Source organism: Biomphalaria glabrata, chromosome 15 (assembly GCF_947242115.1).
Source record: "Biomphalaria glabrata chromosome 15, xgBioGlab47.1, whole genome shotgun sequence".
Taxonomy (NCBI): domain Eukaryota; kingdom Metazoa; phylum Mollusca; class Gastropoda; family Planorbidae; genus Biomphalaria; species Biomphalaria glabrata.
Genome location: NC_074725.1, coordinates 5,196,045 through 5,256,992, shown reverse-complemented (window position 1 = coordinate 5,256,992; position 60,948 = coordinate 5,196,045). Strand labels below are relative to the sequence as shown.

Sequence of the window (60,948 nt, the reverse complement as noted above, 5' to 3'; positions counted from 1 at the left end):
CTATAGGAATTTGTTGTTCTATGAATAGTCCTTCAAACATTAACAATTTAAATAATTTTCTATTAAGTATCATTGTAAAAGTCTTCGCAAAGAGCAGTGGTGTATTTCTTGATCTTTCACGTGTGGCTCAAATATTGGGTCAGCGGAACTGCTTTCACTAACATGAGAAGGGGCAAAGGCGAGTAACTGGCGCCTAAAATAGTAAGCTTCGAGCAGGATGGACTCATTAGCCTTGGCTTGCTACCCACCTAGCAGAAGGAAAACTAAATTCAAAACTCTTCTGCATTGCAACCCATACAAGGGAAAGGTTTCGTGGGACAGTTTGCAGCACAAAGCACTACATCTTGTCAGAGCCTGTGACACCGCTGATCCCAAACCGTGTATTTACAGTATCTATGTCGTCTGAAAAGAATTACACAAGACCCTTTAAATTTATAACTCATGCCATCGATATGCCATTGAACTGTATTGTCGCTTACAGAAATAATAGTCTTTTAATAATATCAGATATAGATTTGCGTAAAACAGTTTTAAAAACTACAACGGCTGGTTAAATCATTGTTTTATCAATAGTGTTTTCGGTATTTTGGTATAAGTAGAGATATTGTAAGACGCTTACAAACCATCAACTTCTCTATATGATGAGGAAGAGAGATTTTGTGGGTCTATTCTGAACTTTATCTTTGTGTTCGAAAGTTTTTCAAATCTTTATCTATTTTATCAGGGTGGTATCGCCTAAAATTATCCTGCAGCTTAATCGATTTCATATTGTCATTATAATGCACTTAAGTAACCGCTTGTTTGAAAAGGAAGGAATGAATCCCAATTTTAAATAATCAACCTGTTGAGTCTACATTTCTTTTTGTTAAATATTAGTTATATGTAGACAAAAATTAAGCTATTTAAATAAGTGTTGAAATTAAATGCAACAATTTTTTGCTTAAATAGAAGGCTAAATATTTAAAGAATTAACTAAGGTACACATCATGAATTAGTTTATGAAAGAATTACATTAATGGGATGTGAAAATAAAGCCATAACCTGCCTAAATAAAATCCATTATCATAGACCCCCAATTTATTTTTTTTTCACTTTTGTAGACCCCTTGGAAGTCTTCGTAGACCACTTTGGGAATCACTGGTTTAACATTTGATACAAAGCTTATATCAACTCGGAGACGGGGTGGCTGACCGGTAAAGCGCTTGGCTTCCGAACCGGGGACCGGGGTTTGAATTCTCGTGAAGACTGGGATTTTCAATTTCTGGATCTTCGGGCGCCACTGAGTCCACCCAGCTCTAATGGCTACCTGACATTAGTTAGGGAAAAGTAAAGGCGGTTGGTCGTTGTGATGGCCACATGACACCCTTGTTAACCGTAGGCCACAGAAACAGATGACCTTTACATCATCTGCCCTATAGACCACAAGGTCTGAAAGCGGAACTTTACTTTACTTATATTAACTCATTCTGTCTATCTTGATCCGACAATGGGTTATGGAGAAATAACGAGAGCAAACAGACAGACATTAGCTCTGTAACAAGACTGCACACTTGTAAGACAAAAAGTAAGACTCATTCATTGGCCTCCTTCAGTCGTAGAACGACTATGGTTCATCTCGCACACTTCCTCTTGTGGCTGTGGAGCCCTATTTTGGAGAGACACTCCCGTCCACAAAGTAAGTAAGACTACATTATATATATAATGCTGTACATGATAAGAAAGCAAATTAAAACGTAAGGCTGGTATAAGACAACAGAAAGTTTTAATTGTTTCAATCTACTTTTGTAAGCACTTCTGACACCATCCTCAGAGACATCGTTGCACGCACAATCTCAACTGCACCAACTCCATGCCTTTAGCAAATTAAAAAAGTTTTTTTGTGGACAAAATATTCTCTAAGACATTCAGTGGCATGTACAAGTCTTTCAACGACACATTAGGCAATGAATGAATGACACACAGTAGGACGAGTATTGAAGGACAATAGAGAAAACAACATCAAACAATAGATTTTCAAAATTTCAATATGGAAACAATAATTCTCATTGAGATGGCCTGAGCTGACACCAGAATGTGCTTACCATGTTGGCTGGAAAATAAGAATATTGGGTGGGAACTGCTGCGTTTTGGAACAAGTGATGAGAATAGATAAAAAGGGTGGGGGGCAGGCTATATATATGGAATATAAAGATATAAATAAACAAAATCTGCCATCCTATTGCCCCAGGCTTGGACACCCCCACTCCTCCTTTTTTTCTACCACCAACTGTGGTAAGGATATAAAGCACTCAAAGGGAAACTACTGCTCCTTGAGAACTACTCGCTACAAGTTAGTATTATAAGACCCTGAGTTATGCGGGTTAATCTCCCCCTCAAACTCTTTCAACAAGGGGAAAAAATGGTTGTCTTGAACACTATTGCTAGCAGATTGTCACACTCCAGATACTTACATGTCAGTGTTAACAGCCAAACTAGAAGCTCTCAATGGACAGCTACATGGTTTATACCTCTACTGGCTTGCTATCTAGCCATACCCCACACTACAACAGTGTACAGGTTGATGTATTGAAGTGAGCATCTACACTCAACATTGATGAAGTCTCCCAACAAGGGCGAGAAATGTCAACTAGAAATGTAAACAAAATGGGGGGGGGGGGCAAAGGTAATTAATTATATGATAGTATCTACATCTGATTGTTCCAAATTTGTTCCCCTGCACTGCCACAAAATCTATCATTTCCAAGACGCTCATGATCTACTAGTATACTATGTCATACTGACAAAAATGTGGATAGGCTATGTGGTGCCAACTCTCTATCAATTGTCTGTGATCACCCTATTCTAATCTAAAGACTGAGTCATGAGGAACTTTTTAAAAACTCTAAAAGTGCATGAAATAAGATTCTAATTCAAACCTCCTCCATTTTATTTTCCCTAACACAACCTGATGATATAAATAGACATTCATGTACAGAATAGTGAGCCAATTTGGCATAGACCTAGAGATCTATGTACAAAAAATATTTCTGTCATAATGAGAACAATTATGTTCCATTCTATGAAAGAATTAAGTTCACATGTTATGAAAAAAATGTTAGCTTCATAAATATTAAACAGAACAAGGAGGGTCATGCAATGCACTGAAGATATAGTAATTCATTTATCATGGAAAAATTAGCCAAATTTATTTTTTTTTACCTTCAGTAATTTTGATTTTTTTTAAAATCTGAAAGTGTCTATATTATGTTTTTCTAAGTTTTTTTTCCTTCACCTACTGCTGGATAACTCTGACAGATATTCAAATCAAGGTTCTTATGTTGAGTTTGCACTGACAACCTTTTTGAACTGTTCAACATCTCCACAGCCATGATACAAACATTAAAACAAAACTCTATAAGCTCACAAGTATTTTTGACCCTTCAACACAAAAATAAAGCAAACAAAAAAAAAAATCATTAGACAACAGACTGAAATGTTGTACACATTTATACAACCTGTATGCTGTAAAACAGTTGAAATTCGCTACATAACAGCCCTTGGTAGAAAAATGTATACAAATAGTTATATCTTACAGTACATCAGCTGACAGTACAAATAGTCATTGTTGACTCTGGATGTGATCAATGAAGGTCTGCTCACTAATCAAAAAGGTTCACAGCTTAAATTATTTGCTACTGCTTAGCTGTAAGATGTGAACTAAATCAGCTGTTAAAAAAAAAAAGCATTTTCTCTTCACAACCTAAAGTCCAATATTTAATCAAGACACATTGACACACAAAATGTTTTAAAAATAGTTTGAAAGTGATATGAGTTGTTGTGATCCCCCCGCCCAGCCCTCACCCACTTGGCTCTGACTAAAACAATATTTTAATCTCTTTATTCTGATGATTTCTCCCAACATCAAACTGAGACCCGTGTGAATGCTTTAACTCACAGGACTGCTCAAAGCACAACATGTGCTATAACGTAGACTAGATAAACTTCTCTTTTTGTAAGGACATTACACATAATTATGACAGAAGTGTTTTTGTTTGCCTATGAAACTGTACTGACAGCACAAACGTTTCCACCTCTTTTGTAAATGTCTCAATGCCGTGGAACAATATCATAGAGCAAATTATTTTAACAGTATCAGAAATACAAAGAAAGGGTGGTAAAAAAAAACAAAAAACTAGCTAGACAATGTAAAAGAATGGACCGGCCTTTCTCTTGATATCCAGTGCATCTGTCCAGGAAAAGTGGAGGACTTTGGTTTCAGGAACTGTCACATCACCCCTACGACAAATGCCAAGGGACAGATGATGAATACAAAAATTATTAATTTGAAATGTACATTCTCGGCTGACTTGGTTGTGTCCCACAAAATGGCTTATAGGAGCGAACATGACTTGCAGCCAACACAATGCTGGGACATGCATCACAAGATTTCCTTTTCCTAGCTAGAGGCAAGATGTGCCCTGTTTATTAAGGTGATGCCCTGATTACCCTAACAGTGCCCTAGTAATAAATGAGGAATTATTCCAAGTCAACAATTATCACCACATATATTAATGCACTTTTAGGAGATCCTGTAAGGGCAGCAACCCAAACGAAAAAAAAAAAAAAAAAAAAAAAGACACAAAAATAAAAGCTAAAAAAACATTAAGTGACAAATGGAATTTTATAGTCAATGCTAGTTTTTGTGGCACTGGGAGACACACGTGGGCATCTCATTTGAAAGGAAGATGGTCTGGTGATGTCTCAAATGAAACAAATTTTACCCAAGAGTTCTTGTGTGGATGAAATGGAAAGATGAAAAATGTCTGCGTCCTTAATAAAAAAAACATTCATCGAAATTGAAAAAAAACAACAACACTATTACTATAAGTGATGACAAAATGTAACAAAACATCTAAAACCAAAATCTATAAAAATAAAGAAAATGAAAAGAAAAAAAAAAAGATTACTATTACATATTCATTAGCATGTTTCATTAATTTAGCCTGAAAATAACAAAGCACATAGATGAAATATAGCGACTTTAAAAAGATTAAATCCTTTGAAATGAAATATAAAGTTAAAGTTGGTTCTCCTGTAAATCTCATTGCCTAGACATATATGATAGATTTTCTTTCAACTGCTCTGCATTTTTAAAACAATAGTCAGCTCTCAAAGTCATGTGGATGGAGAGAAAAAAAACAACAACAAGAAAAAATATACTCATTAAATCAAAAACAAAGATTAGAATCTTTCAATGTTAAAGTACAAAGACAACTACCATTTAACAAAGGTCATCTGCCTACACTAATATAGTAATTGTGAGCTCCTCAACAAAGTAGTTGCTTATTGCTGGTCTACTTGCCAAACTAAAATTTTCCCTGAAAATATATTTACTACTTATAAAACTAAACTTAAAATCTGCAGGCTTACATCAGGATTAACAGTGTTCAGCTCCTGTAAACCTTTTCAGGAAATCATTTTGAAAAATATACCAAAAGAATATGTCAGAGACAAAGAAAAATATATATATATATATACATTGAAACATAATCCCTGACATTTGTTATAAATTTTAAACACAGACTACAAAGCTGCATGACTCAACAAAACTACATACATATATCCCTTTCAAATTGAATCAAGTCAATCACACTTTAGTTATAAAACAGCTGTAGCAGTTTGTCAAATCAATGTTCAATGCCAAATTAGCTGTAGCACATGAGCATGTCCAAAACAAATTCAATGTGACACTCTATGAGCTCTCACCGAATCCAAATTTAGCCTGAAGTTAGCAACACACACACGCAAGAAAAATTCACTGGAAATAAAAGTTATCTTTAGTCTGATTAAATAACAGTTGATATGAATCTAGTAGAGATCTGGTCTACAGCGATAGATTGCACTGTTGAGTTTTGGTGGCCAAAGACTAGCTTCGTGGAGCAGGGCAAGCACATTGATGTGCCAATGAGTAAATAGTGTTCATTTTAAGAAATATCTATATTCTTGTTCCTTTCAAACACTGTCTGAATCCACTATTTAAGAATAGAAGTCTAATGTACTGTCTGGTTCTGCTACCAATGTTATGCTACTATTACCCACATCTTTGTCAATTTTTACAACTGCTACAGCATCACTCCCATCAGCCTCACTCTGGCCTTCTGTAGGGAACGAGGACCCAAAGTGAACCGTTAAAGACTCGTCCTCCCCTGGGCCAAACTGGCGCTCACCATCGTAATCATCATACACTTGCTTGCCTCCCTTAGGCTCTGAGGACGATGGGGGCTGGAACAGCACAAGGGCCATGCTGTTGTTGCTGCAGCCATTGTTTCGACTGCTGTGAGATGTCCCAGGGGCCATATTTTCTGCAGCATCCTCCTCCAATAAGGGGATATTTTCTGGTGGTGTGAAAACAACATCCGTACCTAGAGGAATTATACAAATAAGAGTAATTAGAATCAATTTCAAGATGAAATTGCAAATTGTGAAAACTGAGATTTAATATCTATTTTATAATTTATAAGTTAAAAGTAAAATGAAAATGAGATACTGGAAGTAAAAAATATTTTTCTGAACTCTTTTCAAACTTAAACATTAAAATAAGATTTTCTGATAGTGACAATCTCTGCCTTTGTGTCATTTTACGTCTCAAGAGACGATCTTTTCCCTTTGCAACTTCTTATGTGACTAAAGAAGCCAATCCTTGATACGCAGCTGCAGTCACAGGTTGGGTATATGTAATGTAATGTACAGAAATATCCTTGAGTTAGTTACATGCTTGTGACAAGTCAAAAACTCGCTGTCAGAGTCACTCAAATTTATCACAGCATTAATTATTAATTTTCATTATTTATTTATTTTATTTTAATTATTTCCCCATCCTACCCCTAAATTCTCCACCCGCCCCACCTTTTCCTCTATACCAGGCTAGACTTAGTCCACCACCTTGGAGAAAACTAGGCCAGTCCTTTCATTTATCTGCCCTTGATCGGGGAAAGATAATCACACTATCTCCTTTGTCTTATCCGCCGGATGTCTGACTGACGGTCGCGGTTGACACCACCTTGGTTTGAATGCAAGCTAATCCTTCCCCCCCCCCTTCTCTCACGTCTCTCTTTGATCTAAGAGATTACCCTGGTCAACACACCGCGTGATATTCCAAGGTGCGGCTCCCACCTCGAGTCAAATCCACCCACGTGTAAGACAAATCTTAGCCTAGGGCATTTCCTGTGTCCGCCCGCACTTTCCAGGCTTATATAAAGTAAACCAAATCAAGTCAGACCCTTTTTCATTTCTCATTCGAGCTGAGCTATCGAGTCTGGACTATCTCATTTATTCTCTCTCCTAGAGGAATACCTGGTGGTAAGCCGAACTTAATCACAAGTTCCATCTTAATTACTTCTGTGTATATTTCCATTGGATTTTATCATGTGTATTTTGCCTAGTTCATTTATATTTAATTAGTGCATTGTGTATTTCTCACTGGCGTAAGTAGAAAACATAAACATGTGCTATGTATCTATTTTAGTATTGCATTAATCTATTAATGCTACGTTGCTCAATTGATCATTGATGCAACCATGTATATATTTGTACACTTTATTTTATTTCCTGTATCTCGGTTGACAGCCTTGATATTTCTACTATCGCACTAATACTGCGCTTAGAAAGGAGATATGAGTTATCTCCCCTGTATTGAATTATCTCCCCTTTACTCATTTTACTCTAATGAGAGTTGCGCCGCTTGAAGGGACACCCTCTCCATTCAAGCACGCTTCATTGTTCTCGACCCACGGTCATATGTAAACAAACCATCTGGATCGCTGACACCGCCCAATCCAACTCCCCCCCCCCTTTTCTTTCTCTATCCACCTGTGTTGTTCATTTGAGATTATTATTTCCCCTTCTATGTACATTTTTTATATTATTATTTCCCCTTTTATGTACATTTTGATATTGCTACTATCATCCATCTATTTTCCAAATCCCATTTGTCATCACCTCCCCCTTGTGCTCTAAAGCAATTTTACCAATCTGACGAATGCACCTCAGTCGAGGGCATCGATAAGATGTATGAGAGACATGTCCTAACTTGTCTTTATTTATCCGCAGCCTCCCTCAGGTGTCTGTCTATTGCCTAGTTATTGGATCAACGATCTATTTACCTGCAGTTGTGCTTAGTGCTATTCAGCGCTGCACTTGCCTATTTATTTATTGGATCAACGATCTATTTACCTGCATTTGTGCTTAGTGCTATTCAGCACTACACTTTCCTACTGAGATCTGCCTATTTGCTGTTGCTGTTCAGTGTCTACACGACACTACTCAACTCTACTACTTGGCGCTATCGGCATTGCCCGCCTATTCGACAGCCCACCTGTCATCTTATTAGGTGCGACGTCCCTATGGACTCAGGTCTGTGCGAGACGTCATAGCTACGCCAACCCTCTGCAACTCACTGGACATATCCTGTCAACTACGCTGCCCACGGCAGATCAGCTCTGCCCGCAGTAACCTTGTGCCCACGGTAGCCGGCCACCCGCCCTACTGTGCCCACTACAGATATTAGATTTTGGGGATTGAGACTCCACAAGAACTATATCACCGGCGTCCCTCTATCCGCTAGAGCGCCATCTCCAGCTGCAGAACCTCAAGCCAGGACACAGCCAGCTGCGACATCAACAGGACAACCAGCTAAGTCAGAGGACAAAGTGACATACTCTTATTAGGTGCAAGAGTGATGATTAAACATAGAATATACTAGAGATAGATGCAAACCCTCCCCCTTTTTATTCTTATATGTATATTTATGTAAATAAATATTCTTCATTTTTAACTTTTGTATCTATCTTTCATTGCTTTGTCTCGTTGCGTGTCTGCTCCCGATTCATATGCTGATAAGTGGGGGTGTGATAGCATTAAAAATAATCATCCCCTAGACATTAAACGCGCCAAACACACGTCACATTTCCCCACCTGTCACAATGCTTAACTGGAAAGTGACCACGAACTCACACTCTGGTAAGTGTGTAAGGAGTATCTAAGCTGTGTCTTGAAATCAGTAGCCAAAGAAGGTGCTTAAAGAAGAGACTGGCTTGTGTGAGTAACAAGCATATTTTGACCATAACAAATTGATACCAATTTAGACTCATGAATAGTAATCAAATTAATTGATTAGCAAAAGGAACAGTTATAGACTAGATTTTTAAAAAGATAGGTGATACTAGTCTTATTGAAATAGAGAAGAGAAGATAGATAGAGCTAAGAAATAGTTATAGCTCCATTTGATATTGTAATAAATTTAATATTCAAACTTTCAAAGGAATTATTTTCAAGTAATTTACGTAAATAAAAGTAATTAGGCAGGACTCTCTGCATTCATGATTGGAAATTGTCACGGAAGTTGGGAGTTGGACATTGATTTTTATTAGAACCAAGTCACCTTATTCACAGGCAACAGGAAATGGAAAGGAAAATGTAAACAAATGAGGAGATGGATGTTTGCAGGAGCTTTAAGCTAGGATGTAATTATCTTCAATTCTGAAAGGACACACAAAACTTGTCAAACAAGAACATATAGCTATCAAGTCCTCACCTTGTCTCTGGTAAAACAAGACATAGCCACTGCTGTATTCACTCTCAGATGGAGTCTGCTGACAAACAGAGTCATCATTGTAGTAGTACCACTGGGAAGTCAAGGGGTGCTTAGAGTAGCAAGTGTAGTGCCCCGCGCTGGCACCCCCAAAGTGGCAGACGATGCTGTACAGGTCATAGACCAGACCACCAGAGCTCGGCCCAGACAGGAATCCACGGACGTCCATGCCTTCATGTGGGAACAGAACTTTCGTATCCACCTTGGTGCTGGATAAGTCTTGGTACACAAATCTGAAGAGAAACCAATCAACGTAACAATACTAAAGCCCTAACCACAAATTGTAAGGCTAACTTCCTCATGGATAATAAAGATTATTAGTATTACTATTATCGATATTAAATGACCATATTGATAAGTTTGATAGATATCAGAGTATGACTGATAACAAATTATTTTGATACACATGACAACATTGGGTTACACTGATTCTGAGAAGTAAGAGTGAACCTAAGAATGAGCTGAAATCATTCATACTGCTCCCTGTGGTGAACCATAGAAATTATCATGACTACACTTTTATAACTTCTTGTCAAAGATAAACTAGGTGTGTGTGTGGCTGAGTGGTCAATGGCTTGGCTTCTAAATGAAACGGGGTCTTGAGTTCAAATATCTATGAAGACTGGGATTTTTAGGTCAACCCTGAGTCCACCCCAATCTAAAGGGTACCTGACATTAGTTGGGGGAAGTAAAGGTGGTTGCTCCTTGTGCTGGCCACATGACATTCTTGTCTATAGTCTTCCACAATCCTTTGCAAAGCAGCAATGGTTGATCATTGTGTTTAAACTGTCATTTTCTAATGATTGTGGCTGATTCTGCCATGATGTCAAATGTGTTCAAGCTCTGTATGAGTAAGCACATGTTCTTATATACTACAAACCCTCACAAAGTAATCTCACAAAGATACAAATGACAAACACAATATTATAACTGAATAGAAGATCTATTGCCAACAATAGGATAAATCAAGTCTTGTGCCGATAAGACAGCTATGATATGATTTTCGTAAAGCACAGTTCTAAGCTATTGTATTTTGTTGCTATCTTAACCTAACATTGTTTTGTCACAGTTTAATTTTTTATGTTTCCCGAATGGCGCTGCGTGCATTCCTTTCGCTAGTTTTCTTAGGAAATGAATACAAACCTCTTCAGGTGGATGATGAGGTTGTCTGGATACCTCCAGACTGTCATTGTCTTTTTAGCACATTGGTTCCTCTCACACTGGGGACAGTACCACGGGTTGTGTTCATCTAGAATCTCACTGTTAGCATCAACAATACAAGAATAGACAGAATCAAACATAATCAAATAATAAAGAGTATAAATCATATGTATACAAAGGATGAGTTAGGGGGAGGTTATAGTCAGACAGGGGAGTCACAGCTTCAGTTGCCAAAATAAAAGGAAAATGTTGGATGTATACACAAAACTATTATCACTTTGCTGTTGTGGGACATTAAATCTGCCTAAGTCTTCCACGATGTAATAAAGTAAAAAAAAAAAACTACAACTGAATGAAGTAAAGAACAGATTAATTCAAGGAAATTAAAAAAAAAAAAGTCCTTTTTTAAAGACAGTATTGAAAGATAAAGATAAAAAAAAAAAGGTTTATAGAAAGAGCATTACAAAGTGATGATAAATTAGTCTTCACAATGTGATACAATTCCAACTCTTCATGATATCACAAGGACAACTGTGTATGCTGACATCATAGATCAATGATAAATCTGGTTGTATAAAGTACATTATTTCTTTTTATTTGTGTAAACATTATAGATTCATATAAATATTATCACTTTATATAAGTATTAACAGTAGACAATTTATAGTTTCTTATTTAAAAAAAAAAGGTGTGTGTTGGAAGCTGAGATTTAGAATTTGGACAAAATGCAAAGATGTAGCATATAAGATTGTAAGCTGAAAAAAAACAACAACATGTTTTCAGCTGCCTAACAGAATCTCTAACATGAATTAGTTGGAAGCAGTGATTAAGACTAACCTTTGAGTGAAGGCACCAAAACAGTCCATAATGGTGGTGGGCTCCAGTGACCTGAGACCAGCCATGGAGGAGTCCTCGTGCACATATTGCCACTCGCAGACCTGATCAGGCGACAGGGTGTCACAAATGTGAACTGTCAGGCAGTCAGAGGGCTGCAGTACCACCTCTCCATCTCGAGTGACCTCACAGCCAGAGCAGTGCCTTGAATAAGTGCACCGAGAGCAGGTCAAACCCTAAAGAAAATGAAAGTGAGATTTGAAGGCGTTAACACAGGATCAAACAAATGAAGAGCTGCACACAACAGAGAAATGTGATGAATAAGGGTGAAAACGAGTTTTAAAAATGTACAGAACAATAAATGTTTATTCAAACCATATTTTAAACACAAAATAACAACTCTAAAATCGTTAAGCAGACCTATATCAGAATTGGAATACCGAATCTGACAGTAGAGTAATTCTCCATTAAAACTTTTTATCAAGATGCTTCAAGGGATGCATAATAGTCCAAGAGAGGTAGAAACTAGACAGGCATGTCTCTTCCTAGCTCATGACCTGTACTACCTTTTCTCTAACTTGATGGTGCTTCAGCAACAATGAATATGTAATTAGACTGTTCTAATCATTTCAACTGACACAACAGAGATACTTGTTACAGGCACTTTTGTTTTTGTCAGAATTATCCAGATCTCATACAATGAAATAAATGAGATCACATTCTAAAAAGATTCTATTAAAAATTACCAAATCCTGTTCTATTTATAATTCACCTACCTAGAAAACAAAATACTACAAGAAAACAAGATGGCCAAGGCTATGGGCAATGCAATAGAGGGAATTGTTAATATAAAGAACTAAGGAGAGGGGCACTAAAAAAATGGAAACTTTGAACTAAATCCTGCATCAAATACTGACCTGACCATCAGTCAATTTGATGGAGTAAGTGGACAGCAGCGGACTAACCATACGGTCCACCAGGCTGTAAAGAGAATCTCCTGATATCACGCTGGGCATCTGAAGAATGCTTGGGTGGCCAAAAAGTTGAAGACAGTCTGAGCCCGAGTTGTCTCTGACATTGTGACGATATGCTATGCTCATAGGGAGTGTTCTATGGAAAAACAGAGCACTTTTTTTTTTATTTTCAAAAAATTTGACAAAAGATAAAAACTTATGAAGGAGTTCTATGAAAAATATTTGTTTGTAGTCTTTCTGAATGAAATAGGGAGAACAACCATTGAAATACAAAATAAATTCTATGATGAAATAGTTTGGTAAAAAATAATGGTACCTCCCCCCCCCCCTTTTTCAGTCTATAGGGCAGATGATGTGAAGGTCAACTGTTTCAGTGGCCTATGGTTAACAAGAATGCTATCAGCACATCAACTAACCACTTGTACTTTTCCTCAACTAATGTCAGGTACCTGTTAACCTTCACCGGGAGCTTAACCAGAGCCAATCGCTTTATTAAGCAACCATGGCCCCCAAAAGACAGTACTTTGTTTACAAAATGGATTGAATAGAAAACATACTCCACAACATCAATGGCAATTTCTAAAAATAAACAGTCCACTTACGAAGTAAAAAGTGAAACAGAATGAGAAAAAATGATAGTAGTATAATTTTGGATCAGATAAACAATGTACTACTTCAGTATGAAAGAAGTGCATTAAATGAAATGATCATACAATTTACATATTGAAATAAACCAGGACATTAATTGTAATGAGGGCCAATACTACAGATGTTAAGTCCAACTTTATTAAAATATTAAAAAAAAAATATTTATATGGTTCAAAATCGGAAATCAAGTGATGCAATCATATATATATTCATTTAAAGTAAGTTTGGTGGTGGTAGTTACTTCTGAAAAAATAAAGCAAATTATAATGAAACAAGAAAATATCTTTATCGACTCATTAGTAAAATTTTTGGATGTAAAAAAAAAAATGAAAAGGCAGGCTAAAATGTGTAGCTAAGTTAAACTATTGGTTTTCTATTATATAGCTTAATAAATTTTTGATGTGATGAAGTGTTCATACCCTAAGATAGTTCCCATTAAAAATAGAGATAAATTCTGAAACCAAAACAAAGCCAGGATGCTCTTGTATATTAAGGATTTGTAGCTACAAACATATCAAAACTGGTAATCCTTTATCTCCTTTGGCTATTGGGCTGGGTCATCAAGTTTGACCTGAATATGACTGTCCAATGTAATTCATTGTATGAAGTTAGATGTAGATATGATTGTCCAATGTAAGTCATTGTATGAAGTTAGATGTAGATATGACTGTCCAATGTAAGTCATTGTATGAAGTTAGATGTAGATATGACTGTCCAATGTAAGTCATTGGATGAAGTTAGATGTAGATATGACTGTCCAATGTAAGTCATTGTAGGAAGTTAGATGTAGATATGACTGTCCAATGTAAGTCATTGTATGAAGTTAGATGTAGATATGACTGTCCAATGTAAGTCATTGTATGAAGTTAGATGTAGATATGACTGTCCAATGTAAGTCATTGTATGAAGTTAGATGTACATATGACTGTCCAATGTAAGTCATTGTATGAAGTTAGATGTACATATGACTGTCAAATCAAAGTCCTTAAAGTTGGATTGGAAACTAATCAATTCTTTTCCTATTCAGACATTACAGTTTTCAGCATTTATTATTTCTTGCCAATATTTGTTCAATAATAAATTTTTTAAAGTATGTCCATCAGGGGATTACTTGTTTTATTGAACTGAGCTTGAAAGCATTAAACTCATGGAAAATATATTCAGCGCTGTATTTCTTCTGCGTGCTTAAGTAGTAGCCTAAAGGCACTAATAAAATCATGTAGGTCATGTAACATGGGGAGATAATATTACTCCAAAATAAAGATGTGACAGAAGATGTCAAAATTTTTGCAACATTTAGTGGGTACTCATCACAATTAAGAAATAAGTACCAAATTAAAAAACAGAAAATGAGTCAGTATGAACTAAATGTACCTGATCTTTGGGTTGGTAGCTGTAGCAGTTGCTAAAGGAACAAAGTCTTCAAATGAATTGGCAGGGTGGAGACAGATCTAGAAAGAAAAAGTGTTTTACCAAAATATCATCAATGTAATCCAGTTTGGTTCACACAAAAATTTCCTTATTTCAGTGAAACATGTGCATTATAACAACATTTCAACTAAAGACAGAGTGACCTAATACTCACTGGACAACAGAAGGCTGATACATCAGCTGCATGTTTCACTGACATCTAGAAGAATGAAAAAAAAAAGCATTAAAAAAAATAAAATAAACAACTAATTAGTTGACACAAAAAGAATACTATTATTGAGTGTCATGATGTTGTATTGTCTCCACAATCATCTGACATGATGATTCGGAGATGCCTAAAAGCCTAACCAACACACTACTAGGACACAAGGAAGCAACTCAGCGCTGAATACTGAATAATTTTCTTGAATTTAATAGATCTACCTACAAACTCATTTTTTTTTAGAATTGTTTCCAAAATATAAAATACTTGTACAAGTACCACTTGAGTAGAATACTATAGTTGAAATAAAAACAGTAAAGATACAAGAGAACAGCTAGTAATCCATTTAGGAATAAGCACTCAAATAATCCACATGGAACAGTGCCTGATGACTAGCAACTGGCTGGGAACAATGACCGACTGACCCTTGCAATATCTAGTTTCATGTTTCTGTAGGATTGTATATTGAACTTTCTGGATAATTTACGCTACAAATAGAACATACTATTACCTTCCCATCATTCCATTTTTTTAACCTATTTATGCAAATTAATGTCTCATCCGGAAAAATCTGCATAATTATAACCAATACACTCAATAAGACCTAATAATACTGACAGCTACTGGTCAGCCATTATGTGAGCTGTCAAGGGAGACAATGCACACATGTGACATGAGTACTTCCCCATTCTAACTAGTGCATAGAATTAAAAAAATTGCTAGTGAAGCCATTCAACTTAGAATTGATGCAATAATTTTAGAGATTTCTATAGCTAAATCTAACTCAATATAAAATTATAGCTTTTATATATAGCGCTACTTTCATGCTTATAGCATGCTCAGAGCGCTATGGTCCAATCTCTTTTGTGGACCAGTGGGGGGAGGGGGTATTCTGGAGAAGGTTTTTCGTGCAGCATCTCGACCATGCTTCAATGTAGCTCAGTATATTTGTGTGACCTAATGAATCAAATGTATAAGAAATTAAAAACACACCATTTGATGTTTTACAGTAATGAAGATCAACAAAACCTAAATAACACACGAGGGTTATAACTTTACGCAGAGCGTTGAACAATCATATTGTACTTTGCAATGTTCAGACTGAGCAGCTAAGTAAGGTACAACCCCCTCCCCCCTAACAAACAGAGAGAAATCAAAGAGAACCACAAGCCACATTCTAAATACATCTGTATCCCAACTAGTTGTAGGCATTCTACAGAATGTACACCATGAGACTACAAGTTTGTTAATCCAAGTTTTTTTCATGTCTTATACAAATTTTCCCATAAAAAAATGGAATTTTAAAAATGTGTAACATGCATTCCACAAAGCTCACCTCTAGACATGGCTGACAAAAGACACCATCACAGCTAACATGTGTCAAGAGATCAGTGTCTAAGAGATCCTCTAAACAAATGGCGCAAGGACGCCATCTATCAGTCAATGGACCTGAGGGAAATAGTATGTGTTTATTTCATGAAACTCTGATACTTTAGGAAATACTATTACATATTACAAAAAAAAATCAATTATGTTATAAATTTAGAGTTAAGTAACTCACATTTATTTTCTATTGACATTTTTGTTTGTTAGTGGTCTTTAAGTAAGCATCAAAGTAAGAATATGTTCAGATTAAAAACTGTGCTTTCATATAAAAATGGAATAAAGTTAGGGAGATTTGCAGCAGATCCGCCATACTCTCTCTGCTCTTGCCAGCTGATTCCGAGAGTTGAACAGGATTCAGACAACAGGAGCTGGTTAAGGGAGCAGTGGAGGATAAGTGTCATCAACAAAGATGTCATAATGAGTGGCATTTTTTCATACAGGGATGTCATACTGGTTCAAGGCATAATTAGGAAACTTAAAATGCTAGTTTCTCCAAGTACAATTATTCAATATTATAGAAGGGTATTGAAAGAATTGATCATGTTTAATTAGCAGCCATGATGTAAGTGAAAGAATTGATCATGTTTCATTAGCAGCCATGATGTAAGTGAAAGAATTGATCATGTTTCATTAGCAGCCATGATGTAAGTGAAAGAAACCTTCTTTTTTTTAAACATTGCCTTTTGGGTCTTTCTGGAATAACGTAGCACACAAAAGCAATAATCAATGGCTATTTTTTAGTTCAAAGTTGTTTGAAAAAATTGTTCAGCAGTCCAGAATGACCAAGTGTTTGTTTAAAAATATTTTTTAATTATTTCAAATTCAACATTTTTTTTTACTTTTACTGCAAATTTTATTACAGAAAAAAAATAAATTAAAATTACAATGTCAGATTTGATTTTTAATTGAAATGTATGATGGACTTAGTTTTATTCGAATGTTCCTTCAGAAAGTAAGATTATGATTATGTCCTACCCAGGCCTCCTAAAGAAAGGCTGGGAATGGCCATGGTGAAGACAACTCAAGAACACATGGTCACACAAGACAAAGCATTCTTTATTTTATAAAAATCTTACGCATTTGTTCTGGCTCCTCGAGACTAGAATTTTGTCCAGGAAAATGGGATGTCCAGTTATTGATGTCTGAATGGTGGCCTTCCCCTTGTGAACATGAAGTGGATGCTGCATTCATGGACCCTAATATTATATCAACAATGTTAGCACCACATCGAATAAGACATAATACAATGAATTAATGCGTCTAGAGTGAATCTGTATCATTAGTGTGATATTAAAGGCTTATTATGCAAAGTTTGTAAGACCTATTTAAAGCCAAGTAACAAGACTGTAATGTATATGATATATTTATCCGGCATGTATCTTACTCTCTTTGTCAATTAAAAGCACTAGTTGGGCTCAACTTCCAGTGTGATTATTCGTATTGGATTTATAATTCAAGTGTCCAGAATTTGTAATCTTGAATTTGTTCTGTGCTATTTATAAGAGATCAAGGATCTGCTAAAATTTACCATTGCAACTGAAAATTAAATCTCTATTTTCTGTTACAAGTATCAATAATTACCGATAGAAAGGATGAAGAAATTTGTAATAAATTACAATGAATACAGTGTAATGACTAGCAATGTAAAATTAAACATTTTAAAATAAACTCAATGTATATATATGACAAGTTGTGAATAATATAAACTTACCACTGTCTTGGAAGTAGCCATAATCAGCATCATTTTGAGATCGGTTAAGGAAATAAGATCCTGGATGGTCTTCCAGTTTGGCAGCGACACTTAAAAGTGTTGCCTCATGCTCAGGAACATGTGAAAATGTTTCAGGACTAGGGCAGGACCTGGATGTGTTTTTGCTGCTATCACCGTGGCTAGCCTCCTTACTGCTAAGCAGGCCCTGGGCAGCAACAAATGATGTACCAACAGGTGAGTGAATTGAGGAATTTTGATTTGGTCTGCAGGTGGAGAATTTAGCAGACTGCTGGCCCTCCACCAAGCTATTTGATTTGACTAGATTTGTTGGGCAGACAGCGTCACTGCATTCACCCAAAACAGCGGTAGTTTGGCTGGCACTCATTTCTTTAGTGCACACTGCCTCATTGGTAACATCTTCTGTAAACAATGACCTGTTAACTTCAAGACTAGCTTCATCAACCCAGTAGGCAGTGCTAGTGTTAGCAGCCTCGACAGACGTACTGCCCACACCAGCATCAAACGAGTCCATGCCTTTATCGTCACCCTCTAATGTCCAAGAAAGGCGTTGGCTATTGGAGAAGCCACCATACACCCATGGGCTATTGCCAGTCACCTTGTCTGTTGTGGACTGACACTCTCCTTCATTATTGTCATCATCTGCCAGGTAAACAGATGGAAATTCAGAGTTTTCCTGGGCAATGGGATCACAGGTCTCTGAGTCTGAAAACATGTAGTCTGGTGAGTCCCTACTGCTAGGAGAGTTCACGTTGATAGAATCAAAGCTTTGGTTGGACACCTGACTTTCAGACAAGTATGGGAGCTCGAGTCTGGAACTAGACGGCTGCTCCACATCGTTGTTCAAGGAACTATTGCACAACACATTTTCATTGGCTGTCACAAGGCCAGGGTCAGCGGAGATCATTTCAAAAGCATAAATTTTTCTGTTACAAGTATTTACATATTTGAGCAGAATGTTCTCATCCTGTGAGAAAAGTTAAAAAAAAATAAATCTATGAAGATTTCAATAAAAAAAATCTGTCAACTCTTTAACAAGTAATTTATCAAGAAATCAAACAGATTTGTCAAAAATAACATTGTAATGTTATCGTGTCAAATGGATTTTGCTACGATAACAAAAACTTCACAATGAAGAGAGAAATAAAATATTTTCTTATGGCTCTTCTCTCAATAATACATAGAAAATGACCATATTGTTTCCTATTACAATTGCATTACTTTTATTTTGGTGCGACATTAAGTCTAGTTTCTTTGGACACTGAACAAAAATATATTAGGTGCTGAATGTAAATCAAATGGAATGTTTTTTTTTTTTGTTGTGTTCTAAAACGTTGAAAACATTTTGATCACAGCAAAAAGAACAAAATGATAATTATGTCTAGCACACAACTAACCATTACCCACAAAATGGGCGAATGATTTAATTCCAGCAGAAACAGCCAAAGATACAAGTCATTACTTACCAGTATCCTAGATATATGAGAATCTAAAACTTCAGCCATTATGAAATCTGTATTTTCCAAGTTCATCAACTCACTGAGTTTTTTCTTCACAGTCCCAATCTTGTCTGTCTTCAGGAGGTTGAGGAGGTAGCGCACAGGAGGTCGGTTCTGGGAGACATACACAACACCTGGAAATGAGATACATACACATTCAGTTTATAGTAGTGCAAGATGCTAAATGGAATCATGTCCATTAATGCATGCAGAATGTGTCAGACACTTTCTTAAGTTTGCAACTTAAGATCTACCTAGTCTGGTTGCGTATGCATTAGTGCAGTGGTGCCTGCATGTTGCTGATTGGAGTCTACTAATGCATGCAGAATGTGTCAAAGGCAATTTCTTTTTGGTAAGGACAGGGTGCCCACTGGAAGCGCCATAAAAATCAACTCAGGTGCCATTTTTTCCTCACTGGCATAGAGGAAAGCAGCTGGCAGCAAATGGTCTCTGAAAAAGACAGCTGGAGAGCTCTCACAAGTCTCAGAACACACATTTGAGGCACAAAGAAAAGATCTTGTCACAGAAGGCAAATATAGAAAACTTAAATAGACCCCCCAGCGAACAACAGCTTTGTCTGCAACAGATGTTGCAAAATATGCATTGCCTGCTCACTTGAAATACGACATTCATCCTTGGTCTTTGGAAACGAAGCCAATGATTTATAATGTTCACTGTTTATGGCAGCAATAATCAGTTTTTATACTCCATCTCTAAGAGCAAAGTGCAACAACAATTGTTTTGACATTGATTTATAGGCACTACTTACATATTTGCTGGTCCATAGCATGAGGTATAGGTAGTGAGAGGTACATGAAGGGCTCATAGGTCACTGACACATGACTGCATTCAGAGCACACCACCTGAAGAGACCCAAACAACTCAGGTAATATACCAATAGAAATATATATATATTAGCTCTGGCTAAATTGAATTATTTTTATCAGAATGATTTTTCAACGCATTCTCTCAAACAAAATGGTGCTTTTTGGATATCAATAAGTGATTCTCTATGTTTCTTTTTCAAAATACAAGTTAATGAGTTAAAAGCATTGCAATTATTCCAAAAGTTAATAGACAAAACCCTAACCCTATAGCTTGTATAATCACCTCTATACAGAATGAACATATTATATATATATGTAATCTCCAAAGCATTACCATTTACAGCTGCACTCTATGAATAGACAAACTATCCCTAAAGAAAGTCAATCAAAATCAGTGAGTACAATAAATACTGACTATAACACACTGACTCTAAATTATGATTAAAAATCTCAAAATCCTTACTGTACTACGGAACTGTCCTTGAAAGGTGTTTACAACTATGCTGTCATTTTTGGCCAGGTAGTCATTCCAAGCCATGTTGGCCATCATCACTTCAGATGACGGGCAATGACGCAAGCAGTTTGGTACAGAAGAACATTCAACTGATGATAGATGTGATGAGGACTCAATCTCCTCCTCATCAGAGCATTCAACTTCAACCTTAAGAAAAAGAAATATAATTGGTGTTTATATATATAAAAAAAAACTAAATATATACTAAGTTAATTTTGCTTTTCTAGAGATTAGAGCTTAAAAAATAAATTAGGAAACTTTTATTCATAGAATGCATATTCATAAAATAAACAATGAATGCTGGACAAGGGAAGAGAACCTGGCTGCCAAGAACACCCAGTTTTTCAGAAAGATAGCTGGAATGTTTATGCAGGAACTGTGGAGAATCTAGTGTTTCTAAGCTTATTTGTCAAACTGGAACTGAGTACAGCAAGTACAGGCATCAGGTCTTTATGATGGCTTCCAATTGATGGTGATTGCGTACATCCTCATCATTAAATTCTATGTCAGTTAGAGCTTGAGAAGCTCAAATCTTCTTTTGCAAAAACCCTGCGGTATATTAAGTTTATGTAAACACTTCAAAACCTTAACACAAAAAAATCCCAGGCATCAAAATAATATAACAAAGTCCAGTAGCTATTACCTCATCTATTTCCATGTTCTCAGCACCTGGTGCTGAATCTGTCAGGTCAGTCCGGATGTTGCTGTGAACAGGGATGGTGTTGAACTTGCTGTAGGCCTGCATCTGAACATTCTTCTCTTCCTCATTCAGTTTGTGGGGAAGCAGCACCTCCAAAGGGCACACCTCGTTAGTATGGGGGGAAAGTTTTGACATGGGCTCAGCATCCAGCACGTCTAGGTCAAGACTGTTGTTCAAAACATTGGTATCCATATTCTTGGTAACTGGCTTAACTATGGCAGAGGCTGAATGAACATGAAGATTAGTGTCCTTGATCCCACTTAGCCTTTGGCAAAGTAAAACCTTATCTGTTTTATCCTCTTCTCCAAAAGCTTCTTGGAGAATGTTAATCTCCTTGGACGGCGGTCTGTGATGTCGGTTATCCACTTTGGCAAACTTTTCAGAGTCAGAGGTGATCTCCTGGAGAAACTCAGAGACTAAAACATTGGTATTAAGTGTCTTGGTCTCTTTACTATAATAGTCATCCAGAAGTCCTGGAGATAGCTGGGACTGAGCACTTGGGTTGTCTGAACTAGAAAATTTGGCATTCAGACAGAGAGCCTCCTGGCAGGATGTCACCATGTTATCAATCACGTTGAGATCTTTCTGAGGGCATGATAAGACAATGTTACCTGAGACAATAGCTTCCTCTGGATCTCGTAAGACACCAGAATCACTCAGCATGTTTTTTCTATTCTTGTTGGCTTTCTTGCAATCAGAGGAAGAAGTGACACAGTCCTTGATGTTGTTATTCGAGTTCCTATTTAGCTCAGATGCATCAATTTTCAGCCTTTTAAAAGCGCTGCTCTGCTCAGAGTCAGTGCTGTGAGCAGAGATAGTTGAATGGTTGCTGTCTTCCGAATGGAAAAGGGCACCACAGGTCGTAACGGAGCTCCCACTAGACACCCTTTTAAGTGAGGGCTTCAGAAGCAAGCTGGAGTCAGAAGATGACACGTCATCCAAGTTGGGTCGGCTAGTATAACGTTTCAACGAAGGAAAAGAACTGGAGATTAATTCTTCATCGTCCCGATCAGGACTTTTCTGACTAGCAACATCGCCATGACTAGATGGACTTGTGACGGCCGAGTCTGATACTGAGGCTTCACTTCTTGGACTCCCCTCACTAGGATAACTTGGACTTTGCCCTATTTCACCAATCAGAGAAGGCTGGGCAAACTTGGAAGCACTTCCTGTTTCTGTGCTTTCTTCAGCACAAAGTTCTATCACAGAGCTTTTGGAATCCTTATTGTTGAGGTCTATCACATTAGACATCTCACCATGTGTAACAATGGCATCATCACCTGGCCGAGCTAATAGGAATGGATAGTCTGTTCCTATATTTGTAGTGGTAATGGCGGATGAGCCACCAGCCACAGGGAAAGACGCAGGCTGTAGTAATGAGGCTGATGTCAACAAGGATTGGGCTAGAGGTAGAGGAGAGGATGAGAAGGAGCCTTTATGTGCTGTTGCGTTGTTCAGTTGTTCGTGAAGTGTGTCCAATAGAAGAGCAAGAAACTCTTGACAGTCATGCTGTAAGATTAAAAAAAGATTATTAATTAACTGAGCTAATTACTTTTAGACCTAAGAAGATGTAAAAACAATTTTGATTATCTCCTTCCAACCACCATTACTTTCCCCAACAAATGCCAGGAACCCATTAAAGTTTGGAGGAATCAGGGCATCCTAAAAATCCGTAAGTTCAAATCCATGTCTTCCCCAAAATTTGAACCCAGGGCCCCTTAGTTCAAAAACCAAGTACTTCACCACTCAACCACTATGCTATCCCCCACAATGGGTGCCATGAATACCCTAAAATTATCATGAACATATGCAGGAAAATTTCAAAAGAAGGAAAAAGTTGAGCTCAGGAAAAGTTATGCTCTTCTTTTAAAATGACACCAGAATCATTTTTTTTATATATAATGTTTTAACAATAGACATTTGGTCTAAAAAATCAACTGTAGTAATTATGCACCCACTTCAGAAATGTGAAACAAATTTGGTTGTCATCTTCTTAACTATTTTAAAGTACATTTGCAAATGGAAACAATTTGAACTTTTAGGTGAAACAGAAGCTGTAACTGGTCTGGGTAAACAAATTAAAATATGATCTTTTCCCCTCTGTTTAGAACTGTCTTTGGCAAATATACATATAAAATTGTTTGAGTAATTAACATAATTCTTAAATAATTAGTTAAAACAATATTAATAGAGAAGTTTGGCATAAACATAGAGCACTATTTCAATTTTGAATTAAATTAACTGGAAGTGAATAGGAGGATTTTTAAAATACAAAAACTAACAATTGCTTTTTTTTTAAAACTAACCTGTCTGTAGTCCTCAAACTGGGAATGATAAAACCCCAAATACTCTTTGAATTTCCTTGGGTGCACCACAGAGAACTTGCCACTCCACATTTTGCACAGGAGGATGTAGAACTGGGTGGTCAGTGTGTGACGATTACTGTCTGTAAGGATGTAATTATCACAGAAATACTTGACCAAAGGAGCACAGCTGACCAAGCTCTGGATCCCAGCATTCATAAAACAAGTGTTGCCAAGATTGTACAGGCCACAGGATCCATGAACTGCTTTGGAATCTGTAGGCACAAATTTAAAAAAAGAAATTAGGAGTGTAGAAAACAAGTCACACACTTAAATCTACTCTCCCTAAAACTTTATTGTCAGACTCTTAAGCTATATTCTCTGAAACAAAATCTTACCCAATACATCTTTTGAATAGTTCACTGTTTCAGAAGTGTAAAATGTTGGTGGCAATGTGGGTCCATAGCGAACTGAAAGAAGAAATGATAGAAAAGGCTGCTAATTAATCATTGCTAATAAAAAATTAATGAACAAGAACTAACTTTTAATAAACTAGAACAATCAAACAACAAACAAACACAATCTTGCAATTAACATTTGTAACACAAACACAATCTTGCAATTAACATTTGTATTTTATCTTCTAACACAAATATACCTTCAAATTATTAAAACCTAATGCTAAAAGATTAAAATATTTATATTTTTTTTTCGATATCAAAAACTAGAAAAGCTATAGAAAATCTCATATTTTGAATCTTACAAAGTTCTACTGCAAAAGCTACTTTTTTTTTTAAAGCGAACCGTTTAATTTTTTATGCAAATACACCATTTTTGAGGAGGTAAAATCAAAACTATTTTTGAAATAATGCTTGATTCGGAGCTCTGTAACTAAACAAAACTATTCTGACCTAAATGTATTTGTTAGCCACAAATCGTTTAGCATATTGTGTGGTGTTTCAAAGGCCTTTGGTTGGATATAATGATTGGCCATGCCAGGGTGCTACTAATAAATAACACAAATCACTGTCTATTCAACCCTTAATATAAGGGAAGGATTTCTTAAAGAGGCCAGCAATGAAGTTCCTCATCAATGAGCATTTAATCACATCCCTTTTCAGGATCACAGCCAGACTGGAGATAGTTTTTCATACTTCCACAATGTGCTGACACTAAATGTTGAATTAATTTGGCAGTGGTTCATGTTCATTTAAAGCACTTTAAAGAGACCCTTAACCAACTGTTGCCAGACCTAACTTACATATTCAAGGACCCCTCTCCAGACAATGATCTCAAGGTCAAGACAGACCCAATAACTGCTGAGGAGGTTACCATGGCCATAGCAGTGCTAAAGAATAACAAAGCACCAGGACTAGCCATGATATCAGCAGAAATGCTAAAATATGGGGGACAGTGCATTGTTAACAGAATGACTGATCTCTTAAATCTCTGTTGGCGAACTTCAAAAGTCCCAGAGGACTGGCAAAAGGGAATGATTGTAAAGCTTCCAAAAAAGGGCAACTTGGCAGGAGGGGCATTACTCTCCTCTCTGTCCCAGGCAAAGTTTTCAGCACTGTTTTGTTGAGACGGCTTCAACAGTCTGTAGATGAAAGGCTCAGAGAAGAACAAGCAGGTTTCCGAAGAGGCAGATCATGTACAGAGCAGATTTTCGTTTTACGAAATATCATAGAACAAAGTCTTGAGTACCAACAACGGCTAACGATCAGTTTTGTGGACTTCAAAAAAGCGTTTGATAGTGTCCACCGAGAATCACTATGGAAAATAGTTAGAGAATACGGTATCCCAGAAAAATTCGTCCAGATCCTACGACACCTTTACAGTCAGTCTAGTTGCTGCATTAAAACAGAAGAGGGAACAACAGAGTTTTTTACAATCGAGACAGGTGTGAGACAGGGGTGCATCTTATCTCCCTTCCTTTTCCTCCTAGCCATCGACTACATAATGAAGAGAGCAATGAACCAGACTGCCTTTGGTATTCCATGGCATGAACAATTCCGATTGACGGACTTGGACTTTGCTGATGATGTTGCACTACTCGGGGCTACAAATAAATGCATTCAAGAAATGACGGAGAGCCTAGACAGAGAGGCACCCAAAATTGGCCTCCGCATAAACTTGGATAAGACTAAAATTATGCGAGTGGGATATAAGCCAAAGGGTGTCCCCGTCAGACTTGGCGAGTCAAAGCTTGAAGAGCTGGACAAGTTCACGTACCTTGGCAGCATCATAACAAATGATGGAGATGCTTACCATGATGTAGCATGCCGAATAGGAAAGGCAGGGAGCATTTTCCAAAGGCTGCAGCCTATTTGGACTAGCCAAGCCATTGGACTCGAGACAAAAATACACCTTCTCAACACAATCGTCATTCCAACTGCTACATATGCATGTGAGACGTGGAAGTCATCTGTCAAAATTGAGAAAAGACTAAATGTGGCTCAACAAAGATGGCTGAGACGGATTTTGGGAGTCAGTTACACAGACCGGATCTCAAACAAGGAAATCCTATGCCGAACTGGGAGTCGAACACTTAGTGAGGTTGTGACTGAGCGTCGCACGAGGTTTGCGGGACATGTTCTACGTCAAAATGAATTACGCACACCAAGAGTTGCGATAACATGGAAGCCAAAACGAGGAAAGCGCTAACAGGGACATCCTCGTATTACCTGGCAACACACCTTCATGGAGGACCTCAGAACAGTGGACACCATGTGAGAGGAGGCTTCAGACCAGGGCCGCTTCTGAATTTCACATTAACTCTCATGGTAATCTAGTTGTTTACTTTTTTTATAGTGCATCTTCCATGCTTTTATAGCATTGTCAGTGTGCATTTGTCCAGACTCTTTTGAGGACGCAGGGGAGGGTGTGCACTTCTTTTAGCAAATACAACACTGCTCAAATCAAGTCTTGAATTCAAACTCTTATTCTACATTTGGATTTGAACTTCAAACCCCTTAGGTAGCCAAACTGTTTATGCCACTAAGCAATACATCACACAGTTTTAATCTGAACTTGAGCATACCTGTCTCCACAGAGCCCTCACTTATGTCAGCAGAAGAATTGTTCAGGCCCCCTAGTACACAAAGAAAAAGACCAGGTTAATTTAAATATTGAGTTGTATGTCATCTTCTAAAAATTTAACAGACAATTTAATTTTGTTTTATAAGCTATTATAATATATGCACAAAAGCTTGATTAAATTGTTTAAAATTAATTAAACCAAAATAGTGTAGTTTTAATAATAATAATAATCTTTATTATCTGTAAGGAAATTAGTCTTTCAATTTGTGAATTACGCCCAACAAAACATTATAACTAAAGAAAACCAAAATGTACATTCACACCAGACTCACTCATAATTTACATGTGAAATGTTTATATCAGTTTCTATTAATGATTTCATTGCCAGGGGAACAAAAGAGTTTTTGTGTCTGTTTGTCTTTGCTATAGGTGTCTTGTATCTCTTGTGATGGTAAAATCACAAAATCCTGACCCAAAGGGTGATTTTTTATTTCTAGAATCTTTTTAGCTTTTTTTGTGGATGTTTGTCTCAAACAGCTCCCCAAATGGGGGTTGTTTTTTTGCCAATGACTTTACCTGCAGCATTAAGGATTCTATGAAGTTTATTTTTATTTTAAATGTTCAGATTGCCATACCAGGCAATTGTGTGTGTGTATTTTTATGATTCCTCTATTCAGGTCGCACACTTATCTGAAAAACCTGGAAACAAATAAAACCTGGACATGGTTCTCGAAAACAGCTCTAATGATTATCTTTGGGAAAAGAATTACTTGCTTATTGGCCACACTGGGAAAACTCTAGTTTGATGGTTATAATTTTTTAAAGTAAAAAAAAAATATTTAAATTTGGATAAAGGACTAGAAATTTTTTATCTTGAATAGACTATACATCTTTACTTTTCTTGTTTATATTTTAAATTACTTATTGATTTCAAATTTAAAAAAAAATATTAAAATTCTGTTCAGTTTCAATTTTTAAAACAGTCAAATATAGCACATCTATTTCTTTTGTGAACATATTCTATTGAATATATTTTTGTTTTACATGTTTTGGATATTTCTTGAAAATTGAAGATTAATTACATCCTAGTGCAAACCTCCCGCAGGAAAACGGGCGATGGCAGAAGACAGGAAATTTTTGAGGTCAGTGACCATTGAGACGACAATCCACAGCACACGACATCCAGGCAACCATATTTTATTTAGTGGACTAGCGATATAATCACTAGGTCCTCATTTGAAGCTTAATTAAAAAACATGTCAGGTATGAAGGTTAGAAAAGAATTGTTTAATGATATATAGAATAAGTTAGATTTACCAATGAGTAATCAGAGATGTTGATATTAGCGGAGACTACAAGTAATAACATTAATTATGACATTATGGTCTTTCTTTCCTCCTTTTTTTTAAGACCTTGGAGCCCCATAATTTTAGAAAATTCATCAAATTTTGCTATCATGGTTACAAAGCGTTTATATCAATTCACTATGTCTGTCTGGTAAAAGGTTTGTACTTGTGATTTCTTCCACACCCAATCTCAGATCAAGCTGAAATTTTGCACAATTATTTCTTTTACCTGACAACACAAGAATCAATAACAAAAAAATAACCAATTAGTTAATAAACTATTAGTAATTAATTATTTTGTTTGGTATCTTGAACAAGGGAAGGAAATTGTACTCAACTAGCATAAACTGGATTAGTCCCCTTTTTTATAAATGCTTTTAAAAAACTATTACAATAAAATTCACCCAGAGGCCAGATATCCCTTTCTTTCTCTTGCCCCCCGCCCCCTCATATTTTCCCAACTGGTCCAGATAAGTGATAGAATCGTAGCATATTGAGAAAGCTAAAAGCATGAAATAGCACTAAACAAAAACAATTGGTAAAAATATTTCTAATCATACAGATGTATTGGTGTTGTTCTAGATCTATTACAAACTTAATTACATGACTGAATTACAACTACACTTTGTATAAGTTTTGTGTTTAAAAAAAAATATTTTGTTAAGTTTTTCTTGTTATCAATAGAGATGACAGAACAGAGATTAACAGAAAGATGAAGCCAGTTTTAAAGAAATTACTTTCTCCAGAGGATGCTGAGACATCTTGACTAGCCGCTCTAGAGGATGAAGAGGCCACTGACGTAGAGATAGGGTGAAGTGGGTAAGTGTCAACTTCATTCTGCGGTGTGGAGATCATGGTGCTGGAGGAGACCTCCATGGCCAGGAAGTGCTTGTGGACACAAATGGTGACAGCGTTGTAGCCTAACTCAGAATCAACGGCAAATCACCTAGAACAGAAAGCAGGACACCTGATATACATCGCATCCTTAAATGAGATTTAATTAAATGATTATTTGTACAAAAATCAAGATATCATTTTTTTTTTGGCCATATACATTCGAAATAATATATGTTAAAAAATACGTATTACTTTGCCAAGTTAATCTAATTTGACTTCTTTGTCATAACTTTGAAAAATAAAACGCTTAAAAAAAAAAATTACATCAACTTTTATGTTTAGCATACAACAATACTGTTATAATAGTATAATTTAGTTTCACATGCTGAAATTCTTTTTAACACATTAACTCACTGATCTAAAGTGAATTATCAAACAACCCACAACCTAGACATTTACACCTTTGATGCCAAAAATAGAAAAGTTACTTTATAGAGCATCACACTTTTTATTATAAAGTTTAAAAAAAACAACACACTGTATCTTGTAAACTTTGAAAAGAACTGTTAAACTAATTCACTGCTGAGAGAATAAAGATTAATATTTTACCATAATAAAGAAAATAAATATTTATATACCTATTCTTTGCCCACCTGGCTGTTCAAATGTTTTTTAAATATTTGTTTAGGGCTTCTTGTTATCTGAAAAATAAAAAATATATATAATAATATAAACAGGCAAGGCTATATTTCAATTTATTGAAAGACAGGGATGAGTTTAGGTTGAGTTGAGAGTTTATACCATGGTAACAATGTGTATTTTCCTAAAAATATGTTTCTTGAGACAGCTATAAACAAATAATTAAATTGGGGTCTGTATACAGTGTTACATCTAAACCATAAGGAATCTCTTTGGCAGACATTTTTGGTATTTTTTTGATGTAGCAAACATGTATTAGGTTAATAATAGAATAGAATAGTAATTTATCATTATCATACAAAGCTCAACAACAACAGCAAAAAAACTGTTATTCAATGGATACCAGCTCACATACAACTAGCAGGAAATGAGAAGGCTGACTCACTCGCCAAGAGTGGGAGAACAAACTCACAAGTAAACTCTGCACTCTATCCAGAAGAAATTAATTGTAGATAAAATAAATGAGAAATGGACGAGCTCCCATCCAAATCACAAGAAAGATGATGCTTACTATAAGCTATCCCGACAAGACCAACGTCTAATCTTTCGACTCAGGACCGGACACAACAGAATGCGACAACACATGTTCTGGAAGCTCAAAATTGGAACCAGTGAAATCTGCCCATGTGGAGTATCACCTGAAAATGCCGACCACATCCTCCAAAACTGCTCTCTCTACCAAGAGGCCCGTATAAGACATTGGCCCCAAATCACCCCAATAGAAAGAAAACTATATGGAGAGCTCCCTGATTTGGAAATCACTGCGCAGTTCATCTCATGTATTGGTCTAGTCATATGAACACTCCAACATAACAATGAGAACGATGAAGAAGAAGAATTATCATATTAATCATATGACATAGTCATAAAATAATGATACTAGAAAAATAACTAGATTAGTAGATTCTAAGCTAGTTATCTAGATCTAGTCTGATGATCTAGATGATGAATGTAGCATATATATATATATATATATATATATATTATATTAATTTATATTACTTTTATTAGATCTAGAGCTAGAGTCAACTAGAGCTAGTTTTTCTAGATCTAGATTTATATTATCTTAATCTAGTCATATTCATATACTATACAGTTACATCTAGACTATTAATCTAGATTCTAGATCTATATATTTAAGTTTATCTCCTCTTCTAGAATTATTAATAAGAACAAGATCTTATTCTTAAAGTCTAAATCTAAGTGTTATACTTTATACTTATATAGTCTTTATAGACATTATAGTATAAAGTAATATAAATATAGTCATTATAGTATGGTATTGAGAGTATTATACTTATTATATAGTTATAGACATAAGTGTCTTAATTAAGACTTAAGTGATAGTCATAAAATACTATTCTAATATCAAATATCATATGTGACATCTATGTCTAATACTAATACTATTAAATAGTCTACTCTAGACTAATGACTCTATCAGTCTATGAACTCTCTATGTAGTCTATGATTTAGTATGATAGAGACAGAGAATAGTAGTCTAAGTCTGAGGTGAGTAGAGACTAGAATCTAGATACTAGATCTAGAATAGTAACTAGAATATTTAGTACTTAAGTCAAGTTATTACTACTATTACTAGATCTAGTACTAGACTTACATCATCTAGAATCTAGTCACATTCTAGATCTAGATCTATTCTAGGTCTAGTGTCACTATCACTAACTAACAGCCAGTGTAATGAGTGTCACTGTCTCACTGTTTTTCAATGTTTACCATCCTAACAAAATAAACTTCCGGAATGATTTTGTCTTTTTTTGTGTGACTAGAACAGATTAATTCAATATTCTAGACTCTCGTTAACTAACGTATAGACTAGAGTCTATATCTAGGTAGATCTATAAATGAGCTCGTTATTACCATGGTTTTGAAATAAATCAATCTTAGCTAGACTAGTCATGAAGACTAGACGGAAATTATTTTTTATTCGAAATGGCAACCAGCTAAGTCTCCGTTCTAATTCTATAGATCTTGTTAGAAACATGGACATGCGCACTAACCAGTTTCCTTTGTTGAAACCAAGGGTCGAGTTCTACACTTTCTAAAGAAATAAAATATTATAATAGTAATAGGCCCCCTATTACTAATATTATTATATAGATCTAGATTCTATGTATAGTCTAGTCTTAAAAAATAAGAAATAATTTTTCTTTTAAGAAGCTTTTACATAAAATAACAGTCTCAGAGATAAATTTAGTGTATTTTATATTAATAATTCGAAGATTACTACTGTTCAAAAAATAATACATATAAATGGATAGCAGCACCATGGACAATAAGTGTTTTTAAAGAGAGAAAGTGAATTAAAATGCTACGAAAATAAGGGAATGCGCCGACCGAGGCTCAAACCTGTGACTCTCGATTCGACACCACCGCCTAGCGTTAACGCACTAAGCGAACTTAACCCCTAGACTAGTCTAGATTCTAGACCATCGGAATGTCCAAAAAAACATTTTTCTGATCCAGAGTCATTTCGCCCGTATGCAAATTACCACCCCCAGTGGTCAAAGGTCACATTTGTTTCAGCACCTAGCTTCAACTCCATATTTACGTTCACAGCTTAATTGCTCATGCCCACTGAAGCTTCTTTCAAGGAAAGAGAGAGAGTGAGAAAGAGACAAAAAAGGAGAAAGAGAGATAGAAAAGGAGAAGGAGAGAAAAAAATGAAAAGAGAAAAAAAAAGGAGAGAGATAATAGTGAAAGAGAGAAAGAGAGAGAGAGAAGGAGACAGAGAAAGAGAAGAAAAGAGAGTGGGCCGTTCCAATTCAGTAAAAGAAAGGCCTACTAGAAATCCTAGGGTAAAAAAGTATGTAAGTGGGAGGCTCTTTTATTATAGATTTGAAAAAAAAAGAAAGGATGATCTTTCTTAAATAAGCAATAAGCATGTAGAACCTGGGAGACAAAGCAACAATATGTATAGTAATGTATATTTACTTTACACTACTTTTAGTAAGATAACAGCTTCAGCAGAGTGGTCTTCTTTCCTTAAAATTTAATCTTTAGTAATAACTTCTTGTGTCAGTTGTAGGGTAGCTTAATTACTATATAATTCTAAAAAATGTCTCTCAATATGTTCATTTATTTTGTATTAGGGTATAGCAGTTTAACTTGTATTTTTTACATTTTTACATTTAATATTTAGTTTATATAAATAAAAAATTTAGCCCCTCTTATATTGCACACACCATTGAAAATTAAATTAGTTCAAATTCTTTACAATGACCATCAAATAACTTCTTTTAAAACTCAAGTGCTTGCTTAATGTGTAGTAATGTAAACAAAAGACTCAAACGTTTAAAACATGTACTCTTTAAATAAAGTTATTAAAAAAAATTGTTAAAAAATTTTGTGTCTGACCGGATGAAACTTCTCTGCTTAACCCAGTTGGCCCACAGGCCAATGTTTGCTTATTACTACTTTTTAGTGTGTTGGATCGTTGGGACACCACTAGAGATATGCTAAAGGTCGTTTTCTGTTTCTGTCTTTTGGCTTGGATAGAATCTCTTTTGATGTGCATTTATATCAGTTTTAGCAGGTTTAATTTCATTTAAGACGGACTTTGACAGTATATCTTATAAGTCTGATGGTGCAGTAGATTTGACAGAGTTGTACGTTTCCTATTATTCTAAGGGTAATGACGAACGGTTTTAAACATGGCTAGGTCCATTCTCCTGGTTACCTTCGATGAAGTCCAGTAGGGAATCGGCGCCGGAGGCGCCATTATCCCGTTGATGGTTAGAAAGGCTTTTATCCAACCACCAGGCCTGGACATGGGGTTCTTCGCCCCTGTCCTGTCTGAGGGCACCCAACGGTAGGCGGCCATATTGGTTGACTGACTGGTAAAACCGGGCCGTGCCGTGTACACAGCGCACAGTCCCCGAATCTTAAGTCACCCGCTATAAGTGTCAGGGACAGCGCTAACTGCGGGGAGCTTGTCTCATATTCCTATACTGTAACAGCCACTATTCCGTGCAAGGGCCGCCAATCCAGCAATCCGGAACTGATGACGACCCCCTTTGTGGAACGGCGTGGCGGACTTTTTGGACTGGGTTGCAGGTTACTTGTTCCATCCCCACCCCGAGTGAGATAAAAAAAACAAAAGCTCACCCAGGGAGACCTGCTAGAAGGCCTGGTTCGCTACTCGTTCTTAGCTTGTCCAGATCCACCTCTGTATGTTTCCACCGGAGGGCCACGCTGAGGCGACGGGTAGCTGGAAATCCTCCGGCTCCTGGTTACCAGATCTTTTTGCAAATCTTTAAAAAAAAAGCGTCTATCATGGTTTTCTCTCCTGCCTGTTGAAAGTATATCTTATAACACACTGTAAACTCCAACTTTTGTTGTTCTCTTTTTCAGTAAAGTATTGGAAAACAAGTTACATCCCTTTGATTTATACAAAAGAAGAAAGAAAAAACAGCAAAAAGAATCTTACGAGAAAGAGGCATAACACAACTAGAGGCGTTGAATTCATTGAGCGCTTGTCTTTCCGAGAGATATATCACGTGATAATATTACTAAGGGACAAAAACATTTCTTTTTCGAATGTGCAGTATTGATAAAGTGTGACCACTTTCTAGTCGATTCTTACATATTCAGATGCAAATGGAGCCCTTCAAATTGAATACTAAATCTGCTATTAGAAATCAGGGAAAAATAAATAAATTTCTTCTTTAACAAGTCAACAATTTGGCTGAAAAAAAAAGACGAAAATCTTAATACTGTAACAAGGCAAACACAGAGCTTGTTCTATTTATTGTTTGTAGTATTATACTGTTAAAATCATCTTACATTAATGTATAATAGTGAAAAATTAGCAAGATAATCTATGTGATCGACATAAAAAAAAGACCAGCCTTTCTCTTGATTTCTGATCAGGATATCTGCTTCATTGAAGATATGAATACAATTGTTTGCGAACCGCCAAGCGACATTATTTATCAGAGATAATAATAAAAATAAATTTAAAAGATAAGCAATAAATATATTTTCTAAAAAAAAAAAAAAGGAAGTTTTATATTACTTTAATATACAGTTTTTTATTTGTTAAAAAAATGAATTTAAAAAATTGAAATAAAAATGTACCTCTTTAGAGACTCGAACTCTCTTTCTTTGCATAGGAAATCCGTTGTTTTACGCAAGTGCCACACGGCACATGTAATACATGACAATCTAGGCTATTTAAAAAGTTTGTTTTTAATTTCCTGCTGAAATATAAATCTATTATTGTTTATTAAATATTTTGCAATTAGTACTTTAAAATGTTAACCTTTTTATGAAATACTACATTTTATATGTTTTCAAACATTATTAACTAAAAGAAAGAGTACTTATACTTCTGAAACTATATTTGACCTTTAAAATTTTAAATCTAGTAATATTTATGTATGCTAAAAATAGATGTTATCTTTTTCAAGATTTATTCATCCTTCGAGGAATGAGCTTTCCGTTTTTTATTTTGGTAGTACAACGACATAGAGAACTCTATAGGTGTTTGAAGAAGAAAAATTTGCATTTTTTATCAAAATAAATTTTTATTTACAGTAAATAGTCAAAATTGTATAAAATTGCTAAATTGTTTCTAAAATTCATGTTTATACAATTTTGAGAATTCGAAATAACAATTTTTTAATATTTATTTTGACAAAAGATATCTTTTTACTATGTAGTAAATTTCTGTAACTCACCAGTTTTACTTTTAATATTTAGTTTATATAAATAGAAAACTTAGCATTTTTTATGTTGCACACATCGTTGTAAATTAAATTAGTTCAATTTCTTTACAACGACCATCAAAAAACTTGTTTTAAAACTCAAGTGCCTACTTAATGTGTAGTACTGTAAAACAAAAGACTCAAACGTTTAAAACATGTACTCTTTAAATGCAGTTATTAAAAAAAAATTATAAAATTTTGTATTTGACCGGATGAAACTTGTCTGCTTAACCCAGTTGGCCCACAGGCCAATGTTTGCTTATTACTACTTTTAAGTGTGTTGGATTGTTGGGACACCACTAGAGATATGCTAACGGTCTTTTTCTTTTTCTTTGTCTGTCTTTTGGCTTGGATAGAATCTCTTTTGATGTGCATTCATATCAGTTTTAGCAGGTATAATTTCATTTAAAACGAGACTTTAAATGTATATCCTATAATTCTGATTTACAATATTTTACACCAGGTTTTTTCTTTGAAAATGGAGTCATCCCAAAGATAAGTCTGTAAGATATTTCTTTAGCTTTTGTTGCAATGTATTTGTTATGAAGGTTAGTAAAAGTGTCTTTAAAATCTGTTATATTTAAATCTTTTCCCCATTTAATCCTAATAGCTAAATTTTCCTGTAACTGTTTTTTTAATGTTGTGTATATTTCTTTATATTTATTGTGTATTAAAGGTTCATTTCCAGAAAGAGTTCTTGAAATGGATCTGTAAAAAGGATGTAAGTTTGTACCAAAATAGTGTGGAGTGTTGTTTTGTATTGGAATTAAATTGCTTAATCTCAAACCATAATAGTATATTGTAAGGGGGAAATCATCTGGGTTCTTAACTACTTGACCTATGAATTTTAATCTGAGTGCACATATTTTAGTTTTGATGTCTTGTAAATTGATCCCCCCATCCTCTTTGTTTTGAATGATTGTAGTATGTTTGATGTTTTTAAGTGTGTTTTTGAAGATGAAACTTCTAATTATGTTATTTAATTGAAATATGTATTTTGTAGGGGGTTCTATAATATTGGCTAAATAGACTATCTTTGGGATGACCAGATTGTTTATAAGGATGGCTCTACCAAAAATAGTAGAACCTGTGTGCTTGTACATGTTAACTAAATTGGATGCCTTAATAATAATATTTTTCCACTGATCTTCACAGAAGAAAAAAGGGTTACTATTGTATTCTATACCACATATTTTGATTTTATTTACAAGTTTAAAAGAATAAATTTCCTTAAATGTCCACTTCCCTACACCCATTATTGAGGATTTATTTATATTAATTTTGGAACCACTGGCATGGCCGAAAATTGTAAACTTTTTAACTATGTTATTAATATCATTTTCAGAGGAGGGAAAAAATGTTGTGTCGTCGGCATAAGCCTTAACTTTGACTACCGGGATGGGTCCTGGGATTTTTGTTCCTTTGATAGATGGGTCTGACCTAATAGATTCTAGAAAGGGTTCTAGACAAAGGATGTATAAAAATGGGGATAAGGGACAGCCCTGTCTAACAGATCTTTGAATTGGAAAGGATTGGCTTAAGGAATGGTTGATTATTAGTCTACTGTTAGCATTGGCGTAAATTAGTTTAATAAATTTTATTAAAAAAGAGCTGATTTTACATTTTTCTAATACTTTAAAGAGATAATTATGGCTGACTCTATCAAAAGCTTTCTCTTGATCTACAGATAACAAGGAAACGCTAGAGTTTTTTTCATGACTGTACATGATAAAATCTCGAATGAAATGTGTCATTCCATCAATACTCCTGTCGGGGTGGGTGCAGTATTGGTCTTGTCCTACGAGTTGGGGAATGAAGGGTTTAAGTCGTTTAAAAATCATTTTTGTCAGTAGTTTATAGTCTGTATTAAGTAGTGAGATGGGCCTGTAGTCACTTGGAGAACTGTTATCTGTTGTTTTTTTGGCTAATAGTGTAATATATGCTTCGTTGAAATTTTTTGGAAGTTGTCCTGTTTTAAACGCGTCACTATACAGTCGCAGTAGTAGAGGGCTTATTAAAGGAAAAAAAGTCTTATAGAACTCAAATGTCAGACCATCCGGTCCGGGAGATTTATTGTTTTGTGTCGAGTCTAGTGCTGTTTGGAGTTCGTCTAGAGTAAATGGAGTCCCCAAAAGTTCTTCGTCGGTCTGTTTCAACTGTTTACAATATTTTAGAAAACATTCTTGAGCCTCCTTGTTTATAGGTTCCATCTGGTAGATATTTGTAAAATGACTTATGAAAACATCTTTAATTTTGTCTTCGTCTTCAACTTTGGAGCCATGTTTATCAAGAACACTTGTTATGCATTTACTAGACTGAACATTTTGTTCAATCGACAAGAAAAGTTGTAAATAGTTTTAAAAGATAAGCAATAAATATATTTTCTAAAAAAAAGGAAGTTTTATATTACTTTAATATACAGTTTTTTATTTGTTAAAAAAATGAATTTAAAAAATTGAAATAAAAATGTACCTCTTTAGAGACTCGAACTCTCTTTCTTTGCATAGGAAATCCGTTGTTTTACGCAAGTGCTACACGGCACATGTAATACATGACAATCTAGGCTATTTAAAAAGTTTTGTTTTTAATTTCTTGCTGAAATATAAATCTATTATTGTTTATTAAATATTTTGCAATTAGTACTTTAAAATGTTAACCTTTTTATGAAATACTACATTTTATATGTTTTAAAACATTATTAACTAAAAGAAAGAGTACTTATACTTCTGAAACTATATTTGACCTTTAAAATTTTAAATCTAGTAATATTTATATATGCTAAAAATAGATGTTATCTTTTTCAAGAGTTATTCATCCTTCGAGGAATGAGCTTTCCGTTTTTTATTTTGGTAGTACAACGACATAGAGAACTCTATAGGTGTTTAAAGAAGAAAAATTTGCATTTTTTATCAAAATAAATTTTTATTTACAGTAAATAGTCAAAACTGTATAAAATTACTAAATTGTTTCTAAAATTCATGTTTATACAATTTTGAGAATTCGAAAAAACAATTTTTTAATATTTATTTTGACAAAAGATATTTTTTTACTATGTAGTAAATTTCTGTAACTCACCAGTTGTACTTTTAATATTTAGTTTATATAAATAGAAAACTAAGCCTCTTTTATATTGCACACATCATTGTAAATTAAATTAGTTCAATTTCTTTACAACGACCATCAAAAAACTTGTTTTAAAACTCAAGTGCCTACTTAATGTGTAGTACTGTAAAACAAAAGACTCAAACGTTTAAAACATGTACTCTTTAAATGCAGTTATTATACAAAAAATAATAAAATTTTGTGTTTGACCGGATAAAACTTCTCTGCTTAACGCAGTTGGCCCACAGGCCAATGTTTGCTTATTACTACTTTTAAGTGTGTTGGATTGTTGGGACACCACTAGAGATATGCTAACGCTCTTTTTCTATTTCTTTGTCTGTCTTTTGGCTTGGATAGAATCTCTTTTGATGTGCATTCATATCAGTTTTAGCAGGTTTAATTTTATTTAAAACGGGACTTTGAATGTATATCCTATAAGTCTGATGGTGCAGTAGATTTGACAGAGTTGTAAATTTCCTTTTATTCTAAAGGTAATGACGATCGGTTTTAAACAGGGCTTGGTCCATTCTCCTGATTATTAGATCTTTTTGCAATTCTTTAAAAAAAGCGTCTATCATGGTTTTCTCTTCTGCCTGTTGAAAGTATATCTCATAACACACTGTAAACTCCAACTTTTGTTGTTCTCCTTTTCAGTAAAGTATTGGAAAACAAGTTACATCCCTTTGATTAATACAAAAGAAAAAAGAAAAAACAGAAAAAAGAATCTTACGAGAAAGAGGCATAACACAACTAGAGGCGTTGAATTCATTGAGCGCTTGTCTTTCCGAGAGACATATCACGTGATAATTTTACTAAGGGACAAAAACATTTCTTTTTCGAATGTGCAGTAATGATCAAGAGTGACCACTTTCTAATCGATTCTTACATATTCAGATGCAAATGGAGCCCTTCAGATTGAATACTAAATCTGCTATTAGAAATCAGCGAAAAAACATAAGTTTCTACTTTAGCAAGTCAACAATTTGGCTAAAAAAAAAGGACAATAATATTAATACTGTAACGAGGCAAACACATAGCTTGTTCTATTTATTGTTAGATTCAACATACTGTCAAAATCATCTTACATAAATGTATAAAAGTGAAAAATTAGCAAGAGAATCTAGGTGATCGACATAAAAAAAGACCAGCCTTTCTCTTGATTTCTAATCAGGATATCTGCTTCATTGAAGATATGAATACAATTGTTTGCGAACCACCCAGCGACATTATTTATCAGAGAGATAATAATAAAAATAGTTTTAAAAGATAAGCAATAAATATATTTTCTAAAAAAAAAAGGAAGTTTTATATTATCCTTATATACAGTTTTTATTTCTAAAAAAAATGAATTAAAAAAATTGAAATAGAAATGTACCTCTTTAGAGACTCGAACTCTCTTTCTTTGCATAGGAAATCCGTTGTTTTACGCAAGTGCCACACGACATATGTAATACATGACAATCTAGGCTATTTAAAAAGTTTTGTTTTTAATTTCTTGCTGAAACATAAATCTATTATTGTTTATTAAATATTTTGCAATTAGTACTTTAAAATGTTAACCTTTTTATGAAATACTACATTTTATATGTTTTAAAACATTATTAACTAAAAGAAAGAGTACTTATACTTCTGAAACTATATTTGACCTTTAAAATTTTAAATCTAGTAATATTTATGTATGCTAAAAATAGATGTTATCTTTTTCAAGAGTTATTCATCCTTCGAGGAATGAGCTTTCCGTTTTTTATTTTGGTAGTACAACGACATAGAGAACTCTATAGGTGTTTGAAGAAGAAAAATTTGCATTTTTTATCAAAATAAATTTTTATTTACAGTAAATAGTCAAAATTGTATAAAATTACTAAATTGTTTCTAAAATTCATGTTTATACAATTTTGAGAATTCGAAAAAACTATTTTTTAATATTTATTTTGACAAAAGATAATTGTTTACTATGTAGTAAATTTCTGTAACTCACAAGTTTTACTTTTAATATTTAGTTTATATAAATAGAAAACTTAGCCTCTTTTATATTGCACACATCATTGTAAATTAAATTAGTTCAATTTCTTTACAACGACCATCAAAAAACTTGTTTTAAAACTCAAGTGCCTACTTAATGTGTAGTACTGTAAAACAAAAGACTCAAACGTTTAAAACATGTACTCTTTAAATGCAGTTATTAAAAAAAATTACAAAATTTTGTGTTTGACGGGATGAAACTTCTCTGCTTAACCCAGTTGACCCACAGGCCAATGTTTGCTTATTACTACTTTTAAGTGTCTTGGAATGTTGGGACACCACTAGAGATATGCTAACGGTCTTTTTCTTTTTCTTTATCTGTCTTTTGGCTTGGATAAAATCTCTTTTGATTTGCACTCATATCAGTTTTAGCGGGTTTAATTTCACTTAAAACGGGACTTTGAATGTATATCCTATAAGTCTGATGGTGCAGTAGATTTGACAGAGTTGTAAATTTCCTTTTATTCTAAAGGTAATGACGGACGGTTTTAAACAGGGCTTGTTCCATTCTCCTGATTACTTGATCTTTTTGCAAATCTTAAAAAAAAGCGTCTATCATGGTTTTCTCTCCTGCCTGTTGAAAGTATATATTATAACACACTGTAAACTCCATATTTTGTTGTTCTCCTTTTCAGTAAAGAATTGGAAAACAAGTTACATCCCTTTGATTTATACAAAAGAAGAAAGAAAAAATAGCAAAAAGAATCTTACGAGAAAGAGGCATAACACAACTAGAGGCGTTGAATTCATTGAGCGCTTGTCTTTCCGAGAGACATATTACGTGATAATATTACTAAGGGACAAAAACATTTCTTTTTCGAATGTGCAGTAATGATAAAGTGTGACCACTTTCTAGTCGATTCTTACATATTCAGATGCAAATGGAGCCCTTCAGATTGAATACTAAATCTGCTATTAGAAATCAGGGAAAAAATAAATAAGTTTCTACTGTAACAAGTAAACAATTTGGCTGAAAAAAAAAAGGACAAAAATCTTAATACTGTAACGAGGCAAACACATAGCTTGTTCTATTTATTATTGGTAACGACATACTGTCAAAATCATCTTACATAAATGTATAAAAGTGAAAAATTAGCAAGATAATCTAGGTGATCGACATAAAAAAAAAGAGACCAGCCTTTTTCTTGATTTTTGATCAGGATATCTGTTTCATTGAAGATATGAATTTAATTGTTTGAGAACCTCCCAGCGACATTATTTATCAGAGAGATAATAATAAAAATAGTTTTAAAAGATAAGCAATTAATATATTTTCTTTAAAAAAAAAAGGAAGTTTTATATTACTTTAATATACAGTTTTTTATTTGTTAAAAAAATGAATTTAAAAAATTGAAATAAAAATGTACCTCTTTAGAGACTCGAACTCTCTACCTTTGCACAGGAAATCCGTTGTTTTACGCAAGTGCCACACGGCACATGTAATACATGACAATCTAGGCTATTTAAAAAGTTTTGTTTTTAATTTCTTGCTGAAACATAAATCTATTATTGTTTATTAAATATTTTGCAATTAGTACTTTAAAATGTTATTTTTTTTTATGAAATACTACATTTTATATGTTTTAAAACATTATTAGCTAAAAGAAAGAGTACTTATACTTCTGAAACTATATTTGACCTTTAAAATTTTAAATCTAGTAATATTTATGTATGCTAAAAATAGATGTTATCTTTTTCAAGAGTTATTCATCCTTCGAGGAATGAGCTTTCCGTTTTTTATTTTGGTAGTACAACGACATAGAGAACTCTATAGGTGTTTGAAGAAGAAAAATTTGCATTTTTTATCAAAATAAATTTTTATTTACAGTAAATAGTCAAAATTGTATAAAATTACTAAATTGTTTCTAAAATTCATGTTTATACAATTTTGAGAATTCGAAAAAACAATTTTTTAATATTTATTTTGACAAAAGATATATTTTTACTATGTAGTAAATTTCTGTAACTCACCAGTTGTACTTTTAATATTTAGTTTATATAAATAGAAAACTTAGCATTTTTTATGTTGCACACATCATTGTAAATTAAATTAGTTCAATTTCTTTACAACGACCATCAAAAAACTTGTTTTAAAACTCAAGTGCCTACTTAATGTGTAGTACTGTAAAACAAAATACTCAAACGTTTAAAACATGAACTCTTTAAATGCAGTTATTTAAAAAAAAATTTAAAATTTTGTATTTGACCGGATGAAACTTGTCTGCTTAACCCAGTTGGCCCACAGGCCAATGTTTGCTTATTACTACTTTTAAGTGTGTTGGATTGTTGGGACACCACTAGAGATATGCTAACGGTCTTTTTCTATTTCTTTATCTGTCTTTTGGCTTGGATAGAATCTCTTTTGATGTGCATTCATATCAGTTTTAGCAGGTTTAATTTAATTTAAAACGAGACTTTCAATGTATATCCTATAAGTCTGATGGTGCAGTAGATTTGACAGAGTTGTAAATTTCCTTTTATTCTAAAGGTAATGACGATCGGTTTTTAACAATGCTTGGTCCATTCTCCTGATTACCAGATCTTTTTGCAAATCTTAAAAAAAAGCGTCTATCATGGTTTTCTCTCCTGCCTGTTGAAAGTATATCTTATAACACACTGTAAACTCCAACTTTTGTTGTTCTCCTTTTCAGTAAAGTATTGGAAAACAAGTTACATTCCTTTGATTTATACAAAAGAAGAAAGAAAAAATAGCAAAAAGAATCTTACGAGAAAGAGGCATAACACAACTAGAGGCGTTGAATTCATTGAGCGCTTGTCTTTCCGAGAGACATATCACGTGATAATATTACTAAGGGACAAAAACACTTCTTTTTCGAATGTGCAGTAATGATAAAGTGTGACCACTTTCTAGTCGATTCTTACAGATTCAGATGCAAATGGAGCCCTTCAGATTGAATACTAAATCTGCTATTAGAAATCAGGGAAAAAACAAATAAGTTTCTACTGTAACAAGTCAACAATTTGGCTGAAAAAAAAAGGACGAAAATCTTAATACTGTAACGAGGCAAACACATAGCTTGTTCTATTTATTGTTAGTAACGACATACTGTCAAAATCATCTTACATAAATGTATAAAAGTGAAAAATTAGCAAGATAATCTAGGTGATCGACCTAAAAAAAAGAGACCAGCCTTTTTCTTGATTTCTGATCAGGATATCTGCTTCATTGAAGATATGAATATAATTGTTTGAGAACCGCCAAGCGACATTATTTATCAGAGAGATAATAATAAAAATAGTTTTAAAAGATAAGCAATTAATGTTTTTTTCTATAAAAAAGGAAGTTTTATATTACTTTAATATACAGTTTTTTATTTGTTAAAAAAATGAATTTAAAAAATTGAAATAAAAATGTACCTATTTAGAGACTCGAACTCTCTTTCTTTGCATAAGAAATCCGTTGTTTTACGCAAGTGCCACACGGCACATGTAATACATGACAATCTAGGCTATTTAAAAAGGTTTGTTTTTAATTTCTTGCTGAAACATAAATCTATTATTGTTTATTAAGTATTTTGCAATTAGTACTTTAAAATGTTAACCTTTTTATGAAATACTACATTTTATATGTTTTCAAACATTATTAACTAAAAGAAAGAGTACTTATACTTCTGAAACTATATTTGACCTTTAAAATTTTAAATCTAGTAATATTTATGTATGCTAAAAATAGATGTTATTTTTTTCAAGAGTTATTCATCCTTCGAGGAATGAGCTTTCCGTTTTTTATTTTGGTAGTACAACGACATAGAGAACTCTATAGGTGTTTGAAGAAGAAAAATGTGCATTTTTTATCAAAATAAATTTTTATTTACAGTAAATAGTCAAAATTGTATAAAATTACTAAATTGTTTCTAAAATTCATGTTTATACAATTTTGAGAATTCGAAAAAACAATTTTTTAATATTTATTTAGACAAAAGATATTTTTTTACTATTTCGTAAATTCTGTAACTCACCAGTTTTACTTTTAATATTTAGTTTATATAAATAGAAAACTTAGCCTCTTTTATATTGCACACATTATTGTAAATTAAATCAGTTCAATTTCTTTACAACGACCATCAAAAAACTTGTTTTAAAACTCAAGTGCCTATTTAATGTGTAGTACTGTAAAACAAAAGACTCAAACGTTTAAAACATGTACTCATTAAATGCAGTTATTAAATAAAAATTATAAAATTTTGTGTTTTTCCGGATGAAACTTCTCTGCTTAACCCAGTTGGCCCACAGGCCAATGTTTGCTTATTACTACTTTTAAGTGTGTTGGATTGTTGGGACACCACTAGAGATATGCTAAAGGTCTTTTTCTATTTCTTTATCTGTCTTTTGGCTTGGATAGACTCTCTTTTGATGTGCATTCATATCAGTTTCAGCAGGTTTAATTTCATTTAAAATGTGACTTTGTATGTATATCCTTTAAGTCTGATGGTGCAGTAGATTTGACAGAGTTGTAAATTTCCTTTTATTCTAAAGGTAATGACGATCGGTTTTAAACAGGGCTTGGTCCATTCTCCTGATTACCAGATCTTTTTGCAAATCTTTAAAAAAAGCGTCTATCATGGTTTTCTCTCCTGCCTGTTGAAAGTATATCTTATAACACACTGTAAACTCCAACTTTTGTTGTTCTCCTTTTCAGTAAAATATTGGAAAACAAGTTACATCCCTTTGATTTATACAAAAGAAGAAAGAAAAAACAGCAAAAAAGAATCTTACGAGAAAGAGGCATAACACAACTAGAGGCAATGAATTCATTGAGCGTTTGTTTTCCGAGAGACATATCACGTGATAATATTACTAAGGGACAAAATCATATCTTTTTCGAATGTGCAGTAATGATAAAGTGTGACCACTTTCTAGTCGATTCTTACATATTCAGATGCAAATGGAGCCCTTCAGATTGAATACTAAATCTGCTATTAGAAATCAGGGAAAAAATAAATAAGTTTCTACTTTAACAAGTGAACTATTTGGCTGGCAAACAAGGAAGAAAATCTTAATACTGTAACGAGGTAAACATATGGCCTGTTTAAAATCATCTTAAATAAATGTATAAAAGTAAAAAATTACCAAGATAATCTAGGTGATCGACATAAAAAAAAAGACCAGCCTTTCTCTTGATTTCGGATCAGGTTATCTGCTTCGTTAAAGAGAAGAAGAAAATTTGTTTGCGAACCGCCCAGCGACATTATTTATCAGAGAGATAATGATAAAAATAGTTTAAAAAGATAAGCAATAAATATATTTTCTAAAAAAAATAGCAAGTTTTATATTCTATTTACATACAGTTTTTGATTTGTTAAAAATAAATGAATTTAAAAAATTGAAAAAAATAAACCTCTTTAGAGATTCGAACTCTCTACCTTTGCATAGGAAATCCGTCGTTCTACGCAAGTGCCACACGACACATGTAATACTTGACAATCTAGGCTATTTAAAAAGTTTTGTTTTAATTTCTTGCTAAAACGTAAATCTATTATTGTTTATTAAATATTTTGCAATTAGTACTTTAAAATGTTAACCTTTTTATGAAATACTACATTTTATATGTTTTCAAACATTATTAACTAAAAGAAAGAGTACTTATACTTCTGAAACTATATTTGACCTTTAAAATTTTAAATCTAGTAATATTTATGTATGCTAAAAATAGATGTTATTTTTTTCAAGAGTTATTCATCCTGCAAGGAATGAGCTTTCCGTTTTTTATTTTGGTAGTACAACGACATAGAGAACTCTATAGGTGTTTGAAGAAGAAAAATGTGCATTTTTGATCAAAATAAATTTTTATTTACAGTAAATAGTCAAAATTGTATAAAATTACTAAATTGTTTCTAAAATTCATGTTTATACAATTTTGAGAATTCGAAAAAACAATTTTTTAATATTTATTTAGACAAAAGATATTTTTTTACTATTTCGTAAATTCTGTAACTTACCAGTTTTACTTTTAATATTTAGTTTATATAAATAGAAAACTTAGCCTCATTTATATTTGCACAAATTATTGTAAATTAAATCAGTTTAATTTCGTTACAACGACCATCAAAAAACTTGTTTTAAAACTCAAGTGCCTATTTAATGTGTAGTACTGTAAAACAAAAGACTCAAACGTTTAAAACATGTACTCATTAAATGCAGTTATTAAATAAAAGTTATAAAATTTTGTGTTTTTCCGGATGAAACTTCTCTGCTTAACCCGGTTGGCCCACAGGCCAATGTTTGCTTATTACTACTTTTAAGTGTGTTGGATTGTTGGGACACCACTAGAGATATGCTAAAGGTCTTTTTCTATTTCTTTATCTGTCTTTTGGCTTGGATAGACTCTCTTTTGATGTGCATTCATATCAGTTTTAGTAGGTTTAATTTTATTTAAAACGTGACTTTGAATGTTTATCCTATATGTCTGATAGTGCAGTAGATTTGACAGAGTTGTAAATTTCCTTTTATTCTAAAGGTAATGACGATCGGTTTTAAACAGGGCTTGGTCCATTCTCCTGATTACCAGATCTTTTTGCAAATCTTAAAAAAAAGCGTCTATCATGGTTTTCTCTCCTGCCTGTTGAAAGTATATCTTATAACACACTGTAAACTCCAACTTTTGTTGTTCTCCTTTTCAGTAAAGTATTGGAAAACAAGTTACATCCCTTGGATTTATACAAAAGAAGAAAGAAAAAACAGCAAAAAGACTCTTACGAGAAAGAGGCATAACACAACTAGAGGCGTTGAATTCATTGAGCGCTTGTCTTTCCGAGAGACATATCACGTGATAATATTACTAAGGGACAAAAACATTTCTTTTTCGAATGTGCAGTATTGATAAAGTGTGACCACTTTCTAGTCGATTCTTACATATTGAGATGCAAATGGAGCCCTTCAGATTGAATACTAAATCTGCTATCAGGGAAAAAACAAATAAGTTTCTACTTTAACAAGTTAACAATTTGGCTGAAAAAAAAAGGACGAAAATCTTTATACTGTAACGAGGCAAACACATAGCTTGTTCTATTTATTGTTAGATACAGCACACTGTCAAAATCATCTTACATAAATGTATAAAAGTGAAAATTTACCAAGATAATCTAGGTGATCGACATACAAAAAAGACCAGCCTTGCTCTTGATTTTTGATCAGGATATCTTTTTCATTGAAGAGATGAAAACAATTGTTTGCGAACCGCCCAGCGACATTAGATATCAGAAAGATAATGATAAAAATACTTTAAAAGGATAAACAATAAATATATTTTCTGTAAAAATAGCAAGTTTAATATTATATTTATATACAGTTTTTTATTTGTTAAAAATTAATGAACTAAAAAAAATGAAAAAAAAATGTACCTCTTTAGAGACTCGTGATAAATTTACTAAGGGACAAAAACATTTCTTTTTCGAATGTGCAGTAATGATAAAGTGTGACTACTTTCTAGTCGATTCTTACATATCCAGATGCAAATAGAGCCCTTCAGATTGAATACTAAATCTGCTATTAAAAATCAAGGAAAAAAACAAATAAGTTTCTACTTTAATAAGTCAACATTTTGGTTGTCAAACAAGGAAGAATATCTTAATAATAACAAATTAACAAATTTTTTGTTTTTTTTTGCGACATTTAAATATTATTTTATTATTATATTTATATTGGCAATTAATTATTTTGTTTGGGTGTTAGGAAAAAATCGAAATAAATGCTATTTATTGATAAATTTTGCTCAAAATCTTGTGTTATATATTACAGATGCTACTTCCTAAAAGAAGATACGGCGTACGCCTTTTATGCGACAATCTAGTCATGCCTGTTAATCAGTGACTTACAAAAAACAAGAAGATGAAAGTACAAAATTGTGGAGTTAACATTTTGTACACGTTTTCTCTTGCTCTTCTATTTTAGGATCATGTTCAAACTATGCACAAATATTTATATCATTTTAGTCACTAAAAAAAATAAGAAATTAGTTAATCATTAATTTGTGATTAATGAATTTTTCTTGTTTAAAGACTAAAGATGCTTATTCCTGCTCTTTTGAGGTATATGACCGATTTCTTGCGGTTATTCCCTTAAATAAGCTTTGTCTTTACATTTTTGTACGTATTATATGCTCTAGTATTTCAAATTCGATGCTGATGAGTACTGGTTTATACTTTCCTGCATAGCATTTTTTTTTTGCTATTTTAAATAGGGGAGAGACATCAGCTTGTTTCCAGTCCCTCTGTACCCTTATTTAATGATGCCTGGTGGACAACTATACGGAAGTATTCTGACTTCGATCACTTGGTTAGTAAGTATACACGAAGTATTCTGACTTGGAGCACTTGGTTAGTAAGTATACACGAAGTATTCTGACTTGGAGCACTTGGTTAGTAAGTATACACGAAGTATTCTGACTTGGAGCACTTGGTTAGTAAGTATACACGAAGTATTCTGACTTCGATCACTTGGTTAGTAAGTATACACGAAGTATTCTGACTTGGAGCACTTGGTTAGTAAGTATACACGAAGTATTCTGACTTGGAGCACTTGGTTAGTAAGTATACACGAAGTATTCTGACTTGGAGCACTTGGTGGGCAAATATACAGGAAGTATTATTATTATTATTATTATAGATTTTATATTGCCCTACTTTTATGCTTATAGCATGTTCAGAGCGTTTTTGGTCCAATCTCATTTGTGGACCAGTGGGGGGGGGGGGGGGGAGGTGGTATCTAGGAGTTGGTTTTCCGTGCTGTCTTTAGGCGCTCAGTAAACACAACTCTGCCCGAGTCGGGTGTCGAACCTCGAGCCCCCTTCTAGGTAGCCAAGCCAAGCCAAGTTCAAGTGCACTTAGCCTCTCGACCACGCTTCCCAAAATAAATAAGCATTAATGGTGGCTGAGTGGTAAAGCGCTTGGCTTCCGAACTTATGGGGTCCTGGATTCGAATCCCAGTGAAGACTGTGATTTTTTTATTACGGAATCATTATGGCGCCTCTGAGTTTAGCTCTAAAGGATACCTGACAATTTCTGGTGAAAAGTAAAGGCGGTTGGTCGTTGTGCTGGCCACATGACACCCTCGTTAACCGTGGGCCACAGAAACAGATGAAGTTTTCATCATCTGCCCCACAGATCACAAGATCTGAAAGGGTACTAACAGAAGGAGATAATCACTGTTGTAACATGTCTTTGATAAATTACGGAGTTATCTTTCTTGTACTGGCTAACGAAGATTTTCATCTATAGCAGAAATCTATAAATTGCTGTCTCTTTGGTGTATCCTGTGTACAGACTGTAAGAAGTGTTGATGAGCTACGTATTTACAAACTTATGCAACAAGTTTGGCGCTTTTTTTAGCACTGTAAAATCAAATTTATAAGCTACTAGACATTTGTTACCCGCGACCCGCGGGTCTATATTTGCGCATTACTGTCGATATAGTCACTGAGAGTGTTTTGTAAACAATTAAACATTACTGATAATGTAATAAGTAAAGCGAATTTGTTAATGTAAAAATAGTGTTAATGAAGCTATCAAATAAAAATAGCTAATAGGCTTAAATCCATTTTTTCAAATTAAAACATTAGCTTGTAGGCCTACATATATTTGATTAAAATTTGAGATGAATAGACTTAATTTTGTATGTTCTTGTGTTGAAGTATAAAGTAGATCTTGAGGTAGACATAGATCTAAATCTACACTAATCTAGAGTTCTGTGTTGCGCATGCGTGACCTTTTTTCATGAATGAATATAGGCCTATCTCAACACGGCTACGCAACTTTAGCGAACAGCGAACAAATGTATTAAAAATGCTTTAGAAAAACAAATTTGAATGTTAAATTGATTAAAATATCAAATGAATGGACAATAATTAGTATGTTCATGTGTTAAAGCACAAAACTATCTTTGCGAAAAGAAGTTTTATCATCTTAGAGTTTAATAAGAGTTTTAGACCTAGACCTAGGAATAGACTCAGTAGAGAGATGTGTTAATGTGTAACCAATCGGTAATGTCTAATGAAAGAATGTTCGCCAGGAAATCTGTAGTCACAGATATCAGGAACTAATTTATGTAAAAAATGCTTTTGAAACACAAAATTGAAGTTTAATTTTATTATATAATGAAATCAATGGATCTTCTTTTGTATTTTCATGTGTCAAAGTAAAAAACTATGTGCGCAAAGTGTATTTCTTAAAATTAGATCTAGGTCTAAATCCTTTCGATATTTTCTCATGTCAACATTGTTAACCATGGCCTAGATCCATAAAATACTATAGCTGTAATAGAGTCGGACAACTTTATTTTTTTTTAGGGTCTTAAGTTTATTTTAGGGCTACAATACATACACTACGGTCTAAGTTAGTACCCAAGGAACATTCCTGCCTAGTTTTATCAAGATTGGTCAAGCGGTTTTGATGTCTATAAGTAACATACATACATACATACATACTCCACACATTCTACTTTATAATATAGATATCGCGTATATCGCAAAGTGCGCAAAATTATATGCAGTATTTGAATGGCTACAGCGACATTTCAGTATGGCGTCCCTAACAAAGTTTAGTTTGTCTATTTCAAAACCTTTACCAGTGTCCCTCTTTAATATTTTCTACCGTTTCTTGAAATACAAAAACAAAACCTAATAAAATACTCAGAAAGACACAAAGATAAAGGCACATTCCTCGTTCCATATGCCAGGACAAATTTGTACAAATACTCCTTCTTCCCTAGTGCTATTAGAGCATGGAATAGGTTGCCTGAGCTAGCCAGGAAAACCAGAGACTTAGCAGAATTTAGGAATATGCATAACTAAATTCATGACTCGTAGGACGTAATCATCTTCTTTTTTGAAGTAACTTCTATATTATATAAGGTTATCTTTTATCGCCACCAGATTTCTTCATATTGCTTTCTCTTCTTTTACAATGTTACTATATTTTATGTTTTTAAGACTGCAAAAAGGACCTTATAAAACAAAATAATAAGAAAAATGTAAAAATACATTTAAAAAAGAAAGAAAAATAATACCTCCTTTTTTTTTAAAGACAAATGAATCTAAACCAAATCGTTCAGTTGCACATAGGTTTACCAGACGTCGGGCAAAAGGAGATCATGTCCTCCTTTTTGTGGCTATGTCCTCCGACTGGCCAGCATTAGCCTAAAGTGTTAAAATGTCCGCCTTTTTCACTCTTGTTTATTAATTTAATACTTCAATTATTTTGGTTTAAATACCAATAATTCCTTTACATCAAAAGAGCAAAGGATGTAGACCTAGTTGTGGCGCTATGCTGAACTGTACAATGAGTGCCATGATAAATGCACATGATAGTGACCCATAATAGGTCTACATGTTTGTGTTTATTAATTAGAGTTTGTATTCAAAATGTCGGCTAACGTTAGTGTTAGAAGTAAACTAAAGAGGAGATGGACATTTTCTCATCAAGTCCGACTATCTATCAGGGGCGGACTGGGTGTCAAAATCGGCCTGGGTTTTTCTATACATTTCGGCGTATAAATTGTATGCCATATGATGTGCGTCCAACCATATCCAATTATATCCGTCCACAAAAGCATTGTGTAAAGTTGAATAATGAATTCAAAGTACTTTGCTATCTAAATATTAGATGATATTGAAACTACATAATAAGCACTATTACTAAATGAACTAAATAAAACACTTGAAATGGTGAGGCTCAAATGCCAATGACTTGGCAGAATTTAAGTCATTGGTTAACATGCAGGACTAGATGCATGACGCATAGGACATAATCATCTTATTTTTTTCTTTGAAGTAACGTCTGTATTTTATAAGATAAGATTTACATATACATGTACTTGACCTTCCAATTCAAAGCTTTCAAAACTGGTTCAGTTATATTGTTACACGTGACTCACTGTCGAATTCATCTATAAGAAAGTTACAAAAGTAATAAAATTAGAAATAAAAGCTAAATGATCAACATCAAACGATAAACCTTGCCTTTGTCTTGATATCTGCTATGGATAGCTTCTACTTGAGAAGAGTGAAGACATTTTGTTACGCTCACCTTAACGGGACAGAGGATGATAAAAGTAGTATTAAAAAAAAGATAAAATAGGTAAGCAGAATATATTGCAATTTTTAGTTATTTATAAATTAAAAATAAACTTAAAAAACTATATGTAAGAAAAAATCCGTTGCTGAGAATTGAACTCTGTACTACTAAAATTAAAAGCCAATGTTATAAGCAAGTGCCACAATACAATCATTGTTTATGAAATAAAAGGTTATTTATACTTACTTTAAATTAAATTTCCGTCTGAAAGATATTTCTAAAATTATTAATTCAGTATTTTGTAAACATTGTTTTAATATGTATAACTTTTAAAACATTTTATTCTTTTTGAAATATTATTAGTAAAAAGAAAGTTCACTTTTAATGCTGATTCTATATATTTGACCTTAAAATTCTAAATTTTTAATACTTATATAAATTAAAAATAGATGACATCCTTTCCAATGAATATCTCCCTTTGAAGGAATGACCTTATGATTTTTTATTCTTGTAGTGCAACGACATAGAGAACTCGTTAGGTGTTTGAATAACAGAATTTTGCATTTTATTAAATAATAAATCTTATTTTTACAGTAAATAGTCCAAATGGCATAATATTACTAAAATGTTTTTAAATTATTTTTATTACAAAAATTTTACAAGAAACTTTTTTTTTTATTTATTGTAATAAATTTTTAATTTTATGAATGTAGTACATTTCTATTGCAAACAAATATTACTTTTAATATTTTTTTATATAAAAAGAAAATAAAGCAAATTTGTGTACTGTGAATTAAAAGTAGTGCCATGTTTTGAAACGCTTGCTGCAGCCCATCCCGCCATCGTACTGGAAAGGTTGGAATATGTGTTTAAAATTATTTTCTTCATAAGAATTTGTTTTATATAATTTTTTTGGTATTATTATTAATATAAAATACTATGTTAACTGTTGTTTCGTTTTTTTAATAAAATTCATGAAAAGAAATAATTTTTAAACGCCGAATTGAAACCGTTCGGGCATCACATCTGATCTGTTAACTTTGTTTCTTCTTTTCTCTCTGAACGTTTCCATCACTACTATCTCCTTCAGTTACAAGCCCGTCCACTAGACTCCATTCTTTAATGTTGCCCTCCCGACTCATTCTTTAATGTTGCCCTCCCGACTCGTTCTTTAATGTTGCCCTCCCGACTCATTCTTTAATGTTGCCCTCCCGACTCGTTCTTTAATGTTGCCCTCCCGACTCATTTTTTAATGTTGCCCTGCCGACTCATTCTTTAATGTTGCCCTCCCGACTCGTTCTTTAATGTTACCCTGCGGACTCATTCTTTATTGTTGCCCTGCCGACTCATTCTTTAATGTTGCCCTGCCGACTCATTCTTTAATGTTGCGTTCCAAACTCATTCTTTAATGTTGCCCTGCCGACTCGTTCTTTAATGTTGCCTTCCCGACTCATTCTTTAATGTTGCCATCCCAACTCGTTCTTTAATGTTTCTCTGCAGACTCAATCTTTAATGTAGCTCTCCCAACATTATTTAATGTTGCACTCCCGACTCGTTCTTTAATGTTGCCATCCAGACTCGTTCTTTAATGTTGCCCTTCCTACTTATTCCTTAATGTTGCCCTCCCGACTCATTCTTTAATGTCGCCCTCCCGACTCATTCTTTAATGTTGCACTCCCGACTTATTCTTTAATGTTGCCCTCCCGACTCATTCTTTAATGTTGCCCTCCCGACTCATTCTTTAATGTTGCCCTCCCGACTCATTCTTTAATGTTGCCCTCCCGACTCATTCTTTAATGTTGCCCTTCCGACTCATTCTTTAATGTTGCCCTCTCGACTCATTCTTTAAAGTCGCCCTAACGACTCATCTTTTAATGTTGCCCTCCCATCTCTTTCAATGCCTCCATCTTCTTGTCTCTTCTTCTAGCGCCCTGATGACCTCTTCATATGGCCCAGTTACTAGAAATCTTGAATCTTTTATCTCAATATAATGGGAGATAACTAAGGTTAATATTTCTTCCCTTCGTCGTCGTAACCCCCCCCCCCTTTTATGTACATTTCGTTTGTATATATATATATATATATTGGCTAATGTTAAGGACTATCAATAGAACACATTGAAAAATACTGTAAAGATCATTTTTTTTATTATTAAATGTTAAAAGCACCAAACAAATGATAATCGATTTTTGTAGGTAAAAAAAGGAAAATATTGTTTCTTTCGCTGGATATATATATATTATATATTGTAACGTCTCTTCTACTATTCAGGCTCTCTTCAAACTCCACCACACGACACAACGAACTTAAAAAACCTCACAACTCAGGGCTCCAAAGAATCAGTCAGTTTAATTTCAAATACATCGCAATTGGCAACAACATTAACACTGTCTTTACAAAAACCTAGTCTCCGCACTGACTTCACACACCGTTCTCGCCTTGGTCACATTGCAAGGTAACGTGAAGTGAAGTGATTATGACACACTCTACTGGCCTCGAACCATCTTGACCACTCCAGTTGATCATTTTCGCCCGTGACTTGTGTGCGTAATATTTACGACACTGATGCTTGCCGAACTGGCATGTACTGTCACTGGTCACCGTTGACCGCTCATCCTCATATATTATTTTGTTTGATATAAAAAGGGAAATAAATCATCCAGTATTAAGTCATGTAGCAAAGTATGTGACGTTTTTCCACCTAGATAATTGTACATCTTAATTGTAGAAACCCATTCTCGGATCAAGTTGAAACTTTACTCAATTATTTATTGTACCCAGCAAAAAAAAAAAAAGATTCTAATTGAATCATGCGTATTCTTTTAATAAATATTGCCATCTAATAATTTTGTTTGATATCGAAGAAGGGAAATAACCTCTCCTTTATTGATATATATATATATATATATATATATATATATATATATATATATATATATATATATATATATATATATATATATATATATATATTTGTAAATTTGGAGTTCTTCCCCTTTTATATTTGATTTGCTTCGTCACCATCTTTCTCTCTAAGTATCAACTAATATTTTTGATCTCTAAACTCTTCTGTAGCGATATCTTTGTTGTCATCAAAACGTACAGGTATATCATTGTACTCATGGTGGATACTTGAAATCAGGGCCGGCCCTAGCTATTGCGGGGCCCTATGTGAAACGGATTGCGCGGGGCCTTGTCTGGGTAGGGATAAGCATAATGTCAAAATTAAGATTATTGTAGTTAGAAAATATTCTTTGCCAAAAATTTTAATTACATGAAAGCTCACAATGCTGTTTTTATTTTTTTAGCACCCCAAATATGACAATATTGTCCGTTTTTCATGAGACTTTAATAATTTCGGGAAATTTCCTGAAACTCGGGAGGCCGTGGAAACCTTGTTATTATATATAAGTTATAATGGTTTAATTAAATAGCGCGGGGCCTATGAAAGCGCGGGGCCCACCGCGACCGCATAGGCTGCAGCGGCCTAAGACCGGCTCTGCTTGAAATATATAACTGGTATAATTATACCTATTGGAAGGTAAAGACCTAGTGAGGTTACCATACCATAACTAAAGTGTTTCACATATATCAAAGAAGTTTATGATTATATTATGCAAAACATATTTTATAAACATAATTTATTGTATTTAATTCATAGACATTGATCGATCCAGTATTCACACGACAGCCATTAAAATCTTTTTATTGCAAAGAAACACAGACAATCAAAACACACGTACATCTATTTGTTTTTATGATGTTGAGTTACCGCCCTTGAGTTTGCCAAAACTATAATTCTTGACGCAAGCAGAAAAAAATGAATTATCTCTCTTATTTATTGTCATCACACACACAATTATAAATCAATAATAAGAGATAAAACAAACTTGTGTAGAAAAATAAAAAACATGTCAATAATTTGGTAGTAAATAGTTTTATGAGTTTTATCGTTCTATGTAGTTCTATATTTTATAATGAAAATCTTTAAAATTGTAATAATTTTTGGAGGAAGAAACTTTTACGACATTACGAATAGCGATGAAATAGCTTTAAAAATGGACTTTCTTTAGTAGAGTTATTGGTCATAAAAGTAGCACAATGTTGCGCTAGTTCAATGATTTAAAACAAAAAAAAAATTCGTCCGTGAATTATCTTAATTTTTAAAGCCGTTTTTTTAAACTCGTATGTTTTAATTCTATCCAATCCAAATCTCTGAATTCTGCTTCTAGTATCCATGACAACTGATCACAGACGTTTGAAGACACCGCGAAAGATAGCGGGCTCACGAATATTGGTCCACTGACATTTAAACTCGATTCACAGTTCTAACCGCTGTAAACTACCTGGCTTTGAAGACCTGAAACATTGAACCATAACATTGCCGCCATCGACGCTGACGTCTCAGATCTGTTTCCGTTACTGATGACTCGGATCTTGCCTAGGCAGCTTTAATGGTGTAATGGAGCTAAATAGTTTTGAATATGACACCAAGCAAAGAAAATCTCATCTACCAAACTCGGTCTATAAAATCTCTGAATCCATATTTCTCTCCTACTGACTATACAGACCCCGCCAAGATACAGTCATATCTAAGTTTAAAAAATGTAACTCTTCTGTGTTGTAGACGCTATGTCGTCTGCATTGTGTTTTCAATAGAGAAAGATTTAAAAATTCGGAATTTTAAACTGGTAAATAAATATTTTCCATCTTAACTTTAATTTTCGGCTCTATTTTGTACAGGTCACACTTTAAAAAAAATTCTTAAACAATGCTTTATTTAAAAAAAAAAAAAAGCTACACGGAAAAAAAATGCGTTTCTAATTTTTTTTTGCCAATAAAAACTAGTGTAAAATGGATATAAAAAGTGATGATGTTTATACTTAGTGACTGTATGTAATCTTATTGAAATAATGTTTTCTTTTATCTAAAGATGCCTAAAACTATTAGATTGCAGACGTTAAAGACAAAATTCTATTTTGATGTACCGAAAACTATCAAGAACTAAAATCACTCGGAAATTATAATCTTAAGATTAAATCTGTAAAACTAAGAGACAGAATTCCGCCCAAAAAAAAAGGAAACAAAATAACAAAGACAAAACAACGCTAAGACAAGGGACATTCACACACCTAAAACAACCTGGAAATCTCCCCACATCTCCAGGAAGAATAAAATAAGAATCTTCAACTAATGTCAAGGCAGTCTTACTGTCTGGTACTGAAACATGGAGAACAACTGAAGCAACAATATTACTAAGACAGTTTGGAAACAGTGACACAAACTAAAAAATCGCCCCCCCCCCTGAAGTGGCCCGTTCATGTAAGGATTAAAAGGCAGGTTTCAGTATTTTCAGCAAGAATTATGAACTACAAACTATCAAGAATTACAACTCTATCTCGATACAATAAGAAGAGCCGTGATCGTAATAAAAGTATTACCGATACTGTTATATTGTTAGTTCGACCAACGGAGGATACGGAGATTTATTCATGTAATTGTTACATTGTAAATATTCCTATGTATTCAGTGAACTGATTGTTATGAAGATATGGTTTCATGTGAACTTGGCCTGATGTTATTGAATAATTATCTAATTGATTTAGTAACACTTTTAGTAAAATCACTAAATTTAGAAAGCCTTCAGGACAGAAAACTCAAAAGTAAAGTAACAATTATACATAAAACACAGAACCATAATCTTCAAATACAAAAACAAAAATGTAATAAAATACTCAGAAAGACTCAAAGATAAAGACACATTCCTTATTCCATATGCTAGGACAAATTTGTACAAATACTCCTTCTTCCCTAGTGCTATTAGAGCATGGAATGTGTTGCTTGAGCTAGCCAGGAAAACCAGTGACTTGGCAAAATTTAAGTCATTGGTTAATATGCATGACTAAATGCATGACGCGTAGGACGTAGTTATCTTCTTTTTTGAAGTAACGTTTGTATTATATAAGATAAGATAAATGTTTTGCAAAGGCCCAATCTCTAATTCAAGACCCCAATGAAGAAATGTTTTCCTTTCATTAAATGACTAAGTAGGAGGAGAAATGGCAGAGTGGTAATGCGATTGGATCCGAACCGGAGGGTCCTGGGTTCGAATCCTGGTGAACACTAATGTGTACCTGACATGAGTTGAGAAAAGTAAGGCGGTTGTTAGTTGTGCTGGTCACATGACCGTGGGCCACGGAAACAGATGACCTTTACATCTTCTACCCTATAGATGGCATGGTCTGAAAGGTCATTTACCATATCGTCACCGAGGATTGCGAATAACAAGCTTGTGATCACCGTGGCTGGAGCACAAAGAAAGGGTCATCCAAAGAAAAGCTGGCTGGACAACTTTAAAGAATGGACCGGCCTCTCTCTTGATATCCTGTTAAGAACATCTGCTGACCGGGAAAAGTGGAGGGATTTGGTTACGCGAACTGTCACAGTTCCCTTACGACGAGTCAAGGGACAGATGCTAATGACGATGAGATCACTTCTCATGACAAAATGACCCACTTGTGCCCCGGATGTCAAAACTATGATTGGACTCGACCTCCATCTTCGAGTATATATATACAGCTTAGATCGTGGTCATCCTCGACCAAGAAGTTGCTTCACAGTGAAAATTAATTACGAGTTGGAAGTGAACCATTCTGACTTCCGTATGGGTTTAGGTCAAATAGAAACGCAGATTTACAGATTTGATCATTCTCAAATAAATGTCTAACAAGAAATTTTGTACTGGTGCAACAACTATTAATAGTTCCCCGAAAGCCAAACCATTTTGTTTTTAAATTTGAGTAGGAATATTAGATTCATGTCATATTAACTTATGGCGTTTATCTCCACCAATTTTCTATAAGTATCTTCTCACCCTCCACAAACTCAAATGTATTCAACTTTTTAAACTAAAATATTCACATTAAATATTATTTTAAATAGGAAAATGTGATAAAATGTACAAGAACTCTGTTTTTTTCTTCTAAAACATAGCATGGTTTTAGATAAAAGTAGTCCCATTCATAAGTGGATCTTTATTAAAGCTTTCGAAAAATTGTAGGGGTCTCCAAAAATATCCTGCCCCGGGGCCTTCACATACTTGAATCCTGCCCTTGTTATAGAAGGCAATGCCCTGCGATGTCTCTACCTGGGACGTGACAACGTGGTCTAAGCTTCCCCCAGGTTGCAACATCTCGGACTGACCCCCACCCTCCCACACGTTGTATTTCTGTACTTTCTCCCACACCCATTCACTTATCAAGCGGGAACTTCGCACAATTATTCGTTGGCATAGACAAGACATGAATTAATTTTTTCAAAATTAAACAATTAGTCAATTCATTACTGGCGATTAAGTATTCTGTTCGATACGAAAAAAGCAAATTAGTCCTTTAGTATTCACGGATAAGGCTTAATATGTAGCGTTTTGTCCCATTAGATTATTTTAACGCGTTATTTCTCCGTCACGCATTTTCGGGTCAAATTAAAGTTCTAAGCAGCAATTATTTATTGTACCTAACAATTCATAAATCTTTTTAAAAAAAAATTTGTCAAGTAATTATTGGTAATTAATTATTTTGTTTGATATCAAAAAGCGGTTGCTTGTACAAAAACGTGATTAGTGCTTCGAGGTGTGTGGCTGCCAAAACAGAGGGGTAGTGAGCAAAATGTGCGCCCTGAGCAAGAAACTTTATTGGTGCCCCCCTCCCATTTTCCATGGACGTCACATAGAAATAGAGGCTTGTAAATGAAAATTATTTAATAATAATATAATACAAATAACCCAAATATGTAATATCTAAGTAAAATATCTACAATAATTTTATTTATTTTTTGACGCCTCTAAGCATGTGCACCCCCCCCCCCCCCCGAGGATGAAGCCCTGGGCATCGTGCCCCTCCTTGACCCTCTCATTACGCCTCTGCACCAGAGTTTTATTTTTATTCATAGATATCTTTGTTAGCAATCTAAGGTTAATTGTTAGAACATCTTATATAAATAATAATTATTTTTTTTTTTAAATTTTCAGCACTTTTGTGTTTTTAGAAGACTGTGTTGTCTACCAATAGTGCCAATGTTGAGAAGTTGCTAAACAAAGGACTTGAGAGATGGATACGAAGGGTTTCAACTCCAGCTTCATTGACAGTAATAAAAGGGACATCTTCACTTCCGACTATGCCAGAATTCTCTTTAACATCTGGTTTGGATTGGTGGCCACGGCTGTCCTGACTGTGTGGAGCATGGTCTCAAACATCGTCAACATCACAGTGTTTGTGAAGCAGGGTCTGAAAGAGCGGGTCAATTTCACC

At 34.1% G+C, this 60,948-nt stretch overlaps 2 protein-coding genes across 3 annotated transcripts in view; one reads left to right on the top strand and one right to left on the bottom strand.

Annotated features, from left to right (window-relative positions):
• Positions 1–1,745: 1,745 nt before the first annotated feature.
• Positions 1,746–31,767, bottom strand: LOC106066699 (uncharacterized). 2 transcript variants are annotated; one of them, XM_056012286.1, is made up of 20 exons: positions 31,639–31,767; positions 29,700–29,762; positions 28,962–29,170; positions 26,880–26,930; positions 24,235–24,306; positions 23,840–24,111; positions 21,477–23,042; positions 20,783–20,980; positions 20,262–20,355; positions 19,460–19,626; positions 17,976–18,960; positions 17,341–17,460; positions 16,215–16,327; positions 14,831–14,875; positions 14,620–14,696; positions 12,541–12,733; positions 11,627–11,859; positions 10,772–10,888; positions 9,572–9,861; positions 1,746–6,401 (listed from the first exon to the last, which is right to left on the bottom strand). In XM_056012286.1, exons 3-20 carry the CDS (start codon positions 29,098–29,100, stop codon positions 6,016–6,018), a joined length of 5,118 nt encoding a protein of 1,705 aa, XP_055868261.1. In that variant the 5' UTR covers positions 29,101–29,170; positions 29,700–29,762; positions 31,639–31,767; the 3' UTR covers positions 1,746–6,015. The 2 variants fall into 2 exon arrangements, with proteins under 2 accessions (XP_055868261.1, XP_055868262.1); XM_056012287.1 differs by lacking the exon at positions 31,639–31,767 and adding an exon at positions 31,379–31,593.
• Positions 31,768–60,747: 28,980 nt separating this feature from the next.
• Positions 60,748–60,948, top strand: part of LOC106076664 (P2Y purinoceptor 2-like) — a 1,050-nt gene continuing 849 nt past the window's right edge. Inside the window, exon 1 of the mRNA XM_013237480.2 lies at positions 60,748–60,948. This exon is cut by the window's right edge and continues 849 nt beyond it. Within this exon, the coding sequence (XP_013092934.2) occupies positions 60,748–60,948 (201 nt within the window).

Excerpts from the sequence above, each read along its gene's own strand:
- LOC106066699 (XM_056012286.1), bottom strand. The coding sequence starts at position 29,100 with ATGGAGGTCTCCTCCAGCACCATGATCTCCACACCGCAGAATGAAGTT. Across the intron at positions 24,307-26,879 it reads TGAGGGCTCTGTGGAGACAG|TTCGCTATGGACCCACATTG; the intron begins GTATGCTCAAGT and ends TTCTTCTTTCAG. Across the intron at positions 16,328-17,340 it reads CGAGGAGCCAGAACAAATGC|GTCCATTGACTGATAGATGG; the intron begins GTAAGATTTTTA and ends TATTTCCCTCAG.